General features: G+C 41.3%; 2 protein-coding genes across 2 annotated transcripts; both read left to right on the top strand.

Moving 5' to 3' along the window:
• The first annotated feature begins 16,182 nt into the window (after window positions 1-16,182).
• On the top strand, window positions 16,183-31,131 carry kif20a (kinesin family member 20A). The gene is made up of 18 exons (XM_030766733.1): window positions 16,183-16,385; window positions 17,398-17,491; window positions 17,712-17,831; window positions 18,430-18,568; window positions 20,611-20,786; window positions 21,102-21,219; window positions 22,420-22,632; window positions 22,757-22,868; window positions 23,116-23,190; window positions 23,899-24,042; window positions 24,307-24,475; window positions 25,722-25,865; window positions 26,149-26,288; window positions 27,500-27,602; window positions 29,111-29,357; window positions 29,460-29,551; window positions 30,303-30,440; window positions 30,772-31,131. The coding sequence occupies exons 1-18, from the start codon at window positions 16,183-16,185 to the stop codon at window positions 31,129-31,131; spliced, it is 2,787 nt and encodes a 928-aa protein (XP_030622593.1).
• A 1,472-nt stretch (window positions 31,132-32,603) lies between these two features.
• wdr55 (WD repeat domain 55) lies at window positions 32,604-44,956 on the top strand. Its single transcript, XM_030765247.1, has 8 exons — window positions 32,604-32,645; window positions 35,159-35,301; window positions 35,861-35,958; window positions 39,383-39,470; window positions 39,719-39,898; window positions 40,535-40,634; window positions 41,522-41,691; window positions 43,936-44,956. Exons 1-8 carry the CDS (start codon window positions 32,604-32,606, stop codon window positions 44,261-44,263), a joined length of 1,149 nt encoding a protein of 382 aa, XP_030621107.1. The 3' UTR covers window positions 44,264-44,956.
• The last annotated feature ends 24,575 nt before the right edge of the window (window positions 44,957-69,531 follow it).

The raw sequence follows: 69,531 nt of genomic DNA, 5'->3' as shown, positions 1-69,531 counted from the left end.
TGTGTGCATAGCAAGTAAACTCAAAAGTGATCATATCATCGACAAAGACTGCGACCAAAAATGTTCGTGAACAGTAAAAACGAGATGAGAACTACATAAACATGCACTTTTGGAAATAAACCTGTGACCAAATATATTACTATTTCTGTCGACGAATAATAACGACACTATAATTTCAAAAACAAAAAAGTGGACAAGTAATTTAACAACCTTAGGCCTATATTATTTTCAGCCAATTGCGTGCATGCATTCCATTTGCAACAATGATTGGTTGATACATTTTGGTAGTGCTGCTGAACCAATATCCCTGGTCCCCTGGGAATTGAACCTCGTGGCTACTCTCCGAGGAAGAACAGATTTGTGGACAAATTCTAACTATAATAAAACGGAAAATAAAACGCACTTGAAACAATGTAGGTGATAAATCGGTGGACAAATAACCACAAACCTCATTTCATTACAGTTTGACTGAAAGTTGTATAATTTTTGATGACTAAAACTAATAATGATCAAATGACTAAAATACAACAAAAACGAATATGTATTTTTTTCCAGGGAGAACGTATACAAATGTATACTCCCGTCGAATCTTTCAGTCATATCCCAACATCATTAACTTTCGGAAGAAGTTAGCCTATATAAGAACTTGATAGCTAACGGTACGTGTTGTGTAAGTTCGTGTTACCGATAAGGGTAAATGGCCAACAACATTGATATTATTACAAAGCCTGTCAGGTTTTGCACATATAATGCTGCGTGGAGGTTTAGGCTACAAATAAAGTTACATCTTATGAAACAGGCTTACTACTGTAGATAACATTTTAAAAGTGCAACCGTTATGTTTAACCTTGTACACTCCTTAGCTAATGGAAGACCACGTTTACTATGGAAGTAGTTTGCTGGGTCTTGGTCAAAACAGCTCTACGTGACGCGTTCAGTTGCCGGACAGTTTGCAACCAATGAAAGCTGATGTTCGAAAATGGCCAGTTATCCTCGTGATTTCTTGACAAACCTTATCATCATTCGATTTTCTGCATATTTACCATTATCACATATTTTGCCATCCCTCGAATACACATTACAATTCATGTCAATCCTGTTTTTTGAGGGATTCATGTGTATGCATATTTTTGTTCGAGCAGACGCACACCTAATACAGCCAATTAACGTACTGACTCTGTTATGTGTGTTTCAACCCTGGGGTACGTAGGCTTTATTATAGCATAGATGTCAGTTTATTAACAACAATGAGTAAAACGAAGCAGTGGGTAAGACCCGGTGCATGTACAGGTGCAATTGTTTACATTTAAATTGAGCATCGTATTTATTTATGTTGGTTCGTTTGTTTGTTTTACAAAACATTCACCCGAAAGATGAAAAAGTTAAACAGCAATCGACTACATAGCAGTTAAACAATAAACAGCATAACACTTTTGATTGTTTCAAATAAGTATTGTATAATAACCTCACTAAACTAAAGATTTACTAAACTGAAATCGTCAAACAGTTGAATAGCTAAAACATTTATCTCTACACCTACACAGGACAAACTATATAAATTAAGCATAAACTATATATGAATTGAAATGCCTTAATTTTAAACTACAACTCAGACAATCCACGCTTTAAACATTTTAAACAGTTTCTAACATTATCCATAACAAACAACCCAAAAAATATCAAACGGAGAGGACGCTTTCTTGAAGCTGTCAAAGACTACTTCATTTTTAAACCTAAGTATACTTGAAGCGCCAAACGCCGGTCTTTTGACCGTTGTGACTTCCAATTTGTAACTCCGTGCTGCTTTTACTGCCTTACAGCGCGGATATGCGGTCAATAGACCGCTGAATTATCACACAAGGACACTGTTACTGAGACATAATGATCGCTAGATGCCGCTGCTTACACAAAACAAATACATTAATTATTAAATGTACTGGCTCTGTTAGTTATATTACTGAAAACAAACACCCAAGATAACTGTTGATCATTTATTAATAACAAATATAAAATAGAAAAATAACACTCTCTACAAACATTAAACATCAGCAAAAATTAAACTGGAAACGCCAAATTGTGAAGCTAAAAAGACAGGTAAAACAAAACTTATTCATTAATCAATTGAACATACGTGAACTGAAAGGGAAAAAATACATTCTTTTTTTGAGAAAAGTGTCAAGTGGTACAGTTTGTATTTTAATTAAACATTATGTTTCATCTCTGCATACTATACATTCAACAAAAATGCTCAAGTTTGTAGTATATCAGATAGGCTATATAAGAATTATAAACGACAAACATCGCACAGGAGAACGTCTTCTGAACAATGTCAATCTACAAAACAAGACACATTGCATTATAACTGTAGTAAATATTACACTAAACACGTCAAACAATTGAACAGCTAAAACGTAGAAATTGTACAGAATTTCAATGTGCGCACTGAAACATACAGTGTAAAACAAACAAGAAACAAATTTTTCAAAAGGCCGGGCCCGAGCCTGGGTCCCTACTTTCCCAGCGGGACTTGGCTCCCAGAGGGAAGCTCCAGGCCCCGAAGGAGCTCCAGGCCCCAGGGAAGCCGGCCGTTTTCCCTGACTTCCGAGCACCCTGACAAGGGGAGCTTTTCAACCGACCCTGGCTCCCTGCTTCCCAATTGGGACGTTGCTCCAGGCCCCAGGGAAGCCAGTGGTCTTCCCCGACTTCCAGGCACCCTAATGTGGGGAGCTTCCACACCGGGCCCGGGTCCCTGCTTCCCCCAGTGGGACTCAGTCCCAGGAGCCAACCTCCAGGCCCCAGGGAAGCCGGCCAATTTCCACACCTTTCAATTGCTCTGATGGGAAGAGCCTCTGGACCGGGCCTGGGTCCCTGCTTCCCCCTTGGCCTCAGTCCCTGGAGCTAACCTCCAGGCCCCAGGGAAGCAAGCGGTCTTCGCCGACTTCCAGGCACCCTAATGGGGGGAGCTTCTGGACTGGACCTGGGACCCTGCTTCCCCATGGGGGCCTCAGTCCCTGGAGCCAACCTCCGCTGGAACCCTATTGTAACTGTTTGTAAGTTCCACTATTATTATTAGGGGTCAAGCAGCTTTGCTGCTGGAACCCTATTGTAATTGGTAGAATTTTTCACTATTATTAGGGGTCCAAGCAGCGAAGCTGCTGGAACCCTATTGTAATTGGTAGATTTTTTCACTATTATTATTAGGGGACCACGCTGCGAAGCTGCTGGAGCCCTATTGTGACTGTTAGTAACTTCCACTATTATTATTATTAGGGGTCCAAGCAGCAAAGCTGCTAGAGCCCTATTGTAACTGTTAGTAAGTTCCACTATTATTATTATTGCTAGGGGTCCAAGCAGCGAAGCTGCTGGAACCCTATTGTAACTGTTAGTAAGTTCCACTATTATTATTATTAGGGGTCCAAGCAGCAAAGCTGCTGGAACCCTATTGTAACTGTTAGTAAGTTCCACTATTATTATTACTATTATTATTATTATTATTAGGGGTCCAAGCAGAGGAGCTGCTGGAACCCTATTTTAACTGTTAGTGAGTTCCACTATTATTAGGGGCCAAGCAGCGAAGCTGCTGGAACCCTATTGTAATTCTTAGTAAGTTCCACTATTATTATTATTATTATTATTATTATTATTAGGGGTCTAAGCAGCGAAGCTGCTGGAACCCTATTGTAACTGTTAGTAAGTTCTACTATTATTAGGGGTCCAAGCAGCGAAGCTGCAGGAACCCTATTATAATTGTTAGTAAGTTCCACTATTATTAGGGATCCAAGCACTGAAGCTGCTGGAACCCTATTGTAACTGTTAGTAAGTTCTACTATTATTAGGGGTCCAAGCACTGAAGCTGCTGGAACCCTATTGTAACTGTTAATAAGTTCCACTATTATTATTATTACTAGGGGTCCAAGCAGCGAAGCTGCTGGAACCCTATTGTAATTGTTATTAAGTTCCACTATTATTATTAGGGGCCAATCAGCGAAGCTGCTGGAACCCTATTGTAATTCTTAGTAAGTTACACTATTATTAGGGGCCAAGCAGCGAAGCTGCTGGAACCCTGTTATGATTGTTAGTAAGTTCCACTATTATTATTATTATTATTATTATTATTATTATTAGGGGCCAAGCAGCGAAGCTGCTGGAACCCTATTGTAATTGTTAGTAAGTTCCACTATTATTATTATTATTATTAGGGGCCAAGCAGCGAAGCTGCTGGAACCCTATTGTAACTGTTAGTAAGTTCCACTATTATCATTATTATTAGGGGTCAAGCAGCGAAGCTGCTGCAACCCTATTGTAACTGTTAGTAAGTTCTACTATTATTAGGGGTCCAAGCAGCGAAGCTGCTGGAACCCTATTGTAATTGTTAGTAAGTTCCACTATTATTATTATTATTATTATTATTATTATTATCATTATTATTATTAGGGGTCCAAGCAGCGAAGCTGCTGGAACCCTATTGTAATTGTTAGTAAGTTCCACTATGATTATTATTATTATTAGGGGTCCAAGCAGCGAAGCTCCTGGAACCCTATTGTAACTGTTAGTAAGTTCCACTATTATTACTATACTTCATCATATGCAAGTCTATGGCAGCCCCTAGAACCGTATGGTAAAAAGTTGTGAAATTTGGCACATTGATAGGGGATAGTCCAAGCTATGCAGGCACCAAATTTGGGGTCAATCCATGCATCCCTGTAGCGCCACCAATAGGCCAAAAATCAAGGTACTTTTTTGGTACATATTTGCTCATAACTTTTGAACCGCTTGACCTAGACTCATGATCTTTTTTTCCCCTGAATCCTTGGGTCATGGCGAGTCGAATATACCCATTGGCGGCAAACTACATTTTCCGCCATTTTGAATTTTTCCAAAAACCTATTTTTGCGAACTAGTCCTAGACCGTCGATCCAATCGCCACCAAATTTGGTACACACCATCCACAGACCATCCTGATAAAAACTTGTATAAAGAATTTTTCTAGGCCAAAGGATACGTCCGCTGTCGTCCAATGAATTTTGATGGCGAAGGCTCCAAACAGGAAGTGAGCATATCTCAGCAATACTTGTATGGATTGATGTAAAACTTGGTGCAATTCATTGGCATGATTAATATTGGGTCCCCACCAAGTTTCATAACATTTTGCCACATGGTGGCGCTATAGCACACTAACATGAAAAAATTGCATTCAAATACCCATAACTCCTAGACAAAAGCAGATATTTCAGCCAAACTTCTTGTGAATCATCGCAGTATCAAGCCCTACCAGGAATGCTATGACCCCTAAGCCGTCAGCCATTTTCTTTGTCGGCCATCTTGGAATAAGTCATTTTCAATGGCAGAGCATAGAAACCCTTCATGGATTATGATGAAATTTGGCAGCCTTATAGAGCACAGTAAAACACATCCAGTCACCAAATTTGGTGTCATTCCATCATTGGCTCTAGCGCCACCAACAGGCCAAATTTCACAGTACATTTTTGCTTATAACTTTTGAACCTTTTGACCTAGAGTGGTGACCTCTGTGTCAACTTATTCCTTGGGTCATGCTGAAGAGAATGGATCCATTTCTTGAAAATCTGCCACGTTGGATTGTCCGCCATTTTGAATTTTTCCAAAAGCCTATTTTTGCGAACTAGTCCTAGACTGTAGATTCAATCACCACCAGATTTGGTAAGTTTCATCTAGAGAGGGATCTGAGCAAAAGTTGTATAAAGAATTTTGCTAGGCCAAAGGATATAGCCACTGTTGTCCAATGAGTTTTAATGGAGTGGCCTCTAAAACAGGAAGTGAGTTTCTCTCAGCAATGCTTGCATGGATTGATGCCAAATTTGGTCCACATCATTGCCAGGGTGATTACTAAAATCCAATCAACTTTCATGACATTTGTCCACATGGGGGCGATATACCAGAAAAACAGAGGGTAATTCAAATGCCTATCACTTAGTGAGCAAATCAGATGCTTCAACTAAATTCGTGTGCATCATCAAAGAAACCTAGCTGGGACATTATGAACCCTCTGTGTGGGCCATTTAGTTATTCAGCCAGCTTGGTATTATCGTTTGTTCGCTGGTTTTCTATGGTAAGCCATAATAGCCTTTGTGGATTTTGGTGGAATCTGGCACCCCCAAAGAGCACAGTACAAGGTATCAAGGCACCAAATTTGCAGTCAATCCATCATTCCCTGTCAGGTGTTTCTGTGTTGAGTTTTTATGCTGTGCCTGTGTTCATGTGGCTTTCTCCCATGATCCAAAGTCATTCAGATAATGTCAACTGTGCATGCTACATTGCCCATGGGTTTGATTGTGAGAGCATGTGTGTACACACACATCATTGTGACAATGCACTAAAAAGGTTGGTGCCACCGCAACCTTGTGACAACCCTGTGACTAAAAAAAATGGTTGAAGACCTTAACAAAAGTAGATTCCCAGTTAGTCAGTTGGGTAATATTACTTAGCCCTGTTTAATATCTGGAGGAGAAATATTTTAACATAGCATGTCAAATGTTAATCTTGTATTGCATAATGTGAGTGATGTATTTATTTTATACTGGTCATTGGACTGGGCTTCAGTAAGTTTAAAAACCTAATGCATTACACTGATTTTGAATACTTTACGCAACTGGATGTCCATATTCATGATAAATATTACATGTGGTGTCTCATTTCCTTAAGCTTCTTTTCTTAAACTTCAGTTTCTCCAAACTTTGTCACCTAATTAGATGTTGTGTCCAAAAAAGGAAATATGCTTATGTTATAATTTGGTTATATCAGTTGTATAGTTTCATACGACCAACATCTGGCATAGGTAAAATGAGAAAAATCTCATTCTTCGGTACCAATAGGCTCAAGTTCAAGTTCGTTTAGAGCTCAATATCACCTTAATGTCTCAAAGGGCTCTACATGCCCACAAATAAAACAGGACACAAGCATAGGCATGTTGCAAAAACAATATAATTGTTACCTTTTGGTAAGAATTATCAATAAGCCATGAGTGGGACTATTGCTTGATAACCACAAAACTATGATTACATTTATTATTTGTGATACCAATGAAAATACATACAACTGACATTAATAGCATTTCCAATAGTAAATATAATATGAATTTTGATACTAAAAAGTTACAATTACAAATGGCCTCAATACATGCAACTGTACATCTTAAGGTGATTTCAAAAAGAGTGTCAAACCAGCACTGAAATTCTGGATAAAATAATAAAAACGTGACAGCAGTATGATTGCATTAGGATAAAGTTGTGAACAGGATTATGAGAACATCAGTGTGCCTTGGAAAAAGAAAAAGATTTTACTTGACAAGCCAAGTCAAAATGAAAACAGAACGGAATTTGCTTCCTAAGGAGTACAAATGTCTGTACTACTCCAGAAGAGAGTAGGGTCAACTGATGTTCTTTGGGTTGTAAAGTAACGGCTGAGACCTCCAGGCCCAAGGGTTGCACTAGCAGGTTTGGGTGTGGGGAGCTGGGAATCTTGAAGTACTTTGGTGGCATGTGCAGATTAGGCAATGTAGTGTCAGGGGCTTGCAGGCCATCGGCAACAATAACTATTACCAGGCAGGAACCTCCAGGCAACTAAGTGGAAGACTGGATTGGACAGTGTTTAGTCTGGGCTCCAGAGCGGCGCTGGTGAGTTGGCCACACATGCACAGGAGCCTTCAGGCATCGTGGTGGTGCTGGCAGGGCAGGAATTGCTGAGCAGAACACCTCTAGGCCTAAAGTGATCACAGGCAGAAGTTGCACCGCTGACATAGGGGCCACAGGTTTGTGCTTGTGCTCCTTCCTCAACTCAACACCCAGGAGGACATCCAGGTACAAAAGGTGGCACTGGCAGATCTGGCACTACAGAGCTGGGAGCCTTCAGTCCCAAGGATGATGACTGTAGGGCTGGTGATACAGAACCAGGAGCATGAATGCCCCACAGTTTGACTAGCAGGTCTAGCAGTGATAAGCTGAAGTGCTCCAGGTATGCATGTGGTGTTAATAAAATGAGCGTCAAATTGCTCATCACTTTGGTGGTACCACATTTTGGTCTTGGTAGGTAAAACATAATACAAACATTTCTTATAATGTTAAAATGCATACATGAATACAGAATGTTGTCATGAATTCAGTGTCCAGATAATGAAAGAGTTAGAAAATATTGATAACACCTTTCACATCTGTGATCTCATCTCAAAGATATCATACACAAGTTCCTTAGCCTTAATGCACATGAATATAAAATAATGTAATTAATTGTACACGTCATGAGAGAGTACACAAATAAATAGTATATAGATAGATAAATCCAATGGTCATCAGATTTACTTGATATGTGTCAGGCATGCAGTGGAGCTGGACCCAAACGCAAGACACAGTGATGGTGGTAACAAAAAAGGAGGACTTTACTTACAAAATGTAGACAAATAAACAGGCGCAAACAGGAACCAAAACTGGATATAAATGGTACAGCCAAACAGTGTCTTCAAATGAAAACAAACAACAATAGTCAAAGGACAACTCAAACACAGGGGCTTAAATACAAAAGGAGAACTAAACTGGGGAAACATGATTGGTACAATTTAACAAGGGTAAAATGAGGTTAATAAATAGAATAAACAGAATCAGGTGAAAGGCGGAGACACACGGAACAGGGGCACAAGACATTTCAAAACAAAAGTCCAAAACGAGGTGCAGGCTGTGGCAGTATGTCAACAACTGTACCAAATGCTCTATTAACAAGACCATTAGAGACATCAATGTTTTTGTTCAACATTACTCGAGCTCCAATACCTAGAGAGACACATTTTGACAAACATGTGTTGTAAACCTTTGCATGGTGACCAAATTTCTTTTCCATTCTCCCAGTTTTGGGATTTCTGTCAAAATCATCAGCGTGTATAGTGATAGCCTCAGGACAGCACTTGTGTAGTATCTCAATATTATGTCGGTCAACTTCACTGTTAGTAGCAAATATGTGAATTGCTGCAGCCTTTTCTCCCGTTTCACACTTTTTTGAAATCTCAGTATCACTTGCACACAGATTCTCATCTTTTTTACGAACCCGCAGGTGATTCAGTATCTCTGCAAAGGTTGCATTTTGTTGTCTAACAATTTCAGTTAATTCTGCAATGGCAAAATGATAATAGAAAGCAAAAGCACGTTTATTTCATCAGGATTGCTTGATATTTGAGATAAAAGCCTGGTTGATTCATAATGTATTGTTTTAATTAAATGAGTTTTCCCTGTACCTGCTCCACCAGTAAGAAATAATCTGAACGGTTCAGGTTTCTCTCCAAGAAGTTTTTCCAGACACCAGTTACGCACTTTATAGAATATTGCTGATTGTTTTTCATTTAATGACCTCAGTAAATGCAATGCTTCTTCTCTTGGCAGTTATACATTATTAGTTTCAATTGTGTGAGCAGTCTGAAGTTTTGCTGAGATCAGAAATATTTTCCACAGTGTCGTCTTCATTTGTCACAATGTTCTCTTTCATCAGTTCTACACATTCAAAAATCCTCATATGACTCAAACTGCAAAGGCTTTAGTTGACTGTAATATGGCAGAAAAAGCTGAAGCAATGAGTGATGGTATTTTTCTGGGTCTTTTGTGGGTGAAAATCTTGGATATCTCACAACAGCAGGTTGTGTTCTTATCCTTAGATTGACAAAGCCACAGTTGTTGTTCAATTTAACTATTCTATTTTTGGAGAGATCTGTTATTGTGGAGATGTGTGACTTTGACAGTACTCAGAACAAAAGCTTGCAAGACAGATTTTGAGTGCGTTTGTTTTTGTTCGACTCTTGTACCTGTCAACTATGCTAGTCATCCAAAAATTCGGTTTGTCTGCAGTTTCATCATACTGAGCTTTCTTTTGCAGTACATTCAAAAGTAAACTCATTTTAACTGGATTTTGTCCAATGGGGATAAACTGTACTTTATGAGAACATTCTTTCAAGTGCATGTTGGTTAGTCCATGCACTGCCTCTTGAGCTGAGACTTGCCTGTTGTGTAGATAAATACTTCCAAGGTATTTAAATGCTTCTTTTGCATTAAGATTTCCGTTCATGCCTTCCCTTTGCGCACGGTCAAGCAACAATCCCATTTCTTGCTCTGCTTTTATGATGTAAGTGAGGATGTACTACAGAAAAGGCGTCAGTAATGAATTGAATGTCCACATTGGCCTGACAAGCACGCAGTAAATCTTTATTGTACTGGTTGAGACAGGATTTATCAATTAGTCTAAATAGAACCCACAGCACAATGTACAGTTGTCACAGTGAACATCTGAATGCAGTTTTTCTGGTGCAGTGCTTTATTAGTCCCTTTCTTAATTATGTCAACATACTTCATTCAAATTGATTGAACCTATTATATTTGGAGTACTTTGGTCAAGAAAGTTTTTTTGAGGGTAATCAAAAATAAACTTCCACAGGCTTCACTTACATAGAATTACCTAAAAGTAAAATCTTACTACTCGACAGATTTCACAAATAAACTAAGCAACATTAAACAATGACTAGTTGCAAAGCAGTCCTGGAGGGCTGTATAAAAACTCACATGAAGAATACTCAAGTTAGTTGCTGAAATAGTCTTAAAGATTTCTCAACTAAGCTACTACACATACTATTTGCATTGCTTCATTTTGTATATAACACTAAAAGTAGTTGAACTCACATAGCAACTCAACATTTTATACATAAAAAAACAGGATACAAAGGGCAAAAAAAACAACAACAACAACAACAAAAAACCACTTAGGACATGCTCACAATCGGTTTTGTGCCGAGTCTTTACACAGACCATGAAAACAATGCTATTTTTATACATACTGAACCAAGTCCAGTACTGTTGGTGTTTTCTTATAGTATTAAGTGTCAGCATAGGCTATGTTCACATTGGTAGCCCAAGTCCACTTTAGCCTATTTGCATATTGGAATCTAATTATTTTTAGGCCTATAAGTGCTAACAGTAGAAGAAGCACATGGAATCCAATTTATAAAACTCCAATCCAAAGTACATTCATATGCCATTTAAAATGGAATTCAAATCCCATTTCTGTACATGCGTTTCAGTCTGACAACAGATTACATTTCAAGCTTTTTCTCTTTCACATTACACAATTATTGTTTGTTCGTAAGCATTAAATAGTCCTTGCATCTTAATAATCATCAGCCTTTTATTGACCAAAGAAATGCTTTGCTATTTATTAAAACACAAAAGAGAAACTGAAGGAAAACAAAAATTAAAAATGTATCCAGTTGCTAAAAGAACCAGTCCTAACTGGGCAATGATACCAGTGGGGAGGTCAGCAAGAAACACAGTGGGACGTACTAGCCCCACCCCCCCATCACTGACACACCATTCATGACCCAAACTACACAGTGGTATACTGTATCCCCAAAGACTAAATGTCCAGCTCTCCACCAGCTCTGTGCATACTACCAGTTTGTAGCTGTTGCCAGAGAATGCAGCAGCATATACATACTTACGTCATTGATGTAACAACCAGTGTAAATATACCAGAAAATGAATTTGTTACCTCAACACAGACATTCAGTCTGACCACTTGCAAATACAGTGTGAACAGTCAATCCTAAAGTTCAGATCAGAAAAGCAAATTGCAATTGGTTGCAGTGTAAACACAGCATATGCCTGATTTTCTTTAGACTTACCAATTTATTCAATTTCTTATTAATGGTTTTCCAAAAATAATGCTTAAGACAATACTACCAATGCAATTACTGTGAATAACCAGACTGTTGGATAGACAAAGTGATGTACGGTGTATGTGTGTGTACAAAGCACTGTGTACAGTTCAAAAAAGTATGTAGCCACTAGGGTGCATATGGTCAGAAAATTTATTAAATTAGGCTATTATTGAATAGACATGTGTGTACAGATTGCTTGTGTGTAAATGTGTTTGTGTGTAGAGCCATACGTACAGATAATGTGTAGACAAAGGTGTCTGTGCGGTTGTGCAACAGATAGATAATAATGCCAATCAGGCACACAGTAAGTACATACATATACACATGCTGAATGAACAAAAAACATTGTACGACTCTAAAGGTACGCACACACACATCTACCGTGAATGACAGATGTACAGTCTACATAGTGAGTAAACTAAAAAGAAAATTGTGACTAAAAATGTTCAACAACCTTTTTTGCACAACGAAAACAACATGACTACTAAATAAAAATGCACTTATGAAATTAAAAACTGTGACGAAATATATTACCATCTTCGTCAACGAATAATAACGACATCATAACGCCAGCCCTAGTGGAAATTCCAGTTGAAAATCCAGTAGCTAGTCTATTGGGATGAACTGGTTTCAAATGGTCTGTACTGGTTTCAATTGGTTCCAACGGGGTTTTCAGATTCTAATGGTTTGCCCAATTAAGAATACCATTTAACCATTTAAAACCCATTTAGACCAACAGAGCCATGGGCAGTGGCTGCTTCACCGGTTCCACCCGGTTGAAACCAATAGGATGTAACCGGTGTTGTCTGCTATTCATTTCAACTGGAAACAATTGGTCTCAACTGGTCTAACAAACCCAATACCTGCACTTGGTGAGAAAGCACTGTAAATTGAGAATGCACTCAAAAATAATGAAATATAATGAAATGAATTGTTTAATTCATCAATTAACAACGTACAAAGTGCACTGAAGAGAATACATTGTTTTTTTGAAAATGTCAAGTCATTTGTAAAACGTTATAACCGTTAGTGTTTCTTTAAAAATAAGTGTTTTTAAATTGAACATGAATTCATATTCAATTTAAAAACACTAATTTTTAAAGTTATATGTTGCTTAAAGAAAGTTTTCTGCCTTCCTACTGGTCAATTTTTATTAATCATATTTTGCCAGCTATAAACTGACCAAAGAAGTGCACACATTCTTTATTTGCACATGATCACTACTTACTGAAACAATTATATTACATCAGAGCAAGCATTTTGATTACATGATCAGCTTGTCCTCTGTCTCGACTGAAGAGATACCTGGGAAGGGGGCGTGGCTCATAGCCCTTCTTGAGTAATCTGATTGGTGTATTCTGTAACGTCGCACGAAGGCAAGCAATCAAAACCGAATTTCGCTTCGGTTAAAATGCAGCTTTACAGTTACAGCCTACAGTTAGTCTAAATTCACAGTAAAAAAAAAAAAAAGATAATTATCGGGCTGTTGTTCCCTTTTCTCGTATAAAAAATTTCGATTTCGACAAAACTACCAAGTACTGGGTGTCTGGACGACAGAGCCTATTACCAGGCCAGGTTTTGCTACTGGTAAGCTAGTCATTGCATTAAGTGTTTAACATATCTTACTTAACTTACTTTAGATTTTACATATGACAAAAACAAGTACTCACTTCGTGGGCTTGTATGCTAGTAGAGTTATACTGATAGTTATAACTATAGTTAAAGACAGGGGATAACATTACCGAATCAGTTCCTGTGTGTCCCCGTTGGGACTGCATATTCAATGTAGCACACGCTTGCTACTGTTCGTTTTTAGTTAACCATAACGTTAGGCTGGCCAGATAACAGCTGTTTGTAGATACGGCTTTATATTGAGTATGCCTGCTGCTGTTAATGCGTTTAGTGAGTAGCCTACATAGTTACGGATTTTATATAATGCAGCTGAAGATCAAGAATTCGCTATGACAGCGGAGAACAAGAGGGGCCCCTCCCCGAAATAAGGACAGAAACAGCGTCACCCACCAGGGAGGTCACCGCTATTAAGAACGACAAAGGCAACGCTGGTTTGGAGGTCACCGGCATTAAGAACGACAAAGTATGATTTTAAAAGTGAAATTCTGTATTGTACCATTACCAGCGAATCTTGTATGCCTGGTTAACCATGTTTAGGCCTATTAAGCCTAGAATTTAACACTGCCGTTTAAATGTTTAGAAATTTCCATCCTCCAACGTACTGTATAGCCTATTAAATCAATCAAACAAAACATTTCCTGAGGCACTGCACTGCCACTTAAAAATGATTTTATATTCGTATTTTTATGTTTCTATATTTTCTTTATGTTTACATTTTGTAGTTATATTTTAATTCCTTCTGTGTTGCTTGGTACTGCACTCTGAATCTCGTTGTACATTTACGATGACAATAAAGGTATTCCTTTTACATTTACTTGTTGCCTGTATTTCAGTATTCTCTGTTAAATTGTTATTATCAAGGTGTATATATAGATTGCAGTATACTAAGGTGTGTGTGTTCTGGGCTTGTGTGGATGTGGTGGAATTAACTGTTAAAACATAAATTAAATGCAGTGATGTATTCACTATAATTCCAGGTTCCACCAATTGAAATTAGTTTAATCCATTTAAATACCAACTGTAACATTTCACACACCACGTGAGTTCAGGTGAACTCAATAACCCAGTTGTCTCCAGCTAAAACCAATACAGACCGTTTGAGACCAGTTCAACCAATACAGACCATCTGAGACCTGTTCAGCCAATACAGACCATTTGAGACCAGCAGTTTCTATCAGTTGTTTTTCAACTGGAACCAGACCAATACATTCCAGTAGAAATTTCTATTGGTTTTTCTTCTTGGCATTCCAGTAGAAACCAGTTATGAAACCAGTTGAATGTGTTTCAGTTTCCTTATAAAAACCAATAGGAACCAGTTAAAATTGCTATTGGTTTTTAAATGGTTTTCTACTGGATTTCTACTGGGATTTTCAACTGGAATTTCCACTAGGATGAGATATATGTGTGGCCCATGAGTATTTTTAGGGAAATGTGCATACAAAAAAAGACTGCGTTCTTTTTAACATACAAAACAGCTCCCCCCCCCCCCCCCACCCCAAAAAAAAAAGGTTAGAGGAACATTTACTAAATCAAAATCGGGATATCAAAACATACTACACGGGAGCCCAGGGTTTCACAGGACGGACGATAAGATCCAAGCCCAAAGTCGACAACGACCAGTAGGAATGTTCCTCTGTCTTGTCCAAGCGCGCAGTGTACCTTCCGACTTCATGCTATGGAGCAAATCTCCGGCTCCGGAGATGGGCAAAGTAAACTCACAAAACAAAGCACTAAGTTAAATGTGAGAAATATGCCTAGCTACCTAAAATTACAGATTGGTGAGTTTGAACACTAATAACAAATGTATTTTTTGTTTTTGCCTCCTCGTTCATCCCATTGGTCACGAAAACGGCGGACGTTATACTGTTATACTCTGATTGGTTGGTTACCTGGGCGCGGTGTTTGAATTAGTTCATATAGACAGCGCACTGCCACATCGAATGCGCATTCTCTGCCTCGTTTGTAGAAAGCTGACCAGAGAGACAAGGTTGTTGTTTTTCCAGGCAAACAATAACTGAAAACATAATATTCTCCAGAATATTTGAGTCAAATAAGGCAAGAATATCATCACTCGTCGTACTTTACGGAGTAATAGTGCTCTCTTGATTGGGGCGGATTAAAAAGGTGAGTAGATTAACTTACAACATTGCAGCTATTATGCTGTACTCGCTAACTAAATAACTACCATGATATCAAAGCTGGTAAATAGTAAACAGGGCTTGCTGCTTACTTTTACTCCATATTCACAATATTTTGAGGCGATGCGTGATTGTACTGAGTGTCAGCAACAAGCAACGTCTGTAAATAGTATCAAACATGAAAAAAATTTGACTGTTACATTAAACAGCTGCCAATTTTTCTCCTTTTAAAAATCGAAGATAGTAGCAAGTCAAAAGCTTTTGTTTGTTCAGTAGCTTAAAAGATACTTGTAGCGCTGTGTGGTAGGTACGCAGACAGAATCGTTTTATCTTGTCAGCTTTAACTCAGACTAAAGCCTGGGAGGCGCCGGAGTTTGGTTGATTTGCCTTGCAAAACTGGTTAGTTCACACCAAAGGTATAATAGTGATGAAATTGTGCTGCTATTACATTTTCCCTCTGATGCCAAACCTTACGTTTTTCAGATGCTTTTCTTGCCTGAGGCAAACAGCATTAGATTCGACAACTGTGAAATGCTTGTCACGCGAGTATTTCCGTAGTCTTTTTTATATACATGTAAAACACAACTGACCGTGGGGGGGGGGCACTCAGGTAGCACCAGTTCACTCTCGAATGGATCTTAAACCGCTGACGTTCATGTCTTTTAATAGGTTTTCGTCAGTAAGGTCGCTGGCATGGCTTTAACTCTGAACTCACCTAGCGGAGTGCTATCGGATGAAGAAGAATGCGGAGCAGTGTTTGAGTCGACAGCTGCAGATATCGGGGGGCAAACACCGACCCAGCACTTCGGCGGCCCTTTCTCAGAGATCTCCGTTATATCTCCTGCATCATGCACTCAAGCACCTGCTCGAAAGGTAAACCGGTCAAGCGATGTCATGTCTCTCATACTGATAATTCGTTCTCTCCACACAACTACTGGATGTTCATGCTCCATGAAAAGCTAACTTTTTCTACAGGATCATTAATAATTCACCAAGTGCCCTTCATTTTCCTGGAAAAAAGACGCTGAAAAAGCAATGATTTATGCCTAACTGCACGGAGATTCTTCGTCGAACTCCACTTATTACCTTTCTGCCACTTTTTGGAGCATGAATGACACAGCATTGAAGTGGTTACACCGGAGACTGCTGCACCATGACTACACAAAGGCCTCTTCAGACTCATCCTCTTAGAACACTTACACACCACAGTGGTGTTCTCAAAGCCTGTGTACTGTGCTCCTCTTACTATAGGCAGCTCAACATGACTGCTACGCTTAAATCTTTGGCCAGTCATGAACATTAGGGTATTCTCACTCAAGATTCTTAAAACCTCCAGTTAAATACGGTTGAGAATTATATCAATGTTCAGGTATATTAGGGTGAAAAAGTCATTCTTGTGTGTTCTCAACATAACAGTTTCTTTTGAGAAAGTTGTTTAAAATTACTTATTGATCATATCAGAGTTCTGTGTGTGTAATACTGTAGTAATAGTCTATATAACACTGTTTTCTTTCAGCCTTGTGTAGAAATCTTACTGTGAGACAGTCTTGTGAAATGTATGTAGGATTCTTTTCATTCTCCAGTTTGCCCTGAGGTCTGTTTTTGTTCTGCCATTAGTTATTAGATACTTAATATTTATTTATGAAAAGCTTGCTTTCATCCCCAACAGTCGCTCTCTATCACATAAGACAGTCATCTGTTTATGTCCCTTGGCCTGTTTTGGTGAAACACAAACCGTTTAGGCAACTGTAGATTCATTAGGCCTGTTTGGGTTTGCCTTCAGTTTTTCTGCTCTGTAGGTCTAGGTGTATTTGACTCTCAGGTATAGGACATGTTTATAGTTTGCGTATGCTTAGAAATAAATTTTGCATGAATTTGGATTAAACAGCAAAAGCCTGGTTTGGACAGAAAAAGAAGTAGTGATAACCGCACGGAAGCAATGAAGGTCTATGCACGTGTCCGGCCTCTGACTGAGACAGAGAAGGAGAGAGGCGAGGAACAGGTAAGCCATTTCTCTTTTTTTATGCAGGTGAGTCTAGGTTGGCTCTCTGTGCTCTTACTCAGCTAATCTTGTGTGTGACTATGACAGGTCTCTTCTTCACAGCATCCAGTTCTTTGTGCAAGGATTTACTTTTCCGTTGGATTGCCCCACCTTGTGTCTGATTTAAGGCCAATTTGAGAGACACATCTCTAGTTATCTCACTTGGTGTTTTTGCACACAGGGCTGTGTGAGTGTGCAGACGGATGAAAGTCTTCTGCTGCGAGCACCAAAAGATTCCCACAGCATGAAGAGTGCCGAGAGAGGAATCACGCGGAGCATGCACAAGTTCAGCTTTACAAAGGTACAGCAACATCCCAAAATGCTAATTCTCAGACTTAGAGTCACTTTTAATGACCACACGAGCAAGGTCAGTGGAATTTGCTTTTGGTACAGCATTATGGGTAGCTCAATTCAGCAGTGTTTGTAGCATCAAACAGATATCACATCACACTAGACATACAGCCTCACATTAGACATTAGACTAGCACAGCAGACTGTATTCACAGTTGCTACAAGACAAAATTCACCGACAATATTCTCAAGCAATATTGACAAATTGACACAGGAGAAATAGGTCGTAGGTCATTTCAGAACTGTCACCTAGCCATAGTCATATTTATTTAGAAGACTGTGCGAAGAACTGCAATTAATTCATAGTCACATGTTGCTTTACTGTAAGAAAATGTTGGCTTTTTAGTGGTCATCTCTTAAAAACGTTAATTAACAGCACTGTGTTGTTTTCTGTATTGTTAGAGTCAGTATCATAAAAGAGGATTTAAAATAATATGCCCTCTCCTTTGAGATGACTTTAAAAGGACATGGTCATTAGGTGTCATGCTCCAGTAAGAGACTGTTGTGGTGCTGGTTTCATGAATCATACAGTCCTTTGGTCTGTGCAGATTTTTGGACCTCAGTCCACGCAACAGGACGTGTATGATCAGATGATGCAGGAGATGGTTCGGGATGTTCTCCACGGGGAGAACAGACTACTCTACACCTACGGCGTGACCAACTCTGGCAAAACATACACCATCCAGGGTGAGGCAGTGCTTAGCAGGCAGCAGTGGTGACATGTTGATATTGATTTGTCATGTATGTGGTTCTAAGTTTATGAAAAGGCTAATCCTATAGGCCTTTGCTATGGCCTGTCATTGCAAGACTACAATCTCACCTGCCTGCCTTTTGGCTCCTCTCCTCACACCAGCCAGCCACCCCCCAAAGCAACATCCCTCACTTCACCCCTGCCTCATTACTAACGGTAAAATCTGATTTAAAATCCATTTACCCACTTTGTCCTAAGATGTAGCTCCTTCTTACTTGATTGTAAAATAGACTAACTGCTCTCGTCCTATAACTCTTATTTTGGTTCATCTGAAGTTTTCTCCCTGTTGTAGCCAAAGGAGCTTTGTGACTTAAGCCCAGATCATACACAAGATTTGCAATGAGTCGACTTCTTGCAACAAAACCTTTCTAAAACTATGGCATTTTCACGGGTGAAGTGAGTTGGGCTGCAACAGTAACCGCATCACTGTCATAACAGATTTTTCCCCTCTTATCTGAGAGTGCTGCCATCTTCATGTAGCTTTTGATCAGTGGCCTTGTCTACACTTATTCGTGTTTTTTTCAAAATTCACCTTTTTTCTCTCAGTTTTGAAAAGGATCACATCTACAGCACACACTTTTTTTTTACATCTGTCCACCGGAGAACGAGAAAATGATTAATACCCAGACCTCTGCACCGAGTAAACATTTAGCAAGCGCATCAAGTCATTGTAATCTCCCGCTCGACTGACCAATCAAATCAATCAGAGGTTTGCGAGTCTGGTGTTGAACACTAGTGAGCAACTGCAAATGTCAACAAATGATGTTATGGAGGAAAAAATTCAATGTATGATGACCCATGTTTATTAATTATACTGCCTAACAAAACTCATGTAAAATGCTTTTAAAAGTGTGTAATAACTATTTCCTTAGTTTTAAGGTTAATCAACCAAATATTTAGCATTTTATATGCTGTTTGAAATGCAACAGTAAGAGACAGGACAGACATGCCATGCAGAAACAGTTATGTAATTATGTTTATTTTTAAGTCCTTCATCTACAATGGGGTATTAGGGCCACATTGAGGGAAAGAAATCTGAGATTTTGAGAATAAGGACGTAATAATACTAGAATAAAGTCGTAACTGAGAACAAAGTCATAATATTACGAGGATAACGTCGTAATTTAATAAGAATGAAGTCACAACATTTCAAGAAAAAAGTAGTAATATTACGATAATGTCATAGTTTTATGAGAAAAAAATAATATTACGAGAATGAAATCATCAACATTTCAAGGGAAAAATAACATAATTTTTAGGAAAATATATTACTAGCATCCAACAAAATGGGCAGTGCCATGCCACACATCAGTCAAGAGGTGACTTTACTTAATCATCTTATCATTAAACATTTGATAAATACGTTTTACAATTTCGTTACTCGTTATTTAATGCAGGCGGCAGGATGCTCTTCTGATAACCCCCCCTAAAATAATACATAGCCTAAAATTACGACTTTATTCTCGTAATATTATGCACTTGTCTCGTAAAATTACAACTTTATCCTCATAATATTACGACAATATTCTGTGTACAATATTCTTTTTTTCCCTCAGTGTGGCCCTAATACTCCAGCATATTAAACTCTTTTAGCTCAACAATTTCAACACATTAAGGGACAAGTAATGTCAAATGACTGAATAATTAAACACAGGGGGGTTTGGTTGCGGCATAACCACAAACCGCAAGTTGGCATTCTGTGAATACCATGGTAAGGAACTTTTTATACCACGGCAGCCATAGAAGCGGGTGTTTTCAGAACAATGCCTCTGTTGTTGTTTACATCACTAAGATGACACAGTAAATCTCTTGCAACTCCTTTAGGGGGCTTGAGATGCAATAGGGTAATTCACACCGCTGCAGCATCTTTGGTCTGAATTAGGCTCCAGGTTTGCTGACTGGGAACTGTAGTGCTACTTTGTGGTAAATTGTTCAATGGTGAAAATGCCATGCTAATAAACTAGAACTGAATTGATAGGAGGGGGTGGCAAGGCTGGCCTGTTGCCGCGAGCTTTGATGTCTGTGTTCCTGAAGCTGTCTGGCCGACTCTACTCTCCTATGGACCTTAAACCTGTGCTGTGTCAAGAAGTTAGGCAGCTAACCACCAGTGAAATCCGTGCCGAGGAAATTCGCCGAGATGCCCTGCTGAAAGAGGTGATGAAATGGGTGGTATAACGCTGTTAAATAAGTTAACTCTGCTGGCAGCTCACCTCCTGATGACACAGTAGCACTCCTCTTTGGTGTCAAGCTGAAGACTTAGTCACAGTTGTGTTCCATGGGGAATTCATTTTGCAACAGGAAATTAATGTGATTTTCTGATGCCACACATATTTTTCTAATTTATTACCTACTGTTGTATGTTATACTGCTCTGTAAGAAAATACAGCAATGTGTGGCATTCTTATTTCTGCATTGTGCACTGTGAAGAGTGGGACTTATGATGTGGTTTAAACTTGTCATTTCTAACAGGAAGATGGCTTGAATCTGCAACACTCTTGGCTACGTGGAGGTGGAGGCCCCAGTTCCAGTTGGGATAGTGGAGTTGATGGTCTCTTTGCTGCCAGACACATTGCCACTCAATTAGAAGGTGAATGACAACATGCAGGGTTCACTTTTTCTGTGGCTCCTAGTGGTGTCAGCACATGAAGGAAACCAAATGGTATACTCGGATAACTCCTTCTATACATCTCTTTGTCCTCTGCTTACTGTTCTCCATTATTTAGTCTGACCTGTTAGTTAGCCCTAATGAACTAGACATGCTGCATTGTTATGGGTGTCCCCTCAGAAAAAGCCAGTCTTCATTTCATCACCAGTGTCAAAGAACAGCAACATCTGCTCAAAGCCAGTTGTGTTAAGGCAGGTATATATGTGCGATTTGGGGCTGTCCTAGAGGAAAGATGAAAAAACATGGTGATTTCTTTGGTCATGGCTCCAAAATGGTGGTCCTGCGTCACATTGTGAGAGAGGTCCAAAGATGGCTGTTGTCACGGTCTTGTGACCAAAGATAGCCTGGGATAAAATTCTGACAGTGTCAGACATTTAGGATGACCATCTCACGATGTAACTGCTGCTATGGCCTATTTCTACTAACCAACTAACTACTAACGCTACATCTGCTATCGCTGATGATGTTTTATTCTTGTATATTGACTTGCATCGTAGCCTACGATTCTGTAGGCATTATAATCATACAGTCTACATACATCAAACTTGATGTCGTACCCAGGTTGACTAGATCCATGTTGCACAGTGTGGCTTGCAAAAAACTTATAAGATTGCTGAAAGCTCACAGCTTGTAGGCTCCGTTACACACTAACAGTAAATTACACCAAAGTTAAACAGAAACATTCATTGTTTTTTTTTCTGTTCTTTCACCTTTTGGTTTTGGCATTTAAAGAACTCTGATGGAATATAGTTATCCCAGTGACTTTGGTAGTTGTGAGGCAGTAGCTTTAGCTTTAGCATCCTTGCTGAGATCAGCAGGAGCATGTCTCCAACTTGGATTTTCATGCCAAAATCCCACTTACAAGTGTACTTAGATTTTCATGCCAAATTACCACAAACGAGTGTGCTTAGTCAGGACTCAGCACTGTGATGGAGTTGATCAGCAATCTCACCATAGAACAAATGCGAGCCTTTCAGGACTGCTCTGGCCCGCTAAGAAGTCACAGCAATCGAAGAATCCAAAGAGAAAAGCCTATTTTAAGAGAAAAGCTCATCTTAAGAGAAAAGCTTGCAGAGTGTGGCATGGCATGGGTCTGAGTGGTTTCTCCTTTCTCTCCCACAGATTTTGACGTTGCTTCTCTGGAGGCAGACGGCCTGTCTCTCAGCAGTGGGGAGGAGTTTGAGGAGGGTGTGCAGGTCTCTGTGTGGGTTTCATTTTATGAGATTTACAATGAATTTCTCTATGACCTTCTGGATGTACCACCCTCATTTCAGCAATGCAAAAGGGCCACACTGCGACTGAGTGACGACAAACACGGCAACCCCTATGTGAAGGGTAACACACACACACAGATTGTGCTGTCAAACAGTTTTATGTGCACACCCTTTTCTTACTTAATATTAGTAGATGTCTGTGTGTTTCTTATATTTGGAGATGTCTCTGCATGTGTCTGTGTCAGACCTTACCTGGATCCATGTGTGCAGTGCAGATGAGGCATGGAGAGTGCTGAAGGCTGGAAGACATAACCAGAGCTTTGCCAGCACACACCTCAACCACAGTTCCAGCCGCAGGTACCCCTTTTTCTGCCCTGCATGAGAACACATACTCAAAGTGCAGGGAAATGATGATTGTCCAGTATGCAGTTTTGCTCTGGTAGTAAGGCTGTGATTCTGTAGTGTGTAAAGGAGCATTTATACAGTGGGAAAAATGGGTTGCCCTGTCAGTATTCAGTAAAATCCATTTTCTCTTGTATACACTCAGATCACAAAAACACAATGTACATATATGTACTTTTTTTTTCCAATTTGCTTCTTCCAGTCACAGTATATTTACCATCCGTCTGCTGCACATCAAACCAGATGCAGACCAAAGTCACTGTTCACACATCAGCGAGTGAGTATTCCTTCTCGTCCTTTCTTGCCATCGTGCTTTTCTGCATTCCCACTTTCCCCAAACTTCATTTTATTACAGAGTGAAGAGCATATATGGTAAGCTTGACTGGTTGTTGTGGTGTCATGATATGCAGTGTTCCATCAAGACAGTAAGACAGCAAATAGTGAAACAGCAGACAGCAGATAGTGAAACAGCAAGACAGCAGAGTGCAGGAGAAACCGCTCTGCATGATCTGTCTCAGAGCTGCAGAACCTGCCAATAAACTCCTAATGCAAGATTAATTTTTTAAACCTCACAACTGCAGCTTTTGACTGACTGAGAGTCATGATTGGATAAATAAAATCTATTCCAACGCTGTTGTTCCATCTTCAGAACTGTCAAAGGTTCTCCCATCAGCGTTATGTTATTTGTTCGGGCACTGTGTGTGTAGTTCACAGTGCCAGGCCTCCTTTCTGTGAGACTACACCAGCAATCAGGGGATTGCCCTTTTTTTGTACAGGGGACCAAAGAACACATGTTAGTAATGTTGACTTCAAACTGGAGGGCAGCTAATTCTAATGTCCTCTACTGTTGTCTTCTCCTGACCCTAATGTTTGACGTCTTCTCCTGACTGATGCAAGTCTTGGACAAGTCATTTAACTAATGGTTATAGCACATGCTCTTGCGTGAACATGCTGACTTAGGCTTGGCTCTGCTCTCCTCTGGCAGGCTGTTGGTGTGTGACCTGGCGGGGTCTGAGCGCTGTAAGGACCAGCAGAATGGAGAGAGAATGAAAGAGGCCAACAATATTAACACATCACTGCTCACTCTGGGCCGCTGTATCTCTGCCCTCAGATTTAATCAGGCCAACAGGTAACCTCTTTTCTTTCAGATATTAAGTTCCTTTTCCTCAAACAGGCTACTCAGTTACTGACAGTATCATATCTTCAGATTATGTATGAATATCCAAATGTTCAAATTATGTGTGAATGGCCTAATCCTTTTAAATAGTGTATGAACACGTGAATGACTGGGGAATGGGGTTTTGGGGTGTGGGGCAGAACTGTTTTGATGGGGTATAAAGTGAAGTTTGAGCAGATTTTCTGTAAAAGTCATCTCTTTTGATTGTTGCTGGAGATCTCGGCCCCCGCAGGTGGTACCATTCAGAGACAGTAAGCTGACACGAGTGCTTCAGGGCTTTTTCTGTGGACGTGGTCGGTCTTGCATGGTGGTTAACGTCAACCCCTGTGCCTCCACCTATGACGAGACCCTGCAGGCTCTCAAATTCTCTGCCATTGCCACGCAGGTAAACTCGCATAATCCTCTCAGTCTTTTACTGCAGCTGGCCATCTCTGCCTCTCTCATGCTGTGTTTACTAGAGCCCGACCAATAAATCGGCGTGCCGATATTACCAGCCGATATGAGCTAATTGCAGATAAATTGAAACTGCGTTTATAACGGCCGATAAATGACAATTAAAAAAGAGACAGAAGATGGATCCTTCAACTATGGTATGACATTCATGTCAGCCATGCCTTGTTTTGCTGCATTAATGTGAAAGCCACCGGTACAGTCGGTCAGATATCAAAATTACGTTTAATGTTACGGTAGTTGAGTGGTGTAGACTAAGCTGTTGACAAACTTGATTGTAAGTTTATTTATGAAACAGCATGGTAGTTCTAGCGAGTAAACAAACAACGGCCCTGTCATTTCTTCCCCGTCTCTTCTAAAAATTCTCTGGCGACATCACTTACAGCAGCTTATAACACTGTCCATTGCTAAATTAGGTTACCGAAAAAGCAAGCTTATGCCATGTTTATCAGGGGAAGACAGCTAATGTTTATGAGCGATTAAACTGTAGAATTGAACTTGTTCTGCCTGAATGAAGAAATGGTAAATATATCTGCGACTCTCATGTCTGTAGTTACAGTTGGTGCATTGGAAATTATTAAACCAGAGGGGGCACATAAATAAACGTGAGCTGAACAAGTATCTAAAATGGCTTGGTAGCCAAACAAAGTTATCTAGTTTCTCTTTCAAATGTGTAGTGTGAAATCCCAAAGTCGTAAGTCCTCGATATGACATGACTACAACCATGTAATATTAGATGCATTCAACTGCAGCATTTACTCTAGCTCACTATCAGTTTACTGCATTGTTTATCAAAACTTATAAGATATATTTTGTTTTACCTTTGTTCAAAGTACTACTTACGACAATAAAACAGGTTTATTTAACTGAATTATGTCATGTTATCTTGGTGAGGACTCTTACATAACTACACATAACAGATGTTATGGAAAATCTTTGTTGATGTTATACGTTTCTGAAAAAGAAAAAAAAAAAAAAAACAGAAAATCAGCTGATATATCATCATCGGATTTTTAAATCATCAAATATCGAAATCGGTATCAGTCTGAAAAATCATACATTGGCCGGGCTCTAGTGTTTACATTACAGAGAGAATATGTGTATGTATGCGTGTGTGTTTGTGTAGGCTTTTGATCTTTAGTATGTAGTTTTACACTAATGGAATTTACTTACACGTTTAGCTGGTCCATGGGCCATCCACAAAGACCCGTGTGGCCTACATCCTGTCGCTCCTGCGTGAGCAACCAACTCAACAGAACGACAGCACTCTTAGGGAGGAAGAAGAGAGTTATGAAGAGGGTGACATCCCCATGTTTGATCCTGAGGTAAATTTATGCTGGATTCATTCAAGGTTACCAAAAATACATATATGTATGAAATTGCTTATTAGGGAATTGAATTTACTATAAGGTCAATAAGACCATATATGAAAGCCTGGGCTGACAATAACTTCTGAGACGAAATATACTGATGGGGATATTTTGCTGTTTGTAGTATGTTATCACATTTGCCTCAGGCTTTCTCTTGGGACACTTTCCAAATAAATCTTAAAACTCTGATGATAGCCAGGTTTCCACTGCAGAAATATATACCGTGTGTGTTTGGCAGGAACTATTGAGAGCCATTGATGTGCTGAAGCGGGAGGTTCTGCGTCAGAGGCAGGAGAAGGAGGCGGTGGAGGCTGCTGTCAGGGAGCAGGTGTGGTCAGAGATGATGGAGGTTATCAACCGAATGCAGGATGACTTCAGGTATCCAACAGATGGAACATGGCAAACTGCTTCCTTTGAGTCTTCTGGCACAATCACTTTGGATTTGTATGCAGAGCGTAATAACTGAACTGAATAGAGCTAAATGGTGTAGTAAAGATGAATTCTCTTCAAATGAACCCTTTGTTCACAGAGTTCTGAGATTGTTGTTAAAGTGTCTGCCCTTTGAAGACTCTTTATGACCCCTAGGCTTTTCTGTTTTCATTAGCATTGTGTTTCACAGTTGCTGATAACCCCCCCCAATGATTTGCTGTCTTCCTGTCTTCCCTGTACCCACTTACCTCCCTGTCACACCATGAGACATGTTGCTGTGTGACCAACTCCTCTGCTGTCTTCCATTTCAGTAGTATACAGCCACATGACAGGCCGACCCACAAGCCGCACAACAGGTTTAACGACAAGCCACACGACAGGTTTAAAGACAGACCACATGACAGCTTTACTGACAGACCATGTGACAGGCCTACTGACAGACCACGCGACAGGTTTAACGACAAACCACACGACAGGTTTAACGACAGACCATATTACAGCTTTACTGACAGACCATGTGACGGGTTTAATGACAGACCACATGAAAGGCCTACCAACAGACCACACGGCAGATTCAACAACAGACCATGTGACAGGCCTACTGACAGACCACGCGACAGGCCTACCGACAGACCACACAACAGGTTTAACGACAGACCACATGACAGCTTTAACGACAGACCACATGACAGGCCTACTGACAGACCATGTGACAGGTTTAAAGACAGACCATGTGACGGGTTTAATGACAGACCATGTAACAGGCCTACCGACAGACCACGCGACAGGCCTAACAACAAAAAGCAATGACAGTGTTGTACTATAAAGAACAGCTCATGGCAATGTTTGACCTGATCCAAATGTTTGGATGCTTTCTCAGATATCCAGTCTCTGTTAGATCAAGTGTCCTTTTTGTAACCTATAGCTAGTCAGTAGGTCATCCAAAACCCTGCAGCATTTTGGTTGTTTTATGATTGCAAGTATATGTGCAGCCCCTTGATGTGGTAGCCTGCAATTGTACACATGCAACTTCTTTTCCTTTTACACAAGCAAATTTACCACCACCGATTACAAATTTGTTACCAGCACAGATCAGTCGGATGTCTCATTAGTTCCCTGTTATTCTTCAGTCAAACGAGTCTCTGTCTCATTATGTGTAGTGAGACGCTGGAGACTGAGAGAGCGCTGATGGAAAGCAGATGTGAAAATAAGATCAACAACCTGAAGACCAGCCTGAAGAAATACTACAGCCGAGAGATAGAGGTGACCTTCACATGACAGATGCTAAGTAACAGTAAGACTCATAGGGCTTAAGACTAGAGAGGGATATCCAGGTTCTCACCTCCCCGAAAATCTGTTTTATTCCATTTTTAACATTTTCATTAACATTAACATTCAGAGAACACTAAGCCAATCTGCTCTCGAGTACTCACCATTTAACCCATAGACTGCTAACAATTACTTCCTTAATAATTCATGGATGTTGTTTTGAGCACTCTGTCTGTACTGCTAGACTGACCCCAGATCAGTCACAGTGATGCATCAGCCCCGTCATATCAGTCTGACAGAGGTCGTAATGTTTCAAGTTTTATTGTCGTTTACTAGATAACAATGTAGACATCATTATCAGTAATGAAATTCTTGGGCTGAGGGCCAGCTCAACTTGCAAAATGTAGCAGGTAAATAATAATAATGAAAGAACAATAAAAGGTAAATATAAAGGTAATATAAGGAGATATATAAAGGAATATATATGTACATGTGCAATAAATAGAAATGTACAGAAATGTAGAAATATAAAAATATAAGATAGATATAAGGGGGGGCGGCACGGTGGCGCAGTGGGTAGCGCTGTTGCCTCACAGCAAGAAGGTTTCGGGTTCGGTTCCCGGCTGGGTGCTCAGGGTCCTTTCTGTGTGGAGTTTGCATGTTCTCCCCGTGTCTGCGTGGGTTTCCTCCGGGAGCTCCGGTTTCCTCCCACAGTCCAAAGACATGCAGGTTAGGTGAATTGGAGACACTAAATTGCCCTTAGGTATGAATGTGTGTGTGAGTGTGTTTGTCTGTGTGTTTGCCCTGCGATGGACTGGCGACCTGTCCAGGGTGTTTCCCCGCCTTTCGCCCTATGTGCGCTGGGATAGGCTCCAGCACCCCCCGCGACCCTAATCAGGATAAGCGGCTTAGATAATGAGTGAGTGAGTGAGAAGATAGATATAAGAGTATAGGAGTATAAGAATGTGTAGTGAATGTACAGTCCTGAGTGGAACAATTTTAAAGTGCATGTGCAACAGCATAGACAGTTGTGGTGTACACAGTAGCGGATTGAGTAGATGAACAGTGCAATATTGAGTGGGTATGCAGTGCAATGTAATGTAGACCACTTTCAGTCTAAGGGTCCAAGCAATGTGTGCATGTGTAGTGTCAGTGGTTCAGAAGTCTGATTGCTTGGGGGGGAAAGCTGTCTCTGAACCTGCTGGTACGGGTCCGGATGTTCCTGTACCGTTTGCCAGATGGCAGGAGCATGAATAGACTATGGTTGGGATGGCTGGGGTCAGCGAGGATCCGCTTAGCCTTCCTCCTGCAGTGCTGGCTGTAGAGGTCCTGGATGGCTGGCAGCTCAGTCCTGGTGATGCGCTGCGCTGATCTGACCACCCTCTGCAGAGCTTTGCGGTCGTGAGCAGCACAGCTGCCATACCAGGCCGTGATGCTGCCAGTCAGGATACTTTCTATGCTACACAAGACACAGAAATGTGTGTAATCTTGTGACCTTTCAGGAGCGGGATGAACAGATTAGACAGCTCACTGCTGCCCTGGAGAAAAAGAAAGGACTGACCCCTGCCCCAATCTTCCCTCCCCTGGACAACACTGAAGCGGCACCCCGGCGTTCACAGCGTGTAGCCTCCTCTCATCTGCGGGACATGGAGCATACACAGATGGAACTAAATCAATGCAGAATGGATCTGGACCAGTGCCAGGCTGAGCTCGACCTGAAAGACAAAGAACTGCAGCTGAAAATACTGGGTAAAATACAATTCTATGTGGATTCAAACACAGGAGGGCCAAAAGTGAGACAACCTACCATAAAGATGAGAGAAAGATGATGATTTTTTTTTCTTTTCTCAGAGCTGAAGCGTTACAAAGAGGAAGTTACTCTTCCTGGCACCACAGGTGCTTTGACGTGCACTGCAGATTGCAAACTGGAGGAGAGCCAGAGGGTCTGTATTTACCAACATATCTCCCCATTAAAACACATCTGCAGTAAATGTTTGGTTCTACAAATAAATCTTAATCATAGCATTTTCATGTGGCAACATTACACATTGCATGTGATGGTCAGTGCAGCTTGGTGATTAGTTAAAACTGTCATAACCAAATGATTAACAGGTTACTGACCCTTTGAGTCCAACTCATGTTTTAACTGTGAGACATTCGAATAGCTAATACTCTTGCTGAAAATTTCTGAAATAATTTAAAAATCTTAAAAATCCTGTTTCATGAACAAAAACAGTCTTCTTCAGAACAAGATATTAATGTTCTTTGGGGACATGGTAATTTTGCTTTGTTTTTTTCATCATAAAGCTAACTACCCAGAAGTTCTTTTGTTACCCAAGAGGGCTTTTTGGAGAGTTTTATGCATTGCTCCAGTATTATGTGAGGGACATTTAGGTCATCAGGGTCATACTTAAGAGCTGACATTGTTTCATGGAACATGGAGCATTTTACCTTCCAGCTCAAAGCAGATTTATCATGTGTGTACTCTACCTCTCACAGCACTGGGTTTAATGGTTTTATAATGTATGTAGGCTGCCTGTTAGAGCACTGGGTTTAATGGTTTTATAATGTGTACACCTTACCTCTGGGTTTAAGGATGAGGAGCCATATGTTTATCTGAATGCGTGTGTACAGGGCAGTAACAGGACACAGTGTGTCTGTGATGCTTGATTGTGCTGTTTGTTTGGTGTGCAGAACCTGAGGCAGCTGCGTGCTGACTTGCAGAGCCTGGGTGTTGAACTGCAGTCAGGAGAGAGAGCCTGCTGCCGCAACACAGACGGGGCAAAACTACGGCAGGCGCTGGCCACTGCAGACAGCACGCTTGCCAAGCAGGTACCGTAAAGTACCGCATCGGGTACTATACACAACGGGAGCACATTTTCAATCCACACTTATCTCCAGAATGCAAATGCATAACAAGCATTCAGAAATGCTAAGCTGATGCTTTTATTATTCTTTCCAACCCTTTTCCAACCATTTTCTGTTATATAACTTATGTCTTGACAAGAAACTTGGCAGCTGGAGCTAGGGTTGGGCCAATAGACGATGCCCCCCCCCCCTCTTTGTTCACTGTATCCCTTTATTTGCACTACAGTCTTTGTACCACTCTCAGACTCACTCAGACTCTGTGTACCACCCTGTCCTCTCCATCTCCCTGTGTTAGGACCAGCTGTTGGCTGAGCTGTACACCAGTCTGCAGCTGGTCAAAGGAGATCTGCGTAGGAAAGCCGAGAGCTTGAGGCACTTCCAGAGCACTGATCCATCTCCTCTGTCCACACCCTCTACTCTGGGTTCCTGCAAGAAGAGAGGCTGTGCCGCAGCAGTGGCCTGTGTTGAAAACCAGCCACCAGAAAAGCGTCCTTTCTTCCGCTCCCTGTTCCCTCCTCGCACACCAGTGAAGATGCCCAGGCCGCTGACACGTCAGAGAGCCCAGGCTGTCACACCCTACGCCAGTGTTTTACGCTCCCGACAGCCATCTCCTCCACCAAGCCCTGGCCTGCGCAGACGCAGGTTCAATTATTAGAGCTCTGCCTGCAGGCTGTGGGACGAAATCCCTGCCAAACACACACACACACATATATGTGTGTGTGTGTGTGTGTTTTATAGACTAAAGTTTAGATAACATGTAAAGAAAATAAGGAATAAACATCTTGAATTCATAGCAATTTGCATTTTTTAAACTTTTGCCAAATGTTTATCATACACACAAATGACATTTTAACCAGGACATAGATTCTGTTGTTTTGTTTTAATGAGAGTTTGTGTGAGGGTTTGAAAAGGGTAAGGTATTTAATCGCTGGGCCACCATGTGGAGCGTGGAGTCAGTTCCTAATCTGATATGAATTGGATTTAGGGAAATCACTGGTACTCTCTACTCCACCTTGCTGTGGTTTACGGATTGCTCTGTGCCATGAGGCTGCATGTGTTGTAGAGTTATTTTATCTGTCATGGACCAAGGTCTGTTCATAGCTTCTACGCACCATAATTTTTGTTACAAAGATAAAACTATGCATCATTTCTAAGAAAAAGAAAGTAATATGTATCCTGGGTGTATGTCATGCTTTGTAACTGTTTTTAATAACATTTTACCATATAAATTTTACTTTATGCTATCACATTTTTATCCATTTGCATATACACAGAAGATCACAGCTTGAACTGGTATTTGTAATGACATTAAGAGCGTGGCCAAACCGACAGAACTGTTATGTCTACATGAACCTCCGGTATTACCAACATTTCAGTGTGTTTTCATATTACATTAACTTAATGGCACTTTTATTAGGCCTAAGATTCAGTCAACTGTTAAGTAAGCATTTCACTTTTGTGCCAATCCAAATCAACAGGACAGAACAGAATTCAGCTTTCGCATTAAGCAGAAAGCCTGTGAGTTTATTAAAACTAACACTACGGTATGGCTTTATGTTATTTCAGTTATTTGCACTTTTCACTGAAGTTCTTTAAAGCAAAAACAACCAAAAAAAGGGGGGGCGCACATCTGACCTGTTAAACAGTATATAGTTTATGTGTATGTAGTTCTTTATGTGTTTTTCCTTTAAAAGTTCAGCGGTGTATGTCATTTCTTGATCCCAGCACAGTTACCTTCTGTTACTGCTTCCAAACAAGATATTAACCATGTATTTGTTGAGTTTTCTCTGTGTGCAAAATCACAAATATATGTAAAACTGCCAAAGTAAAAAAGTTGAAATGGTGATGTAACATATATTTTTGTTTACCACTCTTGACTACATGTGCTGATAGGAAAATGTTTATGCTGCAAATAAATTGTTAAAAATCAATTGTTACATATGTTACATCCTTACATTTACACCCATCCATACATTTTTAGAATACTTAAAACATTGCAAGTCACCTACCAGAGCCATCTTGTAAATCTATTTCATCCACTGAACTCTTTGAAATGTCAGAGGACAGCCCCCTCCCGCGCACACACATGGTCAACCCGGAAGCTTTTGAGTTTCGGTAGCATTCAAGATGGCAGCTTTAGAGTCAATGCCGGAGAGCCCACCGGAGCACGTGAGTATTTAGATGTTTCTAAACTTTGCGCGTTAATCATTTTTACCGTCTGTGGAAGGTAGCATGTGGAGGTTCCTGAACACATATAATGCTATCTCAACTCAACCCCGTTAATTTACAGTCAGCCCACCTAAACAACGTCATGACAACATATGGCTACTACCACTCAGCTGCTATTACAAAGCTCCTGCGAACAATGAGATAGATAAATGAGAAGCACCAAGGTCACACAAGCAGCCAGTTACTGACCAAGGGGAGGGAGATCGTGCTGAAAAGTATCCTTTGAAGTGGAATAGAGTGCATTTGTACATGTAGCTTCCAACCTCAGCACTCACCCAATGGACAACAGCAGTGCATAGATAACACTAAAGCTTTTAGGACTTTTCATCAACGCATAACTAACTCAAACGTTTTAGCGGTTTTCGCTGCTTTGAATTGAAAGTCATGAGTTGTTGCAATGCAGTTTCAGCGCTACGTGACTACAGTATTCATTTATAGGGTTTTTGTCAGCAAGGAACAAAAACCCATAGGCCTATTCAATTCCCCCCCTTGTTATAAAAAATTCTTCACATCTCAACATCAACCAGGGTCTTCGAGAGAAATGCTAATTATTTCAGATCACCATATTTAATGGAATGAAGGGACTTAAAGAGTCATTCAGCTTTTCAGTAATTGTGTAGAGTGAAAAATGGGGTTGCCCTGCTGGATGCAGAGGAGGGCACCAGTCACTGACAAATGAACACTTATTGGGCCGAATCGCCGCTCATTTACTGCGATGCTTATATCAGAAACCTGCAGCTTCGTCATATCGCAGTGATAAAACCCCAAAAAGACACGATCATATGGGCTGTGTCCGAAATGGCATACTAGCATACTGCATACTAGCCTAGTATACACTGCATACTGCGCACTACTCCACACACTAGTATACAGTATGGTACGCAATTATGAGAACTTTCGTGTAGTGTACTACACGTTTGCTATCGGTTGGGCTATCTGTTCTGTTAAAATCGAACAACACACGACAACCACAAATATGTATCAAAAGTAGCCCTATAAGAAAGCGTATGAAGACTTATTACACCAAAATATGCAACTGATACATTTATATTCGGAACTGCAGCTGCAGTTGAAGTTGAAGCTGGTTCTGTCGTTGTCCGCCATGTTTTTAAAAATTTTTGACAGTTGGAAATCACCGCGTTGCTTCATGGGATGCAGTAGTCGGCGAAGTGAGCTCGGGATGTATACTAGAAATTTTCGCCAGAGTAGTACATCATCCGGGTAACTGTCGTGTACTGCAAAATTTTTATTTTCCCCGTACTGCATACTACTTACTACTTTTAAGTCATAATTAGTATGCGAGTAGTATGCCATTTCGGACACAGCCACGGTTACTCACTAGAGTGAATCTAATTTGCATGGACTCACAAGTTCGAAATGTAATTACATAAATCTGTTTGTGTGCTGTCATTTAGTTTAATTATGGAAGTCTATGGAGTCAGATCCTCAGGTGCAAAAATTTATACCCTTGATTTAGAGACAGGGAAATTGTCGCTACACATGTAAAATGGAAAGGGTTTATATCTTACATTGAAGTCCATTGTACCCAGCCCTAATGTGTGCAATATAAGAGCTGTTCTACAGGAATGATCCTACTGTTTTGAATGGGCTTTGTATCCTCTCTGCCAACACAACACATGCACATCTTTCAACTCTGTGTCAAAACATATTACTGTTTTTTTCCAAAGGCACATACCTCATATGCCTCAGTATTGGATGGATATTGGATTTGCTTCATGATGAAATGATAATGTGAGAAAATAACTGTGACTTGGCCTCTGGAATGAGGGAAAAGTGTAGAATGAAAGTGTAGAAACCGTAATTATGTGTTATAATCAGGACCTGTGATGCTCACAGCTAGTTAATTAATGGCTTTAATTCACTTTATAATAGTCATAACTGTCATGTGGTGGGCATCACCATGGTAACTAGTTGGAATTTAAAAGTCCATGAATTTTGAAAGTGCTTGTTAAACAAAATGTCATTATCAAGGAGTTAAAAATTGCTATTGGTAAACTGGAATTGAAATTGTCTGTAATAAAGATTAACTTTTCTTTCTGGAAAGTAGATGGTTGAGGTGTTACTTAAGAGTCCCCTTTCGTGTCAGCCTTTACTTTGGTTATTTTTTAGGGACTAGAGGCATTTGGCCTTTTAAAAAGAGAGCCCATATTTTTCATGTATTATTAGAACAGAATGACGGTTTTAAATAGTGTCTTCTATGAGCGTCTCATGTGAAACTTGACAGTTGTTTGTTCAGAATACGCTCTCTGAATATGAGGCTTAATTTAATGAGCGCTCTGAGCTGTGAGACTGTATGTGAAACCATGAGACTGTGTGTGCAACCATGAGACTGTGTGTGCAACCATGAGACTGTGTGTGCAACCATGAGACTGTGTGTGCAACCATGAGACTGTGTGCAAAACTGTGAAATTTGCCCATCTCTGTTTCCTCAGGAGGAGACTCTGCATGAGCCCAAAACACAGGGCACTCGCCCCATGCCAGATGACATCCGATTTGACGCCATTGTCAATACTGTGGCATTACATCCTAAGGAAGACATTCTTGCTGCAGGGGATATCGACGGAGACATATATTTGTAAGTTTAAACCTGAAGTGTATAAGTTTAGGCCAATTGGCTGTTTGCCTGACCTTGGATAAAGGCTGAAGGGCCTTAAATTCTTGAATACATTACGGTCTCAGATTTACACACTGATATACAGTTTTGGAGAGTTGTAAAAAATTTCAAAGAATCCAAAAATCCTTCCCCATTCTTCACGTGAGCTCGTACCCATGGTGTTAGCCACAGGGCTTTATCAGGGAAAGTGGTAACAGTGCTTAGTTAACAGTCACTTGGCAAAGCAAGACATCCAGAGGATGTGTTTAGGTACCTTATAAAAAAATTGCTGTGATTTGACATGTGACAGAACTGTCAGTTTAACAGAACACAGATAATTATAATAAAGCAACTGTATTTAAGTTGATTGCTTGTGAAGAGGCTTTTAAAGTCTTGTGTGTGTGTGTGTGTGTGTGTGTGTGTGTGCGTGTGTGTGTGTGTGTGTGGCATTCCAGCATTGATGTGTTTGTGTGACAGCATCATATTTATGCCAAAAAGCCTGGGCAGTTTCTCCGCACAATGACTCTTTTTCTTCCCTCAGATACTCTTACTCTTGCAATGAGAAAAACAGAGAGTTATGGTCATCCGGACATCATCTGAAGTCTTGCAGGAAAGTAGCGTTCTCATGTGACGGCCAGAGTAAGTATCTGTTGATGACAAATTGGCCATGTCTTAGTGTGGAAGCAGTTTGACTGGAATTGTGAATAATGGGTGTCATTACAAAGGACCATGTTTTGTTGGCAGCATACGCTCATGCTGTAGATAGGGATGTTAGCATGCAAGAGTTTGGACACTGAGCGTGTGGACCGCTGCCTTTATGTTTACGGCTAAAGCCTGCTTTTAGGTTTGGAGTAGTGGTGTCCCAGACAAAGAATTTACATAGTCAAATCTGATTCGTCGAATCTTGCCTATTGTCGACTGATCGTCGAATCAGGTTGGGTTTTTTTTGCCTTTGCTGATTGATCGATATTCTCATTTGCGACAGTGGCTTCCATTTTTTCCACATCAGACAAAAAAGCTGAAACACCCGGTTAAACAATTTGTCTTCTTGACCTGTGTTACCTTTTGCCCCTTCGCTTGGACTGAGACTACCGGTTGGCTTGTTGTCTGATGCATTAAATTTCAAAACAGACACGCCTGCAGCTCTTGAGGTAATGATCCACATACAACACGGGTCTTCCCACTGTAGGTGATGAGACTGAAGGGACAGAAGCAGTATGGAAGCTTTTAATGCCTATATTTTCCTTCCAACAGGAACAGTGAAAACATGGCAATTTTTCAGTCGCGGTTCTAATACAACTACTACTTCCACTTCGACCTTCTCAACATGGCCGCCCCCATCCACATCAACACTTGTCCACACTTCCCATGAGTTCTCCCCACTCTCTTAGTACAGCCTGCCCCTTATTCTAGTAAGACCTAGCATAAGAATTTATTTTATCAGACATTCAGCACCCCCATATAGCCAGAATGGAATGATCCTTGGGGTTGGTAGATAGATACTACTTGTGAGCTTAACTACAGGTCTTACCTTGTCCTGTTCTTACCTCAGACTGCATTTCATCGCTCTTCTCCAACTTAAGGGATTTTCTGAACTAAATACATTGCTGTAATTTGTTGTCTCTTAGTGGTCATCTCTTTGAGCTGCATCAGTGTCCTTAGCCTTTTCTTTTTGTGACTCCCTTTTCTCTCATCTCCATGCTCTATTCTTTTCCTGTCCTCTGTCTCCTCCGCTTCATCTCTTTCCACTTAATAACAACTTTGTTAAAAAATTCATTTTCTGCTGTAAAGTAGGCGTTTAGAGAAGCCCCTTCATTTCCTCCTCACACTGCAACTGGGCAACTTCAGTAGCATTAGCCATCACATTCTTTGCTGAGTCTTTTTCACACTTTCTTTATAAGGCTGCTGTGTGAGAGTGGCGACTTAAAGGTGACGGTTTGTAACATCGGGTGGTAAAAGGCGCAGCACCATACATTTTACAAATCGACCAGCTCATTTCACCATTGATTAGTTCGAGCCATGGATATATTCTGAGCCAGTTAGCCTGAAACTTGTCTTTGGACTGCTGCTTCACCTTAGTTATCTTACCTGGGGATCCTGAGGTTTGACGTTGTTAACACTGACATCACTGGCACTGCAGTTTGTGCTAGTCTTTTGGCTGAACGTTATTAGACATTGCTTTAAATGTGTGTGGGAATGTCCCGCATTATAAGTGCTAGATTTGCGGGAATCGATGAAATCATGCACAATCCCTGCAATCCCACACTGGAATCCAAGCCCTGAGCCTGCCTTCTCATTTAGAGCTATAGCTGGCTTTTATGTTTTGAGCTATAGCCAGCCTTTACGTTTGGGGCCATAGCCAGCCTTTTCTTGGGGGCCATAGCCTGCCTTTACTTATATGGGGCTATAGTCTTCCTTTACATTTAGATGAGAATGGTGTGTTTCCATAGAGATCCTTGCACACTGGCTTATGAAAAGAAGTGCTGTAAATGGTGTGTCCATTAGTCTTGAGCTGTGGCATGTGGGGTGGTGCACAGGCTGGGAAATATGAGACTGGAGGGATGTGTGTGTATGTGTTAGGGCTGTGTGATATGACAGTATATATCGTGTGACAATAGAAAAACGTCTGTTGTTTCATATTATTCTCTTATCGTTTATTTTGTTGTGTCACAAATCTACAACAGAGTATTTGGACCACATTGAGGGGGAAAAAAATCTAAGATTTCAAGAAAAAAACTGTAGTATTGCAAGGATAAAGTCGTAACTTTAGGCTATGTGTTATTTTAGAGGGAAATATCAGAAAAGCAGCGTGCCACCTGCATTAAAATGAGGAATGTGGATCATCTTGTGAAGTTCTACTTTAATATAGGTTTCACAAATAACAAAATACTTAATCTTTGGCACACAGAAGAAGAATAGAAGAATCCCAACGATTGCACACACACCGTGAACAGTGCGCAGTGAATTTGTCCTCTGCATTTAACCTATCCATACACACCAGTGATCACACACACACCAGACGCAGGAACAGTGGACAGCATTCCTTGCGCCTGGGGGGCGTCGGGGATTAAGTGCTTTGCCCAAGGGCACACAGCTGTGGATGTCAGTCCTGGGAATCAAACTGGCGACCCTTCGGTCACAATTCCAGTTATCTAACATCTAGTCCACAGCTACCCAACATCAGCTCCACATTGCAATATTCTGAACCACATTCTGATATTTCCCTATAAAATAACACAGCCTATAATTACGACTTTTCTCATAGTATTATGACCTTATTCTCGATATCTCTGAATTTTTTTTTCCCCTCATTGTGGCCCTAATACGCCGATGTACAAATCACACTCTTTACGGCAATATTTTTCGTCATTTGGATGACACTTTGTGTTCTTCCGCACCGCATAGATGTGGGAAGGAAATTTGCACGAAGGCAACACAAACAAACATAGAGGAGAGTGAACATGACACAAAACCGGGTAATTCTGAACAGGAGAAAGACTCCAACCAGCCAAGACAAAACAAGGAGCTCGTACCTAAAAGAGGGGCTACTTCTGTCGCATGATTTGAGTATGAAAAGTCTGACCAGAAAACCGTACTTTACAAATTATGCCGCAGTATATAATTCAAAATGTAATAAGAAATAGGCCTTTCCATGTGGTAATTTTATTTAAACTATTTATCCATTGAATTTACAGAAAATGTGCTATATTGTGACACATATCGTTATCTGGATATGAAATGACCTATATCGGGATATAAGATTTTTTGTCATGTCGCACAGCCCTTTTGTGCGTGTGCACACACTTAAGTTTTTGCACAAACCTCGTAAGCATAAAAATGCACAAAAACGTCTCTCTGATGTTTGGGAATGAAGTTGCAGAGAAAACACCGGAAATACATACAATACAAGTGAAAGTGACACTTATTTTCAGAGTTTCTGAGATGCCAAAACATTTCACATAAAAATACACAAAATTCGAGCATTTGGCCCTCCTCCAATATTCTCATTTTTGAGTCTTAATGTGTGATTTGCTTCAATAGTCCTGTATCCTTTGTTTTCCAGGGTTATTCAGTGTGTCAAAAGACAAAGCCATACATGTCTTGGATGTGGAGTCTGGAAGACTGTTAACACGTGTCCGGAAAGCCCACAGGCATGTCTGCATCAGTGTTATTGTTCAGATTTGGACCTATACCACATTTATAGTCATTTGGTGTTTGCCCTCTAAGTAAATCCCATTGCCAGATGTGATCTGGTTGTTTGTTTTAAACCAGAATATTGTGAGTTTATACTATTGCTTTCATTACTTGAGTATTTCTTCTAGCCGACACTTTGAGACTTCAGCTGGAGTTATATTGTTGATGAGAGGTTTGCACATTCTGAATAGTTTTCTTTTTCTAGTGCTGCCATCAACACTGTGCTGTTGGTAGACGAGAATGTGCTTGCTACAGGGGATGACGAAGGCACCCTGAAAGTGTGGGACCTGCGTAAAGGCACATCATTCATGGATGTAAAGGAACATGAAGATTACATTAGTGATATTGCAGTCGACCAAGCCAAGCGGATATTACTCACCTCCAGGTACAGAGCTCGACTTTCACCTGTATCATAAGGAGGACTTTGGACACAGCTGTTTGCTCATGTTTCCACTTTTCATCTTGTCATATTTGCTTCTTTTCTTGTGTACCAATCTTAGAAGAACATTGTTAATGATTTACATCTGAAGGTGTTCTCAGACTTTCATGTGTTTCATACAGCCACAGGTCTCATCCCAGAAAACCTGAATCAAACATTCATAAAACATTACTACTACTGCTCTGTGTCATTTGTTAGACAAAACTGTGAAAGTGTCTGTGAGTAAGGTATCAGACACAACTGTGTCAGGTCAAATAAAGCTTTAAGAACTGATGCTGGTCTGAGATGTCCTCATGTGTACATTTTACTCCTCAACTCTATCTAAATGCGCTCTGCAGCTGTTTAGTGGTGGTAGACCAAGTTTATCATCGTAAATGAAAACCAAAGTGAAAATGTGGAAAGAAAGTATTTTTTTTTATTCACAGAGATGATATGTTTGTTGTGTGTATATTTAGTATAGTATATACAGTCTTATATGACAAGTAATCCATGCCAACCCCCATTATTCTCTGCTCGCTGGCTGATAGGATGTTAGCTGACATCAGCTTGTGTGAACTCACAGCTGTTTTTTTTTTTCTCCAGTGGTGATGGGACACTTGGTGTCTTCAACATTAAGAGACGAAGATTTGAACTTTACTCTGAGTACCAGGGTGGAGATCTCACGTCGCTCTCCATTATGAAAGTGAGTATGCATAAAGTGAAGCCACTGCAGGACAGGGTGAGGAATCTGGTTGCATATGGCTTGAGTGGGGCTGAGATGTTTTGTCTAGTCCTCTGAAAAAAAGAGAATAGATATTCTCTCTCAGGTTAAGGAGTATCACACAACATTTTATTTGATTTATTTTAATATTCAACCAATTTGTCATGCGTGAAGTTTCATAATATGTGCTAAGTGATCACTCATGAGGGTGTCTAAACAAAATTGTTTTGCTTCCTGATTCTGCTGTTTGAGAAGAACTGAAGACCATTACACTGTATGGGCTACTTCTGTAACATAAGTGCATGCCAAGGCATCTTTCTAAGTTGCTTTTGAATTGCACATGAAATTCATTCTGAATGCAGAGCTAATGAACATACCCATGTCAGAGATGGGTCAGTCAAAGTCAAGGTTCACTGTGGCTGATAGCAGTCGGACCACGTGTTGGGATATGGGCAAAGGTCGGTATAGGGCTTGGGTTAGATATGGGCAAAGTTCGGTGTTAGGGTTAGATATGGGCAAAGGTCGCTATTTGGTTAGGGTTAGATGTGGGCAAAGGTCGCTATTTGGTTAAGGTTACATTGGTACTGGGTTCCTGTTGCAACCTAAAATACTCCATAACTGTGAACGGTCAGCTGGTGCCTTAAACAAATGAGAAGTTGTATAAGGTTTCTGTAGGAATTCCTCTCTCAAAAAATGACTGATATCATTTCTATCTTGAAGGATTTTTGCTAGGAACCCTTACCTAAATTATGACCTGCTTTGCAAGATACTCAAACCATCAAATTTTCCCTAATTTGTTGTAAATATAAATTCTAATGAAATCTTTGTGACATTCATGAATTATGAATTTTCCTAAATGTTACCCACAGCAGGGCCAGAAGGTGATCAGTGGTTCCAGCCAAGGTACAGTGTACATCTTTAACTGGAATGGATTTGGTGCACCCAGTGACCGTTTTGCCGTGCAGGCAGAGTCTGTGGACTGCATGGTTCCCATCACGGACAGCTTACTGTGCACTGCATCTATGGATGGAGTCATTAGGTGAGAGCATGTCTTGGTCTTAGGGGGTAAAAATGAGACCCAGACATTTCAACTCCAAAGACAGTAAAGGTAACATGTTAAATATGGATAGTAGGTTGACTCAAAAGGTTTTATACAAGGTCATTTAATTAAAAATCAACCAGCTTTGAATATAGTTTGCACTGAACTAACTAAAATTATTAAAAAACCAAGGGATAAAATGAACTTGTAACTAATTATTTCAAATCTGCACACTGTAATTATTCTTTTTCACTGTTGCGGTAGATGCCGGTTAAAAATAAATAAATGAATAAAAAATAACCAAAGTGTTTGGGGTAGTTCGCATGAGATCTTTGTGGCTCTCTCCTAATTTACCCTTGACCAGGTGTGTCTCCTCTGACATGATAGAAACTCCGTCATGGATAAGCCTGAATAAGAGTGTCCAGCCAAGTCAGTCGGTCAATATAAATGTACAGCTCTAAAACTGTTGCCACGAGACTTCATGTCACAGTGCTAAAACCATGTCGACATGAAACTTCATGTTACAGCTCAAAAAAAAAAAAAAAAAAAAAAAAAACAGTCAGTGTAAATGTACAGCTCTAAAACTGTGTCGCCACGAGACTTCACATTGCCACATACAGTTAAGCCCAAAATTATTCATACCCCTGCCAAATTTGGATTTATAGTGAATTTTGACCAGTATATTTCATCTGGCTGAAAATGGTAAACAAGTGACAAAAGATAGTAAGACATTGTGCCAGAGATTCATTCATTCATTCATTCATTTTCTGCCACTTATCCGGGACCGGGTCGTGGTGGCAGCAGGCTGAGGAGGGTAGCCCAGACATCCCTTTCACTGGCTACATCCACCAGCTTCTCCTGAGGGATCCCAAGGCATTCCCAGGCCAGCCGAGATATATAATTCTCCCAACGTGTCCTGGGTCTTCCCTGGGGTCTCCTCCCAGTTGGTCGTGCTGTGAACACCTCCACAGGGAGGCGCCCAGGAGGCATCCTGACTAGGTGCCCGAACCACCTCAACTGGCTCCTTTGAATGCGGAGGAGCAGCAACTCTACTCCAAGCTCCTCCCGGGTGTCTGAGCTCCTCACCCTATTGTGTCAGAGATGTTAATGATAAATTAACTATTTCTATGTTTTTTACATTTTTACTATAAATGCCATGTCCACATTTATTCACTGTCCTTGAAATTGTCGCAAGACAGAAAAGGTGAACTTTTGCAAAGGCTAGGCAAGCATTTTTGTGCCTGTCTTGGAGAAGTGGAGTCCTCCTTGGTTGGCGTCCATGGAGACCAGCCTTGTGCCGTGTCTGCCTTGAGATGTTGGTACCAGAATTGCTCAGATTCATCAGGATGGCTTCGGTGGTGATCCTTGGATTTTTCTTGGCCTCTCACACTACCATGCTTGCCAGCGCAGGAGTCACTTTTGGCTGTGGCCACTGGCACCTGAAAACACTTGGATATAGCTTTATAGCCTCTCCCCGTCTTGTGAGCAGCCACAATGTGCAACCCGAAGGTCCTCACTAAGCTCTTTTGGTTTTAGCCATGACTTGCAATTGACTAGTAACTGACTAGAGAACTACTGCATGAGCTGTTCTCAATTTATAGTTGATTAGAATGCTCTAGAACACGATAGAAATTACCGGGACCATTTGGAATGGTATAGGAGCTTGCATTTTCTCAAAAAATTGCAACAATTTCAAGGGCTATGACTAAATTTGGACCAAAAAAAACAACAGGAATAATTAAAATTTATCTGTCTGACACAATGTCTTACCGTCTTTTGTCACTTGTTTGTCATTTCCAGCCAGATGAAATCTATAGGTCAAATAAAAATTCACTACAAATCCAAATTTGGCATGGGTATGAATAATTTTGGGCTTAACTGTATATTCTTTATACTACAGCCATGTAAGTGTTTCCTGTAGATTTTATTCACTAGATTTTATTTTCTCCTGCAGTTGTCTCAGTTCTTTTCCCACAGGATCTTCACATGCAAAAGGAAAAATCTATGGAGTCATGCTCTCTGTATAAAGAAGTGCACAAATGATCAAAAAGTGGATATGAACTGAGCTAGTTGTATAATGTATAATTCAAGAAATGTGAATAGTTTATATTTTACTTTGCATAGCTGAAGCGCTGTGTGAAACTTCAAATGGGGTGAGCACGAATATTCTTGGGAGGTCAACGTTTTAATCATGTTTTAAATCTTGTTACTATTTTATTAATTTTCTCTTCTCTACCTGGACAGAGTCATCAACATCTTACCAAACAGAGTCATGGGCAGCATTGGACAGCATGTTGGAGAGCCAGTGGAGGAGATTGCTTGCTCACATGATAAGCACTTCCTGACAAGCTGTGCACACGACCAGTTGGTCAAATTCTGGGACATCTCCAGTTTACAGGACATACAAGTTTCTGATTATCGCCGCAGAAAGAAAAAAGACAGCAGACTCAAATCTATGAATAACAAGGCATTTGGTGCTGGAGATGACTTCTTCTCTGGATTACTGGATGCGACGGACGAAAAGGCAGAACAAATGGAAGAGGAAAGCAGCGGCGACAGTGACAGTGATTGAAGGCTGTAAAACTGCATTATCAGCCAAGCTCCTCTGATAGCTATTACCCCGTATGCAATTTTGGACCACAGCAACATGAACTAAATTTGAATGGATACACTTCAAACAGGCTGAACTTTTCCTGAAAGTCATTAGCTGCAGAGGTCTTAAAGAAGGGAAGTCATATGCGCCTTTGAAATTGTTTTAGTTCTAACTCAGTACTGTTACAAAGATGGACCACAGCAAAGTCTCAGTCAAAGAACAGATAACTCTTTGTAATGTCGTTATGATGTCAGTCTAGTGTTTGTCAGATGGAATTATGAGGATTTGTAAATGTTTAAAGAGGAGGAAGTGTCAAACTTTGCACCCAGATCAGTGAAGGGACAGGTGAATGATATGATTAATTTAGGGGGTGGGAATCTAGCTGTAGTGTTGCTCTGAAGCCTGGCATTTGAAATGCTTGTTCTCCACCTTGCTGACCATTTACTCAAACAGCCATCAGTAGACTCCAAGGGCCCTTTTACTCTTTTTGTGTGCAAGTTTACAGTTTTGTCTGGCCTTGTTAATACTAATGAAGCACTGACTGCTGGAGATTTTAACAAGCTTAGGGACGTTGAAAGTGACTGTCTGAGCCCAGCTTTTGCATGTGTCATCCCTCAGGTTGCACCTTGATCCCAAGGTACAGTGTGTCATTTGTACTGAAAATAAAGCTGCCCTTCCTCTTAATTCTGCTTTTCTCCTTTACTATTATGAAATCCAGCTGTTTTTCTCAGATCATTACCTTTACAATTACGAAATACAGCTTTGTCATGCAGATACTTCTGTTCCTGAACATCAAACTGGTAATCTATTGTCTTCCTCTGCTGCAAACTTAAGCGATCGGTTTTATTAAGGCCAGTTTATACTGTTTATTCTTTGTGTCGAATCTATGCCGTAGGTAAAGCGAAGGCAATGCGTAACCGAGTACCCTACACCGTAGCCTGACGTGCACCTCCCCAGAAATGTAACTACGTGTAGCGGCTACGCGCGTTGAAGCAGACTGCAGCCACTGTGATTAGTCCGCTTGGTAACATCACCCTCCTGCCTCAATCGGTTCAATGGTCATACATACCATCTCCTCCGATGTCTTCTCTCTTTTCTGTGTTACAGTAATTTCAGTAAAAGTAACCGTTGTTCAACATATTAGCCCCAACTCCAACATGATTCGCTCAGTTTCAGTTGCCATTGAAAATTTTTGGCAAAATGACGAACTGAGGGTTACTTTGAGAGCTTCGTTTGTTTGTCCCCTGAAGTTTAGAAACTAGTCCTTTTTTAGCGCGAAATTTGTTTCACAGATATTGCTGTGCAAACACTGAATTACAACTTTTTATTTAACATTGTTCTCGCCATCGTTTGTAATGCACGAAGAAACTCAACACCGTGGCATAGAAACCCCACTGCAAACTAGCGTTTTGACGATGTAACTTGTCGATCGGTATCTTTGTGCCGACTGATTACAAGTAGAGTATAAGTTAACTTCATGAAATCTATTAAATGTGAAAGTGAGAAAGCGATCGACAAAGGAAAGAAATGAACGATTCTAATTACGTTTGGTAACAAAATAAACTAACGAAATAAACTAATTAAAAGCCATTGTGTGGTGTGAATTGTGTGTTGATGCTAAGTGCTAATGATGCTAATGTAAAGGATGTTGCAATTAATGAACTGATATCGGCCTAGGTGAAAGTGTGCCCAATTTACTGTATGTTCACACTGAGAGGTCAAAGTGACCGGAAGTCATTCATTTTCTATGAGAGCCAGCGTCTTTAAGCGGCAAAGAGCATCGCGGCAAAGGGCGTCGCGGCGAGGGTGGTTTGGGCGTCAAAGTACAGTTGTTCCCACAAAACTTTTGGTCCTAAGCAAAATATAGGAGAAACTGATTATATCTGTGCGGGTTTCCCCATGTTATACGATGTGTCCCTGTTTGCGTACAGGGACAAAAACAAAAAAGAGGAGGCATGGATCAAGGTCTCCGAAATTGTTGGTGTTCCGGGTAAGTTGGTGAAGTGGATAATATATTTTGTGATGGTTGAATGGAATTGCATCTTAATTTTAGCGCCAGAGCAGGCAGAACAGTTGGTTGATGCTAATCAGTCGGTAACGTTTACGTTACTAATTTATAACATCGTTTTTTGTCTTCTCATAATTAAATGTACAATTACAACAAACATTATACGGCTACTTACTTAAATGCGACGTATATGGATGATGCTGTCAAACGTGAGGTAATAGCGGAGCTGTACAATAGCCTACTTTAACCCACCATAAAAAACGCAAGTGTCATTATTAGCCGTCAGACATGCATAACGTGGCCTAGTTTCATGCTTTTTTCATGCTTTAAAATGTGTTTTTATCATAATGTGTCGGTGTTATACATTGAGTCATTTACAGTAAATCTGAAATGCACATTTTAAACTTTAGCTACGTAAGCACCGTTGATGTGAACCTAGTTAAACAATTTTTTTACAAGCACATCATACATTGCCAAGAGTTCACACAGACTTTGCTTAGCTGGCAAAAATAACGATGAATGGCATTAGGCTTAAATATGTACAGTAGCACATACAGCTATGCCATTTTAGACGTACCATGCAGACAAGCTATTCTGAAATATGAGTAATGAGGTATTCATGGAATATGTGTTTTCTATTGTTTTTCACTAGTTGATGAATGTAAAAAGTGCTGGAAGTTGCTCAGGGACACATATAGGAAAGAGAGGAGAAAGGAGGCAGAGAGGAAGAGAAGTGGAGCAGAGGCGAGCGGTGCCCGGCCATGGCGCTACAGTGGGGTCATGGGCTTCCTCAACCCCTTCCTGGAAGAGAGAACAACTTCCAGTAATATTGGGTGGGGAGGGGAACCATGACTCCAGAGGAGAGAGAGGATGTCATGGCCGGGCACAATCAGGCTGAAAATCCATGGGAGGCGAGTGAGAGAGTGAGAGGGAATGAGAGAGAGAGGAAGAGAGAGAGCTGAATGACCGTTGCGAGAGGAGCCAGAGCCAGAAACGCAGGAAGAGGTCAAACAGCGCTGAGTTTGAGGAGAGGCTGCTAACAGCTCTTGAGGCTGTTAGCAGCAAAGCTCGCCCTCCCAGCCCTGCTCTAGAGGACAGCGACAGCTTATTCTTTAGGAGTGTGCTGGAGGACTTTAGGACTTTGTCCTTGAGGAGGCGCCAGGACTTAAAGTATCCAATATATACATTCATTTATGAAGCATAATGTCTGGAGGCTGGAGACACTGAACAGTGAGGAGAGAGAAACGGGGTGCAGCTGATAAGGCTGTGAGGGGTGTTAGTAAGCTTATTTCCCTCGCAGTCTGATCAGGTGCACCTTGTGCTCTCCCTCACAGTTCTTCTGTCTCCATTTTGTGGTTATTATAATAAATTTTTTGAAAACATTTCTGGTTATATGTGTTTTATTTTCAAATCTATCATATTCTAATCGAAAAGGTGTAGGGTGAGCGGGTGTTGTCACTTTCTAACAATACGTTAATGTAGAAAATTGTACTAAACGGAACCACTTAATCTTGGACACATATATTACGTTCATTACATTGTCACATGATATTTCAGTGCAAAATTATTAGCCAAGAGTGTACCTCTGATAACCTGCTCCATAAGGGGGAAAATTATCAGCAACAATTGGTAAGTTGTGTAATTAAATTATTAATCACATAATAATATTGTGCTGAAAATGGAAATAATGCTTTTTTTGAGTTACTGGTGGCTCTTAAAAGAGCCGTTTGTAGACATGAATTATGCCACTGGTTGCCAGGGGACAGCTCCCTCTGCAGAGAAATAGGAAACATATGTCTCCCTGACACGGATGGCCTCCCGTTTGGAGTTGTTGCTGCCCACTCGGGTGACCTCCTGTAGGCCAGCAGCTTCTCTGTCTCCAGCCGATGTAATGGGCATCCTGGTGGTGCTTGCGGTCCTCCTCGGGAAGTTATGCAGGACACAGGTAGCCTTCACACAGGTGTCCATGTTGGCAGGGCTGATGCCAATGACTCTTCTGTACATACGCCATTGAGCTGTAAGAATACCAAAGGTATTCTCAACAATCAGCCTTGCACGTGACAGCCTGTAGTTGAAAGCTCTGTGCCTGCTGGAGAGGTTGGTTCCTGGAAAAGGCCGCATGAGGTCTCGACGGTGCGGAAAGGCCTCATCTGCCACAAACACAAATGGCTGTGGTCCCAAATGCTCTGCACCTGGCAGCAGAGCATCCTGTGGCAGGCCAAGGGTCCCATCTCGGAGTGCCTGACTGAAGGTGGAGATAGCCAGCACACCACCATCGCTTGTCCTCCCGTAGCTGCCCACATCCACTACCCAGAAGCAGTAGTGGGCATCTACCACTGCCAGGAGCACAACCGAGAAAGTCCCCTTGTAATTGTGGAATAGGGACCCTGAGTTGTCAGGAGCCCTGATCACCACATGTTTTCCATAGATGGACCCAAGACAGTTGGGGAAGTTCCACCGATGGAGAAAGTCAGTGGCGATGCTTTGCCAGTCCTCATGAACTCTGACACTAAGGCGTCCCATATGGCCCTGGCAACCTCTACAACAATACCTGCCACGGTGCGATGGTGTGGTAGGAATCACCAGTGGCCAAATATCTGGCTCAGCCGGAAAAATAGCGCGCCGACAGTTGGTGTCCAGCCTGGCAATCCGGGGCCCAACTTTTGACAGCAGGCTGTCGAACTGGCTCCTGTCAAGCCTAAAGTATGACTGGAACCTGCTGTCATCCAGCCGTAACTCCCACACCAGCCAGAGATATTCCCTGAGCTGCTCACGAGCTTGAAGAATTGGGTGAACCCAGTCGGATCTCCGACGTCTTCACCTCAGGTAAAATAACAAACACAACGACCTCTCGTTTGTCCATAGTGATAAGATGAATTTGATATGAAGCTGAACACATTTTATAGGCAACATTTTCACTCCAGAACGCTTGTTTTTAAGCGGGAATGCAATTCATTGGCTCAAAACAACACAGACTTGATCAGTTACACTAATTAGTCACTAAACTTCAATCAGGAACAGGACCACAGTTACTGTAATGTAGGTTATGCACAAACGTTAGTGTTAATTAAAGACCAAGGCTAGTAAATGTGTCCTATAAACTCCATGCTGGAATTTGACCTTGCCTAACATTAACACAAAAGACATACAACAAAAAAGGCTTTTAAGTAGTGTATTTCGTTAGTTTATTTTGTTACGACATATGTAATTAGAATTGTTAATTTATTTCTGTAATCAATCGATTTCTCACCTTCACATTTAAAATATTTCATAAGGTTAACTTATAGCCTACTGGTGGTCAGTCAGTACAAAGATACCGCTTGCTTGACAAGTTCATTGTCAAGCAATTTGCACTACTGTTTAACACTAGTTATCTCAAGTTGTACATGTAGCACAATGATCATTCAGGGCTTAAATTGAAGCAGACACTTGGGCCCAGACATTCATTCACCTCCAGGCTTTATTTCCTTCATTTAGGTTCCATTTAAGACCATCAAATACAGGAAAAAATGTCGCAAAAACAAAAAGTGTCTTTAATTTTTGAGTTTTACAATGTGTGCCTGGATGCTGGGGATCTAAAATCAGTCATGCTTTACATTTCCTGATACACCAAGGTCTTGGCAGACTTAGTACAAAATTTGGAGCAGATACATAAAAGTATTCAGGTGCTATGCAGCAATTTCAAACAGGTACACTTAGGCGTGTCCAAGTGTCCTTGGAGACCTCTAAAAATACAAAAAGAGAAGCCTGTCACTGTACATCAAGTATGTGGTTTTTCATGTCTTGTGTCATTGAACAGACAAATGTAAGTCCATTTCAGACAAATATTCACATTTCTTTCATGGAAACCAACACAATGTCTCATTACCCTATCCAAAATGTAAAAATGTACCCAAAACCTCCCCAACACCACATACTGAACTTGGGAGTCTTTCAGAGGCAACTCACTGATGCCTCTATTGGTGCTTGAAAAATACAGAGGGGTCACATCATCTCTCCTCCAGAGAGCTGGTCTTGCTCTGTGCCTGCTGACTTTTCACACCTAGGTGTGAATGGCGGGGGGGGCGGGCATTTTTGACACCTAGGTGTGAATGGTGGGGGGAAAGGTAGACAGCCTGTCAGCAGTCCACAACTGAGAGAAGGGAGAGGCTCTGTCTCTGGGTTGTAGGAGAGCTGCCATGTAGGGAGGGGGAAGCCGGTGGGAGATGAATTACAGCGCTGGATGGATCTTCACTGTAAGAAAAAAAGATAGGACAACATGAACAAATGGATAAAACAGACAAAATGAGAACAAATACAAATTGCCTCAGTGTGTCAGAGATCACAACTACTATGACACACAACTTGTGCTGACATTCCCTTGATTGCATTTAGCAAGCACTACACAAGCAAAACACATGCATGCTTGATGCAAACAAAAAATCATGATGAAAGACGATTTCACTCTCTGAATGTATTTTACAACAGTCTTGATGTGATATATGCTCCACGAAAAACCGCACTACATAAATAAAACGAGTGAAATTTAAATGCCTTGTGGCATAGATTGAGTCGCTACTTAAATCGATTATGGAGTCTTTCACGCACAAACGTGAATTTAGATGTATGTAGACTACTTACATGTTGGGACAATCACTTTTGGAATGTATTTTACAATAGTTTTGATGTAATATGGCCTAGGGTTAATGATAAACAGCGGTACCCAAACAAACAGAGACAATCACGTGCCGTGCACTGTGTGTACATAAACATTATAGTATTATGTATTATTGAAAATAACGAGAAAAACGCACTAAAGCAAGTCTCCACTGCTCTCTCTTCAATGCGCTCTTCAGTGTCTGCCTGTACCTGCCTCTGTGCACACTCAGTTGCTGAAGTTGCACATCAGCCGCCCCCACTCCATGAGTGACCAATAGGTGCAAATGACCTATCGACGTGTTCCTCAGAATGTCTTCTATTTGGTAAGAGAGATGTCAGTCACCTCTTTGGGGATGGATTGAAACTGTGGACTGATTTGATAGGACATGTCTGAACACAAACATGCCCCAGTGCTGAGGCCATAGGTGCAAAACACGGTCAGTCAAGGAAAATAGTCAACCGGGGGCCAATAACAACCACAGAATCTAAGAGAGGACATCTTTAACTTTGAATTCACGTACAACAATACGGCAACTTCCATTTTGTGGTCGCTAAGACTGAAAGAACATTGCGTTCCGGTTACAATGGAAATGAACGCTAGTTTTTTACGAGCATGCAAATAAACAACTGACATCGGGTAAGCTGTTCAGCGGTGTTGTGTAGTTGCTTTGATGGTAAATGAATTTTCTATGACAAAATCCGAAATCATCTTGTGTCCTAAACATGTTTAAAGGGCTAATCATTCGGAGAGGGTGTGCCTCTTTGTGCAACCACTAGGGGGATACACGGTGTATTATTTTGAGATTTCTGGCGAACGATAGTATGTTGACAGCTGAAATTTGGTATGCACACAGTTAGAGTAGCTCCAAGAAATTTGTGATACTGTTTTGGATTGTGTCTAAAGAATTTACTATGCAGAACGGGACCGCAGGTGGTCCCAATATGACAGCTTCTGCAGTAAGACGTTAAAGGCCATTGCACACAAAATGCCATCCATTGATGCAAATGCACAAATTCTTCTGCTTTTAGACCAAGATGTGTTGAGGCTGCACAAGGTGAGGGAACTGTGCAACAGGCCGCAGGATGCACCATTTGCCCAGTGCCTCAACCTTGGCTGGGCTGTCATAGGAGATGTCTGTTTGGGACGCACACACAAGCAGGCCTCTGTGATGACCTACAAAACCAACATGTTGCTCAGTGGGAGACCCTCGTATCTCAGTCCATACATCAATAGTATACATGCTAAAGAGAAGTTGTCTGCAAACCAACTGAGCTACACCACACAAAACCATAGAACTACTTGCCACAGAAACCAAACAGACAGCCTCAGTGACACAGTGTTCAAGAAGGACGACAATGAAAGGCCAGCGCCTTCACAAGAGGATGAACGTTTTTTCACAGCCATGCAAGGCTAGATGTATCAATATGAGTCAAATAGTTGGGTCGCACCCCTGCCCTTTGTAACACCTAGGCAGCAGCAACCAAACAGTCAAGACCAGGCTCTCAAACAGCTCTACATTCTCAGACGCATCCTTGACAAGAAACCAGACATGACCGATCACTTTGTTAAATTCATGCAAAAGATCCTTGATAAGCAGCAAGCAGAGCTAGCACCTGCCCTGAAGCCCGATGAAGAATGCTGGTAACTTCCACTGTTTGGAGTGTACCACCCACAAAAGCCTGGACAAATACGGGTAGTGTGTGACTGGGACGATCCTCTTCCACCTGCCAAAGAAAAGCAATGGAATGCATGGAAAGACTCCCTGTTGGATGTAGAGCTTTTACACATCCCCAGACCTTATGTTCCATTGTCTCTGTCCTCAACACAGCACTGAGAACTTTCTGTCTTCTCTGATGCCTCATCAATGGCAATTGCAGCTGTTGCTTACATATGAGTTCTTGTCGAATGGGGACAGTGCCTCACTTGTTTCGTCATCGGAAAGGCCAAGCTAGCGCTGAAACCTGAACACACAATCCTACGATTGGAGCTGTGCGCTGTGATTCTTGCCGTGGAGATGGCAGAGCACATTTACCAAGAGACGGATCTTGAGTCTCAAGCTTTAAAGTATTATACAGACAGCAATATTGTGTTGGGATACATCTATAATGCTTCATGACAGTCTTATGTCTATGTATCAATCAGAGTCTCAGGGATTAGGAAGTCCACTGCACCTACACAGTGACATCATGTCTCAACAGACCACAATCCAGCTGACTTTGCAACAAGGCCAATAACAGCAAGCCTCCTGCAACAAACACCATTGGTTCATCGATTCCTCGTTCCTGAAGCAAGTCCAACAGTCGTCTTCACCTGTGACACCCAGCAAGTTTGACCTTGTTGAGCCAGAGCAGGATACAGAGATTCCCCCAGAAGTCAGTGCTTTCACAACTAAAGCCAATGACGGACTTCTTAGTCCACATAGATTTGAATGTTTTTCCTCCTGGGAGTGGCTGATATGAGGAATGATGAAGCTCATCAGTGTGGTGAGGAGTAAGTCCAAGGCTTCAAAGCAAAACCCTGAAAATCCACAAACAAAAGCCGAATTGCAAGTCATCTGAAGCGTCCAACAGTCTGCATTCAGGGATGGCATCAGAAAACTGTAAAGAGGAGAACAAGTCTCCAGTCCCTTGTTGAAGCTGAGCCCTTTCATTGACCTGCATGGAGTGCTGAAGGTAGGCAGCCAGGTATCTTTAATTGGCCTTCCATATGATGAGAGACACCCAGTTATACTTCCCAAGAAACATAATGTGTCAACTCTGCTCATTAGACAGTAACCACCAAGATGTTGCTCACCAAGGTCGCAACCTCACTGAGGGAGCACTTCACTCTGCCGGTGTGTGGACAATCGGCACAAGGAAGTTAGTCTCCTACGTGATTTATGTATGTGTCACATGCCGCAAACTCCAAGGAAAGCCTGGGGAGCAAAAGATGGCCAACTTGCCTGTGGATAGACGAACCAGAGGAGGAACATCAGAGAACAAATGTTGGGCAGTGCTGTTTACTTGCCCGGTAACATGAGCTGTCCATGCAGAAGTAGTAGAATCTCCACCTCAAGTTTTATTAATGCCTTAAGGAGTTTTTTTGCAGTCCAAGGTTCTCAGATCGGACCATGGAGCCAACTTCGCCGGAGCCTGTAGGGAGTTAAAGATCTGCACAGATGATCCTGAGATCCAAGATTACCTCAGCTCTGAAGGGTGCTCATGGACCTTTAGTACATCACACTCATCTCATACTGGATGCTCTTGGGAGAGAATTATTGGCATTGCTTGTTGGATCTTAGATGCCATGCTGCTGCAGTCAGGCCCAACTCGTCTCTCTCATGAAGTCCTCACCACCTTGATGGCAGAGGTCATAGCAATAATGAATGCTCGCCCATTAGTTCCTATGACCACAGATCCAGAGTTGCCCTCTGTTCTAACACCAGCAATGCTCCTCACGCAAAAGGCAGGGTGTTTGACCTGAAAGACCTATACAAGAAACAATGGCAACATGTTCAATGTCTTGCCAATATGTTTTGGAAGTGGTGGAGACAAGAATACCTCATAACATTCCAATCTAGAAAGAAATGGATTGACAACAAGTATGATGTTCAAGTCAGAGACGTTGTCCTGCTGAAAGATGACCAAGCCAGCTGAAATGAATGTACCATTGGGATATTGGTTGAGCATCCCTAGTCAAGACAAGAAAATTAGAAAGGTGGAGGTTAGAGTTGTGAAGCAAGGAACTCCACAGGTCCACTTACGTCCAGTGTCACAGCTCGTCCTCCTGCTTCCCAAGGAACCTGTAAAGAAAGACTGACAAGTAAAAAAGGGTAGTGGTATAAAATTAATTATACTAGGCAGGGAGTGTGTTGGTACAGTTTTAAATGTGGTGGACTTGAAATATATTTTAGCACCCTCTCTTGGTCGCAACTGATATTTGTTAAATTTGTTGTGCTCATGTGGCTTGAGTTCAGTTGGGTACCAGTTGTTCAGAAGTGCAGTCACAGTTCTCCATTTGGTTGAGTTTTGGCCCACATGTGCCTGTAAGCTTGCCATCCTGTGTTGAGAGCTTGATGTTTTGTGCTGTGATACTTTTACAAACAAGTTGCTGGTTTGTTTGGTGAGCTGAGAAGGCTATAAATGTTTGTCTATGTAATGCTAATAATGTTAGTGTGCATGCTAGCCTTTTACATAGTAGATAGTGTGCTAGCCTGTGTATACTAAGTTTGTTATGGACGAAGACAGAAATTTGATAGTCATAAAACGTATTTTGTTTGTAAAGACAATATAACTTGGTGTTTCTATTGTATAATAACTGGTGAGGAATTGATGTTTATTTCAGTTTTATAGTACAGAGAAAAATCAAAATAAAGAAGAATCCTATTTGAATATACTCTCGTCTGCTAGCTGTCTGTCTCACTGGATATTTTCAGTTAGTCTTGTGACCAGCAAGGACAGAATATAATGTTTGGTGGGAACAAAAGTTTACACGGTTGTCTTCTCTAGAATTCTCTAGTGCGGAGCACTTCTAAATTTTGATTGGTTGCTGCCGAACCATGTCATAGCTCATTACCATAAAGTTAAACGAACTTCAACTTCATTTTTTTTACAGATATTGCTGTGCAAAGACTGAATTCTGACTTTATTTAACATTATTCTCGCCATCATTTGTAATGCACGAAGAAAAGCAACAAAACTTAGAAACCCCACTGCAAACTAGTGTTGTGGCAACGTAATTACAGAGTGACGCAGACACACCAACGCACAAGTACATGCTCACAATGGGAGGTAGGCTACGGTAAGCAGAAGTATAAATCAGCGGTAACCCTGAGCTTGTGTGAAACACCATAAATGCACACATGCTATGGTTGTGATTACAGTCTTTTACTTAATTTCACACTGTCATGATACTCAATACAAAGCAACAAAAACATACAACTCAGTAATGACTAGGTCCTTCTCTGAAATGGTTAGGCAAATGCCCTGAAACCAAAATCACAAGCCAGTGGAACTCTGTCTTATTTTAACAAATGTTACACTGGCTCACTTCTATAAAGTTCTTTCAGTTCTTCAGGTTTTATACATAGCCTAGTGTAAGCTCCATAGTGGCAGGGATGCTACATGTTTCAAAGAGGAATAACATGCAAAAACTTATGTATGTATTGGGTTTTGGTTAAAATAACAACAAAAGACATACATATACAACTAGTTCACCAGAGCAACAAATCTGTACATAATCAAAACCACACATACCCACGCCCCATCTCCACACACCTTGGTTTTACCATATAGACACACTCACATTCACACATATACATGTACACATGGTTCTCCTTCCTGTGTTTTCCCGGGTGGTCCCCACTTCTGTTCTGACCTTTACTTATCACGCTTCATATATATAATGCCATATTCCAACAAATTGTTCCCCTTTATTTCAGTCCTCAGGCATTGTCTTTTCCATAGTTAAATAATATTTCATCATTCATCATTCCTGCAAGGATGGGGTCAGTACATCTTACCAATACTTAAAAATGCGTTTTTTATTTCATACACCAGGAAGGAGTGCAAAACCTGCCACCCAACAGGGTTCCTCAAATTGTCTATCCTCTGCAAAATGCATCACATGAGTGTTAAATTAATCTTAGTTTTACAAATATTAGTCATCCACTTCTGAATTTCAAGCCAATTTTAAAAAAAAAACTTTTTCACATTTCTAGAAGGCATACATGAGGGTGTCTTCATAAGAACCACATTTTACATACAAAATGGAAGAGGAGAGGTTGAATTTATGTATTTTAACTTTAGTATCATATATTCTGGTTATAAGCTTATATTGAATGAGGTGCAGATTTTCATTAATGGTGATTTTATTGGTTAGATGCAGACACTTTTCCATTTAATATTTGTGTCTGTGATGTTAAAATCTTTACACCAGTTATCTTTAATGACCTCGCCTCCTCCCTCACCGGTTTCAGCCACTCAGCAGTCAGCGTCGCTGGTTTACTAATCACGATCTGCTTATTCATCATCTCCCTTACCTGTTCTCACTCCATTGCACTCACTCACCTCTCTATATAATCCCCTCTGTTTTGCCAGCACATTGTAGAGTCTACATTTGCCATGAATGTATGCTGACCGTGTTCTCTGATTTCGTTGACCTGTTAGTATTATCAAGTTGCTTTGCCGTCTGTATCTGGTATTTGACCGCATCCCAAGTTCTGTTTATTGCCTGCCTGTTCCTGTTCTGTGTTCACCCTGCCCTCCTTTTGGGAAGTACTGTGTTGCTGCCTGCCTTCTCCCATTTGTATCCATTCTGTCTGGTATCAATAAATACCTCTCATCTCGGCACTTGTGTCCAGCCCATTGGTAGTTTCTTTGACATTTTCGTATATTTTTTGCAAAGAGTAATTATCTATCTGTGCTCCTGTTAGATAATTATATACCTTACCTATCTTTTTCTCTAGTATTCATATAAAAATTCTCAATAGATTTTGGTTCCCTATCATTAACTCAAAATTCTGCAGTAATCAGGTTTTCAGTTGTAAGTATCTAAATATTTCATCATCACTTTAGCTAGCTAGTTAGGCTGGATAACCAGAGGGCTGTACTACGAAGCGAGGTAACTGGCTTATCCCGGTAACTACTGGTTAAGTTAACTCAAAGTAGCAAACCTCCTAATAGAAGAGCCTTATGGCTTTGTTTTCCTAGGAGAATGAAGCCATAGGGCACTTCTGTTAGGAGGTTTACTACTTACTCTGAGTTAACTTAACCAGAAGTTACTTTTACCATGCTTCGTGGTACAGGCCCCGGCCCTTGTATGTATATTTGTATGAAAAACTCCTTCTTAGTAGTTGTTGTTGTTGTTATTATTATTATTATTATTATTTACCTAATTAACTGAAGGACCATTTAGGTTTAATGAAAATGTCAATTTACCGATTGGATGTACATATTTGGTATTTATGAAACACATGGATCGGTTCCTAGCGCAGTAAGAAGGGGAAACTGACCCAATCAAAGCATGTTCTACAAGGAAGAAGCCTTAGGAGTGTGTGGGATGTCTATGTCTTGTGTGTACTATGTATGTTTTTTATGTACCTGAATGTATGTGTGGTGGAACAGTGGTGCAGTGGGTAGCGCTGTCGTCTCACAGCAAGGTCCTCCAAGGGCTCCGGTTTCCTCCGACAGTCCAAAGACATGCAGGTTAGGTGAATTTGAGACACTAAATTGCCCCTAGGTATGAATGTCTGTGTGAGTGTGTTTGTCTGTATGTCTGCCCTGCAGTGGACTGGCAACCTGTCCAGGGTGTTTTCCTTCCTTTTGCCCTGTGAGCACTGGGATAGGCTCCAGCACCCCCGGCAACCCTAATTAGGATAAGCGGCTTTGAAAATGAATGAGTGAGTGAATGTATGTGTTTTATTTGTTTTTTGTTTGTCTCAGTAAAGGTTGTCTATCTGGGTTGTCATATTGGTCTGGACCTCAGCTAACCTACTTGAAATTTGTGAATATCAAATGTTTATTAGTGGAAAAAAAGCTGAACTAAAAGTAAATTTCTGGAGCAGAAATTAGAGAAGCAATTGACAGTTTTCCAATAGGAAATGCACCAGGGATGGATGGATTGCCAATTGAGTTCTATTTAACATTCTGGTCTTAGCTAAGCCCACTTTTTCTGGAAGTCATAAAAGATAGTGTCACTAATGGGAACTTCCCACAAACAATGTATTAAACCAGTCTTATTATGATCTGTGCTGAAGGTATTAGAAATCTGACTGATGCACAGATTGTAAGTCGCTTTGGTAAAAAGTGTCTGCCAAATAACTAAATTGTAAATTGTAAACCATTATAAATGTAATAGCAAAACCTGGCTGAGAATGTAATACTCCTTTGGATTTTGAACCCATAAGTTTAATTAATTGCAACAATAAGATTATCACAAAAATATGAAATAATAGAATAGCCAAAGTACCTCCATCAATTATTCATTACAACCAAACAGAATTTATACAAAATAGAAACATGCATATCAATAACACAGTTTGCTAAAAAAAGAAAAAAGAAAAAAAATGGACTTAACATTAATAGCAGGGGATGCTGAGAAAGTATTTGATCATATTGAATGGAGTTATATATATAATGTTTTAGAATCATATGATTTTCCAACAGAAATAATAAAAATGATTCAAACAATTTATAAGTCACCAAAAGCATATATTTACTTTAATGTGATCCTGACTGAGGCTATTCAGATAAGAAGAGGTACAAGGCAGGGATACCCATTATCACCATCACTGTTCGCACTGGCCATTGAACCTTTAGCTCAGAGGATACAAAAGTCAGGGGAGGTAAGTGGCATATGTACAGGTGTGACATCTTGTAGAGGAGGCTGGATGCAAGCGCATGTCAAAAGTGTCTTTATTTAAATCTTTTTATTTAGTGTCTTTATAACAAACTAAATCTCAAAGACTTACAAAATAATGGCTCGATGGTTCAGGTGAACAGAAAAACCAGTGTAAGACAGGGTAAGGACCAAACAAAGCCAGACAAAGAAACAGGGAAAACCAAGGAGTATTTATACAAAACTAAACGAGGGTAAACTAACTAAAGACAAATGTTGTCAATAATGAACTAAGAGGACTAAACCAGAAACCAGAAAGAAACAGAAGTAAATCAAAAACAGGACTGAACCAAAAAACCAAGTACACATAAAAAAGAACCAAAACTGACCGCTAGACGGGGGAAAAACGAGAAACCAAGGAACAGGAAGGAGCAGGGCATGACAAAATGAAAAATAGAGTTTATATGCAGATGATCTTATGTTATATTTAAGTAATACTGAAAAGTCTATCCCACAGCTATTGAATATCATAGATGAATTTTCTAAAGTATTAGGTTATGAGAAGTTTAGTTTTCCCCACATTTATGCCGATTACTGGACACTCATCCAACATTCCAGAGAGTTTTAACAGGTTTAAATGGCAAAAAGAAATGATTAAATACCTTGGCTGCCACATAAATTCTGACCAAACAAAACTATATAAAGATAATTATGTTTCTTTGATTAATGAACTTAAGGTAAGCCTAGGCAAATGGGCAGCCTTACCCATAAATCTAATTGGCAGGATAAATTTGATCAAAATGATTTGGTTGCCTAAATTTCTGTTTACTTTTCAGATAACACCTGTAATGCCCCAAAGCATTTCTTTAAGGATGTTAATTGGCCATTTACTTCATTTATTTGGTCAAATAAGTCCCACTGACTTAGTAGGAAACTTCTTTAGAACACCAGAGGAGAGAGTGGTCTTAATTTCCCAAATGTTGAGCTGTACTGTTATTCATCACAAGCCTTCTATATCCACCTTATCATTAATAGATTAGATGGGGAACCATAGATAAGTATAGAGGACTACCAGCTTAGGCCGGACAACTAATTTTATTTATGTTTACAAAACGTAAGATCGGAAACTCTAGTTTTGTCATAAATAGCACTTTAGGAGCACAGAAAAAATTAAAAACATCTTAGGGGTTCACATTAGTGTGCCCATGAATATCTATCTTTTGAACAATCCATCCATCACTGTCTAAAACTCAAGACTAAACTGGAACACATGGATCAAAAGTGGAATTAATAACATTTTGGATATTCTATCCCATAATAATGTTTTGTCATTTGAACAGCATGCAAAAAGTTAGACACCCACAATTTTTGCAGCTTAGTCTTTAAATCTCTCTATGCATTATGTCATACTAATGGTATGAGGAAAATCTGGTTAATGGTTCACTGTGAATATAAGGCTTAATACTAATATCACTTAGCTGTGACCACAACCTTATTTCAGAACCTGAACCCAGTGAAATTATAGTTATCCTGAAACTCTGTTTATAGCTCAGCGCTCTAACACTGAGCCTAGAAATTATTCAGAATAACTGTTCATTAGCCTTAACATATACTAAATAATAACATTAAAGTAGCAAGTACAATAATACTCTTCGAATTCAATACTTCTATAGCTAACTAAGTTCCTGGATTTTAACGTTCAGTAACTTGGAAATAATTTATCATGTACTCAAAAAGTGGGAATACAAACATACACGTGTATTACAGTGATCAAATTCAATGGTACAGAATGAATCTAATGTTGAATAAATTGCGATTCAGGTGAAATTAAGGCAATCTGCTATGTACACACATACAACAGCATCTAAATTACTCACAAGAAGACAAGCAACTAATGGTAGACAATGAAATATCCTTGTTACCTAAAGTATGTATGAATGAACAACTATGCGAGAATGAGGCATTACTCACAAAGAGGCACACTTAACTAAAAGGACTATCTGAGTGATGTTCTAGTGGAGTTACTTACACACAAAAGGGTAGTGAGAGAAGGAGAGAAAAAGAGGGAAGACAAAGAACAGGCCCAGCCACATTCAGGTATGAGAGACCGCAGTACCTGAGGTTAGCAATAGGAGACCGTGAGTAAGACTTCGTGTGTCTTTCAACATCGCGGATCTTCCAAAGTGGTGAGGCCGAAGCTGAACTGAAGGATAGCAGGAGGTCTGGCATTTTATCTGATTTGCAGTTGGGGGGTGCTGCTATCCTTTTGTGGGTGTCTCTGCCTGAAGTGAGGAGACACTCCTTGGAATTTGCTGAGGGATAGAAAGGGTCAAGGAAGGGTGGCACGTGATAAAAAGGTCAGGGAAGGATGAATAGGGATAGAAAGGGTCAGAAAGAGAGAGACAACAGGCGGACATGGGGAGAGTCTGTGCAATGGTTAAGCTCAGAGTCATTGAAACATTTATTAGCCCACACATTGCAAATTAAAAAGTCTCTCCTCCAGTTGCCGCCTGATAATAATTACGGCTTGCTCTTGTAAGATTATAGTGACTTCTGAACAGACATGGTTCAGGATGATAGAACTGTTTAACCTGATGGTCATACTTCCATAGATACAAAGAAAGCTTCACACCTTTGGCGCCACGTTACAGTTGGAGCCAAGAGCAATTGATTAAGGCAAAATACAACCGGTAATGGGCAAATGGCAGCCATCACAGACAAAAGGGGACTTTAGCATTAACACCTAGATTCTGACTTGCATCAAGCAACGTTGTACACCTATTGTCTGTTTGCTTCATGGTATAAAAGGCCGATCACGGTAACAGTTCTCTGAGTTAAGCTTCGGCGCAAGCAGACGTGCTGCCGGATTCCACCACCACCGAATAAAGCTTTTCTCCAAGTGTGCTTTTGGTCCGATTTGTTTACTTGTAAAATCACAAGAAAATCCAACACTCTCGATACTTAAACTTCACACCTCCATCAGCACTTAGACCCTTACCTCACATCTCCATCAGCCTTTAGACCCCTACTTCAGTGATAGAATGACATTTATACATCAACTTTTGATAGTACAGTGTTTTATTTCTCTACTATCATTTAATAAATGTCCAAATGACTTGACATGTATTTGGACACTGAACATATCAGTGATTTCTCCAGTGCACAGTGGGAAAATCTCTTTCGCTGGATCATGGTGCACAAGAGCTGTTTTGACTAACTGCCCTCTCCATGTGGGGTTTCTCTGTCACCACTCAGATGGAGCATGTAGAAAAGAACAGGGGGGGGACTTTTTCTCACTGTCTGAGTATTTTCTCGGATCCCTGAGCACAGAGCAGCTGCACTCTCAGCCTTTTTTCACACATGGGCCAGAGGCCTGAGGACTTGTTTCCTTCTCTAAAATCAGAGAAATATGTAATATAAACTTGGCCCCGAAAACAACTAATCTGTGGATATACATTCACCATCATATATTTTTTCCCTTGGATATCAGCCTATATTTTTTGAGAATCATAGACTTTTAAGGTTGGCCCAGTAGATAGAAAGGCTTACCCTCAGTAGGGAACAGACAGATTTGGTTATGACTCACATACAATAATTTCCCTCAAAATAAGATCATTTTAAGCCTCTGGTACGATCCTTCAACATTTCTCATCTGGCAACTCATATCATGGCTACTCTCTGAAGAAGAAAAAGAACGGATTTGTGACTCATATTCAGCTGTAATACAGCTGAAAATAAAACGCACTGCAAACAATGTGGGTGCAAAATCGATTGGAAAAATACCTCAAGAGGCATTTGAATATGCGGCACCAAGAAATGATAAGAAAAAAAGTTAGACTTCTATCAAAATCAACTTCAAGGCTTGATTTTGTTAGAAGCAGACAGCTATGTTTTCTTGTTCACTTGACTTGGAAACGTTAATTGTGCATACCTATAGCAAGCCTAAGAATGTCTGTGTGCTTGATGAAATCACTGTTATGATTTAATTTAAACAATGCAAATTGCCGAAAATGGACTACAACTTGTCAAGTTTTCATTTACTAAAACTAATAATGATCAAATGACTAAACTATGACAAAAACAAATATGTTTCTTAGTCAAAAGACTAAAACTAAGACTAAATCAAAATCACCTGCCAAAATTAACACTATTAGTCTTATTTTATTTAACATATCCTATTCAGTTGAGTAGGTCATTTTGTGATGATGATTGTTTGAACATTGTAAACATTCAGAAAATAATATGAAACTTCAACTGGTTGATAGTAACCTTCAAATTTATTGGCACTGTTGATTAAAATAAACAAGAAGGACCCGTATCAGTGCTGAGCTGTGTAGCTATTCTCAAATAAATTATTTATTTAGTGCTCTAGTAACGATTTAGGCAAATCACCCAATATCACACATTTCTCCAATTCCACTTTTGTGTTACACTTGAGGATGAGGATGAGGATGAGGATGAGGATGAGGACCATGTGAGTTTTACTGTGTTGCACATAAGAAGAGGACACACTGGGAAGAATCTTTGGCCATTTGTCAATACAGAATGTTTCCAGATCCTTGAAATCCTTCTCTCTGCTTGTAACGACCTTGCCCTCCCCCTTGTCAGCTTCAGCCACTCAGCGTTCAGCGTCGCCGGTCTATTGATCACCGGTCTGATCACCACTCACGTCCTTCACCTGTTTGCACTTTAATCTCATTAATTTTCTTCCTTATTTACATAAACCCCTTAGTTGTGCACCTTCTTTGCGAAGTCTTCACTTGGTTTTCCACCACTAACCTTTGCCAGTTATTTATGTGGGACGAACCTTGTTTAAACAAACTTTGTGAGATGAACCCAGTTTGATTGAACTTTGTGAGACAAACCCTATTGATTTAACCAGATCCTTTGTTCCTCTCTGCCTTTTGTGAATTAAATCCTGTGTTGCGCACTTGTGTCCTGCCTCAGTTTCGGTTTTCTGACAGAGGACTTCGCCGCACCATGGATGCAACGAACATTCCCCTGCCCATGGAGGAGAGTCCAGACCTGCTCGGTCTCCAAGGCCCATCATAGGAATGCTGCCCCGGGAAAAGACTTCCCACAGTAAGGTAAGCTCTCCCTCTCTCATTCTGGTGGCAAAACTATTCATGGTGCTAGTGACAGTTCACTCTGGTGATTTCTCTTCCTCTATTGCAGCCCTGCTACATTCGGGGGCGGCGGGTGATGTTGGAGAAATGGAAGAAGGCCTCTGAATGTTGAAGCCAACGGAAGAGGGCCTCGGTATACCAAAAAAGGGAAAATGCAAGTTCAGCAAAACATGAAGGCAATATGAAAAGGGTGAAATCTAGGTTATAGTGACAGGGAAGCATAAGTAATGGCTGGGGCGTAGTTGCTTCAGTGTCCGCCTTGCATGGACTAGCCCATCGCTTGATAGCTAACACCTGTGTTAAGGGTAAAATATCTGAGGTGAGATCGGGGACATGGTTGAGCATCCAAAGCAAAGTAAGGACATGGCTGAATCATCATTTTTTACTTAGCCAAAAAAGGAAGTCGGAAACAGTGATGTATGGAATAATAAAATTCTGGGAAAATTTGGGGAAATTTCTGGAAGCGAATGGGTTGGACCATGCAAAAATGGATGATGTAAGGGGTGTTACCATACAACCGTGTTATGCGCTCATTGGATACATAGGTTTAGCATGCTGATAAAATTTTAGATATAAGTGAATGATTTTCTGTATTAGATTCAGTCACTCCCTGGGACCTGACTCAGTTTGTTGTATTTTGCTCACTACTGAATGCAAGTTACACTGCATCGGACTCCTGAAGACTTTGACTGCTTCTTGAAACTTAGAATTCAGTTTTTTTTAAAGAAGGAAGTACAGCACTTAGTGTGGAGAAGGGACTCGGTCGCACCTGGCCCTGACCGGGGAGTCTCTCCCATAGCGACTTCATCAGTGGTGCCTTGGCTCAGGCCCTTCAACTTACCCTCCTTCACCTCCCAACTCCGGTCTCAGTCCTCGCCTTGGATGGCCGTCCTGTAGGGAGTGGGTCGATCACTCAGCACCACCAGTCTTACCGTGGGGGCCATCCATCAAGAGGTCCTCACATTTATAGTGTTGCCTAGCTCCATTCACCTACTCATCCTCTGTCTACCTTGGCTCCAGAATCACAAAAATTTCGGCAAAAACACCGATAGTAACCTGCCATAACCAGGAAACGCCGGAGTTGCCGTCTAGTATCAGGCACAGGGAAACAACGGATTGACTGTACTTTAGCATCCACGGTTCTCACCTGCCCTTGGCCAACTATCTTCCCCAGGTAAGTTACGGTGGCTTTGCCAAATTCACTCTTCGCCAGGTTAAGAGTTAAAGAGGCAGAGCGCAGACGACCAAAAACCAAACGCAGTATTTCCATGTGCGTCTGCCAATCGGAAGAATACACTACGAGGTTGTGTAGATAAGCTTCACAGATTAATGCGACCCCTTTTACCGGTAGCGAGGGGTTTACTCCTATTTTAACAAAACCATTCACAAGGTCCAACCGCAAGTGAATTGTATGTAGGGGAACCCTCACACAGCCCATCTCAATACCCTGTACCAAGACATAAGACCCAACAAATGTGTCATCGGTAAAATCTAGCGTGTCAGAGCAGATAAACAACAGTGCACCGGTATCACGCAGCATGACCACGGGTATCTGCTCCTCTGATTCACCAGACTTTGACACCAACCCTTTCAACAGAAAAGGAGTGTAACTAGGGTCAGGAGTGGGTTTAGCACTAACTGGGTTTTTAGAAGGCTCCAAGACCGTTTTAACGAGACCCACGCTCTTCGACTGGTCCGACTGTTGTCGCGGTTGTTTATTCTTTAAACTCGGACAGTTGGCAATTATGTGACCTTCTCTGTGACAGTAAAAACATTTCCAGTCAGCTCTCTAACGGGACGAAGTAGAACTAAACTGCTTCCCGTTCGGAGCTTTGGTGGCTGGGAGTGATTTCTCATCATTCTGGGTCGGGGCACGATCAGACACAAACACAGTCTTGTGCATCAGACTAAACTCGTCCGCCAGCACCGCTGCCTGAGACAACGACTGCACTTTCTGTTCATTTAAATATAAAGCCATACGCTAAGGCAATTTTTAAACTCCTCCAACAAAACCAGCTCACAAAGAGTTGCAAAATCAGTCACTTTGCTAGATGTGCACCACTTATCAAAGAGAATTCCTTTCTCTCGCGCAAACTCCACAAATGTTTGACTTGCTGACTTTCCGTGGTTTCGAAAATGCTGCCGATAAGCCTCGGGCACCAGTTCATAGGCGCGCTGTACAGCTGCCTTGACAGTGTCGTGCTGCAAACTCTCGGCCAGCGACAACGCAGAACAGACCTCTTGTGCCTTACCTACAAACTTGCATTGCAGCAATAAAGGCCAAACTTCTTTAGGCCATTGCAAGGACGCTGCAATGCGTTCAAAGGCACTAAAATAGGAGTTGACCTCAGACTCACGGAAAGGCGGCACCAGTGTAATATGTTTGCTGACATCAAATCCAGGCTGAGCCGGTTGTGCTACTGGGGCAGAGTCTGCGGCGGGAGAGGGAGAGTTAAGCTCCACTTAGAGCGCATGTTTCCTTTCTTCAGACTCGAGCTGCAGGCGCGCCAAACACACTCTCAGCCAAGGATCCAAAACACTGGACCGGGAGCCCCCACTCTTGGTCACAGTCAACACAAAGGGTGGTAGCGTGACTTTGGCCTCTGCCTCCGTATCAGCCTCAGTCTGCGCTACCTCCCTAGCCTCAGACTGCTCAGCTGCAGGAATGTCTCCCACAGCTTGCGCAGACGCACCCAGCGTGAACACACCCCACTCCACCAAACCTTCAAACACCGCCAGCTTAATAACTTTCTTCAAAGCCTGCCTCCCAACTACAATGCCAAAATGATCGGCCAACAATAGGAGGTCGTCCTTGCGGCACGAATCCAGCCGGTCCACTGTGGGTTTCCTGAGGAACTCCTTCACACTAAATTGAACACAGAAAAAACACATGAAGGTGGGAGAGGATGATAGACGGTGCCAAAGAAATGAAACTAGTAAAACAAAAACCACCCTGTCTACCAAAGAACACACACTAGACTACCAAACAAAAAGGTGGCAGAGCCAAAGAAAACCTGACTACACTAACTAACTAGTAACAAAAATACAAGAGTGGCACCCGCCTCTAACCTATCCCTATACAGCGGGGATCCCCTTCCTTACCTGTCCTTCTCCCCGCGATAACCAAAACACCAAAGCCAGAGCGCAATTCACAAACAAAGTCAATAAATGGAAATTCAGGGTCAAACACAGAAAGGCAAGTTTTTAATTAGCAGAAAACACATGAAAGGCAAAAATGCAAGCAACGAGACTGAAATCTACAAAGCAGCACATCTAGTGTCTTTAAATGTTGGTGCTCAGCGTCCGGTTGGCTAAACTGAAAGGGGCACTCTGTTGCTGGTTGGCCAGGCTGGCACAGGGAGGCAGGACCTAACATCAGTGGACTGACAGCCTTTCGCGCCACAGCTGGGTATCAGGGGAGACAGAGAGAGAGAGAGAGAGAGAGACGCAAACGAAACAAGACACACAAATAAAACACACAGTGCACCGCACGTAACACCCATCATCTCGTGGACAGAGAGAGAAGTCATCGCCTAGTCTTCAACCTGTCAGCATCAGTGTCTACAGCTGGTCTGTGCAGCTACATCAGTCGAAAGCCCACCAGTCTCAACTCCTCCTGAGCTCCCCAGCCAATATCATGACCTGGCAGAAGCCTTCAGTAAAGATCACATCACTCGTCTCCCTCCTAATCGCCCTTGGGACTGTGCCATCAACCTCTTCCCCGGTACTTCACCTCCTCGCGGTCGAGTGTACCCCCATCTGTGCAGCAAAGAGGCGGCAAAGAGACTAAACCCCGTCAAGCCAGGTGGGCCCTGTTCTTTTCACTCTTCAATTTCACCATTGCCTTCCTTCCAGGGTCCAAAAATGGCAAAGCTGATGCCTTATCTTGTATCCACGGGTCCTGTGGACCCTCCTCAGGAGAAAAAACCATCGTCACCCCTTCGCTGACCGTTGCTCCAGTCCAGTGGAACCTTGATGAGGACATCCGGAGGGAGCTCAGAAAGGAACCTGCAGCAGCAAACCGACCCGTGGGTAAGACCTACATCCCCACCGTTCTCTGAGCTCCTCCTCCTCCTGAGCACACTCCTCTCCGTCTTCAGGTCACCCTGGTACAGCCTGCTCCATTCACCTCCTGTCCGCAAGATATTGGTGGCCCACCTTGGCCTCTGACGTGCTGCGGTATGTCCAGTCTTGCTCCATCTGCGCCACTACCAAGTCCCTGAGGGGGGTCCCTGCAGGAAAGCTACTGCTGCTACCCATCCCACAGAGACCATGGTCTCATTGCCCTGGATTTCATCACGGACCTCTCCCTGTCGGATGGCAACACCACGGTCTTGGTAGTGGTAGACCGATTCTCTAAGACCTGTCGTTTGATTCCCTTTGTCTCTCATCCTTCTGCTCCCCAGGTTGCGGATGCCCTCTTCCACCACATCTTCCGTTGCTATGGCCTTCCGGAGGATGTGCTCTCTGACCGTGGCTCAGTTCACCTCACGGGTTTGGAAGGCCATGGTAAGCCTCACTTCTGGTTACCGCCCGGAGTCCAAAGGCCAGGCAGAGCGGACCATCCAGGACCTGGGGAGGTTTCTTCGTAGCTACTGCCACCGTAGACAGCATGACTGGTCACAGTTTTTGCCCTGGGCAAAATATGCCCAGAACTCCTTGCGTCATTCCTCCACTGGCCTGACTCCTTTCCAATGTATCCTTGGGTATCAGCCTCCCCTGTGTCCCTGGAACGTGAGCCAGACAGAGGATAATTGGTTTCGACTGGCAGAAGGGGTCTGGGAGATGGCCCATGTCCACCTTCGTAGAGCCGTTCGTTGGCAAAATTTCCAGGCTGATCGTCACTGCTGGGATCCACCTAAATACCACCCTGGAGACAGAGTCTGGCTCTCTACTCGGGACCTAAAGCTCCACCTGCCTTGCCGTAAACTCAGTCCTCGGTTTGTGGGGCCCCTCAAGGTCCTCTGGAGGGTCAACCCGGTCACATACACAATCCAATTGCCACCCGGTTACAAGGTCTCACCGTCTTTTCATGTTTCTCTCCTCAGGCCAGTGATTCCTGGTCCCTTGGCTGATGCAGTCTCCCCAGACACTCCACCTCCCACACTGGAGATGAATGGTGCACCAGCCTACACAGTGTGCACACTTTTGGACTCCA

This window comes from Chanos chanos, chromosome 2 (assembly GCF_902362185.1).
Source record: "Chanos chanos chromosome 2, fChaCha1.1, whole genome shotgun sequence".
NCBI lineage: Eukaryota > Metazoa > Chordata > Actinopteri > Gonorynchiformes > Chanidae > Chanos > Chanos chanos.
The sequence above is the reverse complement of the archived record's forward strand: the minus strand, read 5'-3'. Positions and strand labels throughout refer to the sequence as shown.

Excerpts from the sequence above, each read along its gene's own strand:
- kif20a (XM_030766733.1), top strand. The coding sequence starts at position 16,183 with ATGGCTTTAACTCTGAACTCACCTAGCGGAGTGCTATCGGATGAAGAA. Across the intron at positions 16,386-17,397 it reads AACCGGTCAAGCGATGTCAT|AAAAAGAAGTAGTGATAACC; the intron begins GTCTCTCATACT and ends TGGTTTGGACAG. Across the intron at positions 25,866-26,148 it reads TCCCCATGTTTGATCCTGAG|GAACTATTGAGAGCCATTGA; the intron begins GTAAATTTATGC and ends TGTGTTTGGCAG.
- wdr55 (XM_030765247.1), top strand. The coding sequence starts at position 32,604 with ATGGCAGCTTTAGAGTCAATGCCGGAGAGCCCACCGGAGCAC. Across the intron at positions 35,959-39,382 it reads GTTCTCATGTGACGGCCAGA|GGTTATTCAGTGTGTCAAAA; the intron begins GTAAGTATCTGT and ends TTTGTTTTCCAG. Across the intron at positions 39,471-39,718 it reads CGTGTCCGGAAAGCCCACAG|TGCTGCCATCAACACTGTGC; the intron begins GCATGTCTGCAT and ends TTCTTTTTCTAG.